This window comes from Aquila chrysaetos, chromosome 14 (assembly GCF_900496995.4).
Source record: "Aquila chrysaetos chrysaetos chromosome 14, bAquChr1.4, whole genome shotgun sequence".
In the NCBI taxonomy this organism is placed as follows: Eukaryota; Metazoa; Chordata; class Aves; order Accipitriformes; family Accipitridae; genus Aquila; species Aquila chrysaetos.
The window spans coordinates 22,424,889-22,496,977 of NC_044017.1; positions in this window are offsets into that span (position 1 = coordinate 22,424,889).

A 72,089-nucleotide genomic window follows, 5' to 3' on the forward strand; every position below is an offset into this window, starting at 1 on the left:
TGATGGGGAGTGAGGGTTGGAGTCAGTCCATCATACCTTGTCTCTGCCGCTCCTTCCTCCTCAGGGGGAGGACTCCTCACTCTTTCCCTGCTCCACTGTGGCATCCCTCCCATAGGAGACAGTCCTCCATGAACTTCTCCAATGTGGGTACTTCCCACGGGCTGCAGTTCTTCATGAACTCCTCCAGCATGGGTCCCTCCCATGGGCTGCAGTCCTTCAGGCACAGCCTGGTCCAGCGTGGGTCCCCCACAGGGTCACAAGTCCTGCCAGCAAACCTGCTCCAGCGTGGGCTCCTCTCTCCATGGGTCCTGGCAGGCCAGGAGCCTGCTCCAGCATGGGCTTCCCACGGGGTCACAGCCTTCTTCGGGCATCCCCCTGCTCCAGCGTGGGGTCCTCCCCAGGCTGCAGGTGGAGATCTGCTCCACCGTGGACCTTCCTGGGCTGCAGGGGGACAGCCTGCCTCACCATGGTCTTCCCCACGGGCTGCAGGGGAATCTCTGCTCCGGCACCTGGAGCACCTCCTGCCCTCCTTCTGCACTGACCTGGGGGTCTGCAGGGCTGTTTCTCTCACATGTTCTCACTCCTCTCTTCTCTGGCTGCAGTTGCTGTTGCACAGTTTTTTTCCCTTCTTAAATCTGTTCTCCCAGAGGCACTAACACCGTCGCTGATGGGCTCAGCCTTGGCCAGCAGCGGGTCCGTCTTGGAGCCGGCTGGCATTGGCTCCATCAGACACAGGGCAAGCTTCTAGCAGCTTCTCACAGAAGCCACCCGTGTACCCCCCCCACTACCAAAACCTTGCCATGTCAAACCCAGTACAACAGGAAAGTGTAGTGGCCAAGTTCACTGACAAGCTTGATCTGGCAGACATTTTAATCTAACATGAGTGGACCCCTGCCAATAAGTAGTCACAATTATTTTATTTAAAAACAAGCATACAACCTCCTTCCCCAAAGAAACACCCCCCAAAATCCCAAACAAGAACTGAAAACTTCCTTTTATATAATAAAATGCACGATGTGTGGTGGGGGGAAGGAGACAAGTGTTTTATTGTATCTACTCCCCCAGAGTAAAGTTCTTGAAGCAAAAATGATACAGTAAACTTTAAATTCAGTGCCCCTCACAGCCCACTCAGGAAAACTTAGACACTCTGAGTCTAAAGCATCTTCTTAGCTATGACTCAGAAATGGAGGGAATACATTGTGTTAATTTACCTTGAGCATTAATAGCTTTATTGGCATGGCAAGATGAGTAACTGCTGATTGAATTTTGACTTGATAGGGATCCAACTCCTGCTTCGGACTGTAGGACTTGGGTACAGAGGCTGACAGATGGTCATGGATGATTCTTCCTAATTAGGGAAAACTGAAGGAATCTATATGCAGAAATCATGTCTGGATAGCTGTCCATGGGACATATGGCAGAACGCTAATGAATATGTACTTTACACTTACACATATATTTGACAGAGAACAGTTATTGACAGGCAGTGTAACACGCAACAGTGGAATAAGGACCATGAGATTAAAGATTACATTTTTTAAAGTTTTCCAAAACTGATTTGTTTGTGCGTTTTGATCACCTAGCATGCAAAGATAATACCTTATCACTTGTAATCTAGGTAGGTAAAATAAATACTGTACTCGCTACACAGAACAATGCCTTTCTCTGATGTTGTTACCATCATACAAGATAAAATCTAAAGTCATGTGAGTCAGTTGGACATATTTATGTAAATTTTTATCATTTGCAGACAAAACCAGGTAGGTTTTTTACTCTATGTAAGGAAGTAAGGTTGCTATAAATCTGTTTTGTGTCCTCTTTGTCAAAGATAACTGAAAGAAATAAAACATGCAGCCACCTGGACTTAATCAGACAGCCTGCTCAGCAAAATAACTTCTGAGATGACCCTATCTGGAGAATACATGATCTATTCTATGGCTTGCAGTCTGGGGTTCAGAAAGCAGTCCTTCTGACTCCCCACCTGCAGCTGTCTTTGCCTCCACAGGTTGAAAGAATCACTGGAGGAGGGAAAAAATGTTTCCAATATGTCTAAAATTATGTGTGTGGAGTAACTGAGGTCACACTTTGAAAAGTTATCTCTGTTATTTTTTCCTTTTCAAACCTCCCAGAGAAAACTCTCAACAGTTTTTGCCATTGTAGTAATATTCTCTTCACATACTCTTCATGTGGATAGTATATCCTTGCAGAATGATCTAACTTTGTAAATATGACTTTAATGAAGTATAACTGCTGTCTACTCCGTAGCACTGCACTCTAGCTGGGTCCTACATTTTGCAAGTTATCCCTGAAAAATCTTATCACTACAAGGTTCATCCACATTGATACTATGTGTCTATACCTATGTATTCCTTCATGAAGTGATGATAATCCTATCAGATGATACAGAGGTATTTCTGACCGGTTACACTACAAACCTTGTGCACATACCACAACCTCTTCTCTGTAACACAGCAGATCCCACACTGTGTTCCCTCCTACAGGTGCGGGTGACCCAGGGTCACGGTGGCATGACAGCTAATGTCTTCTGCACGGAGCTGCTTCTCAGACCCAGAAAAGGACACACAGAAAGCCTTATGAACGCTTCTGGCAATGGAGACCCTCTTTCTCTCTGGCCAGAAGATTACCCAGGGACTACCAGGTAACTTAGTTCCTCCTCCAAGTGAACTGTATGTGATGCACGGACTCTAGGCTTAACATGTTTTGTGGTCATGAAAGGCAAACTGGTTTCAGAGGAAATAGTCCTTTTGAAGTTCTTAAAAGCCTGCTACGTTCACACAGCCCTGTGGCATTAAATGCCTGTTTGTGAAAACTCTTTCAGTGAGAAATACAGTCCTTCTGAATAATGGCCTGTTCATATGCGTGTCCAGCATAAAATGTTCATGATAGAAAATCAGATTAATTGTGGGAAATTTAGAATTTTTAAAAATGTAATCTTTATAAATTCATGAGATCACTTTTAAACCAAGACTTCATCACCTCAGACACAGCACCTGCCAGAAAGGGAAAGGAAGCTGTAGCTATATGGCATTCAAACACATTACCAGAGAGAAACACTGGCTTTTATGACTTCTGTCTGCTCCCTCTTTTTTTTTTTTTTTTTTTTTTTTTTTTTTTTACTAGAAGCAACAAATCTTACAGCAGGTGAAAAAGTCAGGATTATACCTTTATAAGGAAAATAAACCTGATGATGCACCAACATGTTTCCAAATAAATTAAAAATTAGTATTTTTTTTAAAGTGTATATTGAAAATACATTATTAGAGATAGCAGCTTAGCTATGGGATGTTCTGGCTTGTAAAAAATACAATGATAGAGCAAAATGGGAGAAATTTTAAACATTTATTTGAGACAAACCAATAGCTTATAGAGGATAGAGTCTGAATAAATTAAACAGATGAAGAGAAAGTAGAACTACTTTTCTTTTAAAAACATAAAATAGAATAACAGATACCTGTGAAAGCCAAGAGTGAATGAATGTAACCAAAAATGTTTTATTCAGAATTGTAAACGCAAAGCATATTTATCTTTTAAAACACTTGTAGTAGGGCCAATCCACTCAAAGGAAATTTTCACTCCTCTCTGATATCGAAGTCTAGTAAACAAAAGAACTAAAATAGAGAAAGGCAGACCATGAAATATAAATGTGCATAAGTATAGTAATATTTTTGCATAAGATACTAAGACTTTTGCATATGAAGAAATCTCAGTTTTAAACTAGAGAAGAGAAGATTGTTAGTGTTTTGAACATTACTTGTGAAGTGAATATCCATATTAAGTTATCGTGCTTTTAGATTTAAGATGTTTTGCTTTTTGTAGGGAAAAATATAATACAATTAATATCACACTGAAACATTACATTTAAAATATATATTTCATTGTTTATTCTGAATAAATTAATTTAAAATTAAGTAGAGTGCTACCAAAAGAAAAAAACCCCTGCATTTAAAAAAATCATAATTTCTTTATTAAATTTTACTTAGAATCATAAGAAAACCTAAGACTAGAAGGACTCTCTGGGTAACTGATGGCATACTGTTTTTATCACATACTTTCTTATCATATAAACTTACAAACTTACTATGTTACTTCTTAGATCTAAGTAATTATTCACAGCAGCATTACTTATGTAGAAACTCATTCTTTTAGGGGTTGAATGCTTTCTAATTGCCTCACAAAGTTGCCCATAGTCACCTTATACCCATGTATTAATGAACAAACATTATATTTAAATGGAAAGTTGCTCTCCCTATGAGCTGTTACTATAGACGCTATAATACTGCTGTAGAGTCAGTTATGGGATATAGCTATAAAACTAATTAGTGTATATTGTCACGCGGATTTCTGGAGACATTCTATAAAATAATAATAATAATGAGAAAAACTGTATCTTTGGAGTTCACTAGGATGGCTCAGATATATAAAGAAGGAGACTATTCTCTGCTGAATACCTGTGTATGATTTATCCATAAATTCCAGGTTCTTTCCGCAGTTCTGAAGGCACAAAGTATCCATAAACTCAAGTTGAATAACCATCTAAGTATTCCTTTAATAAATTTGTGTTTACTGAATTGACACAAAGCAACCAAAGCATATTGGTAATTCTGTTCATGAAGGCTTTAGAATAAATTTGTTTACCATCCTATAACAATTCTTCAGAATTATATTGAGTTCATATGTATAAACATCTACAGGAATTTTCAGTTGGATCTCAACTGAAACACATATAACCTCTCTTTTACAGTTCTGTTTAGCATGATTATTTAAAAATATTTTGAAACCTGAATGACTTCTATATAAGGATTCAGATAATACAGATTATTTTTTAAAAGCCCTATATGTTGACTATTATGTTAAAAAATAATTTGTTTTCACACAGAAATTTATGAATTCAAGAGTGTATTTTGTATCAGTAGTGTAGATTGCAAAAGTTAGCTTCACTATTTGCACAATTTTTTTTCCTAAATTCTAGTACTTTACATGTTCTCTCTCCTGAAAATGAAGAAAAGTCAAATAGAAGTGATCCCATTATTTAATTAAGGGTAGGCTTTATCTATGTCCTTAGTAGCTAGTTCAGTGAAAATGTCATTTCAATGCTCAGTAGAAGTGAAGAAAACAAATTTACTATTAGGAACTGTTAGGAAGGGCATACAGAAGAAAATAACACCCATATAATCATGTCACTACTTACAAATATATGAGCTGTCAGCATCTTGAATACCTTCTACAGTTCTTATCTCCCAAAAGATATTCTCCCCAAGAACTGGGAAAAGAGAAAGTGGTCAAATGCACAACCAAACAAATGAGGACCATTCAGCCTGAAAAGCAAACAGCTGGGAAGAATGAGAAAGAAGTTATAAAATCATAGATAATAGGGAAGAAATAAAAAAGGAATGATTGTTTATGATTTCTTCCAATGAAGAGCTGTTAGCATGTTAGCTATTAACAGTGAGAACAGTGTAGTGTTCAAGGTAATAGCTTCCTCCTCCCAGTCCTGGGGTCTGCTTGGATCTATTTTTAATATTTTCCTATCACAGTCTACTTCATTGTTGTGGGCTCTCAGCTAAAGTTTGAGTGCTGCATGACAGCTTCTCCACAGAACTGGAAAGGGAAAGGTCAGAAGGGAGAAGATCTTTTCTTTTTCATGACAATTACTTGCTAGATGGATTTCTGCATCTCATAGACTTTATACCTGTGGAGTTATTCAACTTGTCTTCGATAATGACAATCCATTTATGGACAATAATGCAAGAATACAGCTAGTAGGTAAAGTGTTATCTAGGTATGGTAGATCTAATCAATAAAGTGGATCTCAGTAACTACTGGATCTTTGTAAACTGCAGAAGAATATGATGATTTTTCCATCTTACCTGTAACTTGCTTGACAGAAAACGGCCACATAATTCACTAATGAACCTTATTTACTATTACATGGCATAGTTATGCATCATGACAATTGATGTGTTTTGTCAATTACTTCAAAAGTCAAATGAAGAGTTAACTTTCTTCTCTAGCCATTAAATGAAAAACAAAGCTATATTTTGTTTCTCATATATATTGTCTTCCACCATTTCTTCAGCCTCCCAAACAAAACAAAGTATTCAAAGTTATGCATATATACTTATTAATAACTACTGTTACTTAGTAACTGTAAAGATAACTAAACCAAGAACTCTGTGTTCAGTTTTCTACTAGAAGTCTATCTTGGATCATAAGTGCTAGTAGAAAGATGGGGATGGAAAAAAAAAAAAAATATAATCTGTTCTCATCAGGATCCAAAATCTTTCTGTGCAGTGCCTCCAAGACAATAAATCTATTGGCCATTAGTTCCCAAATCCTTCCAGTTATGCTGCAGCCATATCTATGGTAAAGATAAGAACTGGGCAGCACCTTGGTTGTGAAAATGCTGTTTGCTGAGTTCATTGCTGTACATATATTAAAAAATAAAAATAAATAAAATTAAAAGAAAAAAAAAAAAGGTCTGAACATCCACCAGCAAATCTGGCCATAACAACTAGTGGTTTTACCTCTTCTGATCTGTTCCTGTGATCCAAACCCCTTATTGTTAGAGGATACATTGGTATCTCTTTAATGATATCTTCACTATATTCATTAAAACATCACATAAGTCTTGCTTAGAACTGTGTCATAGACAACAGTGCGTGCTGGAGGACTGGGATGCTTTTGTCTGTCATGATATTCTGATCCTCATTATGCTCACGCTTGCCTGAACACTACGGTGTTACTAACACACAAGATAGGCAACAACTCACTGATCGACAGCACTGGGCTAAGCTGAGCAGAAATTTGAAGAAGCCTCAGGGAAGAAGGATATTAAATATCAAACCAATACTTGCAGACAGGTTTTGGCATGGCAAAAGAGAGCAGTAAGTTTGTTGAAGAGAAAAACGAAAAGAGAATCATGGAATAGAAATGGAATTACTAGAGGACATGTCAGTAAACATGAAATGAAGAATATCTTTTGTTGCTTCCATGCTCTGCAAAGTAGGTGATTATAAGAACATATGTTTTTCTTTAAACCCTCAGGTGATCATATGGGCACAGGTTTAATGCATACATTTGAAGGCTTTCTGTTATGGATTACGGGGACAGTTGGGTAACATATGGTAAACCTGAAAAATGGACACTGAAAAAAGTTTTTCTTAACTGTGATAAAACCAAACAGTCTTGTCATTTTCTTTAACTGAGAATAACTGTGACTCTACAGATTACATGGTGTTCGGCATGTGAGCAGCTACTACTATATGAGCTCAACAAATTTACATTTTTTAAATTTGTGGCAAGTCACTTAATATAATTTCACTATTTCCTTATATTTTATTAATTAAACATTATCGTAGTAGGATTTAACAAGTGATTTTAAGAAGTAAAGAAATTATTTTCTGTACCTCATTTAGATGTATTTTAAAGAATATTTTCACTTTTTCAAATGATGTTGGTATACATAGAGCACTGCATTATATCTTTATCATTATCCTCCAGCGTATAGATCATAAGGCAACATATAAGATTAAGATCACTGTGCAATACAGTTTGCCTAATTGGTTGCTGCAAGATTCATTGCATCTGGCATGCAATTAGAAAAAAATGCATTCAATTTCACTGCCCCCTGTCTCTACACAGGTCATTCTGAAGCTTTAAATTAAAAAAGTATTGAAACTTCTGCTTAAATCTTATCAAAACCCAGTTAAGTTAATTAACCATATGTCTAAACATTTTGGTGAAGAAGAAGATGCTGGTGAGATGAAGTCTATATCAACAGCAGAACAAATTCCAGATACGTAATATCTGGTTGTCTTCTGGGCACACACAGGAGCTTTACACAGAAATGTGAATTCTGTTGTGTAAGCATCATATCTTCTCTATAATTTTTCATTTATAATCTTATTTTCACAAGTAGAATAAAAATCAGGTGAACATTGACTAATATATGATGAAATGGTGTAAAGAGCATCACGAAGAAAGCTTAATCACTGTCTTTATGATAAAAATCAACTCTTGATCTCAGAAAGAATGGGTTGTTACAATAGTTTCTTTTCAAAGGGGCAGGATATCACTCTACCTACAGACTTCATTCCTACAAAGTAGGAATATCTGTATGCCAGGTTGAGGGATAAGTACTCTATTTAAGTTTACATGGGAAAGAAAGATCTTCCTATTTCAAAAGCATGCTGCAGCTCAGAAAATGATGGCCGTAACTAGGGAGAAAGATTAATGCAGTGGAGAAACAGTGTCCTTTTCTCTGCCTGCCATCAACATTTTTTTAAATTCACAAAGATGTAGTAAAATATTATTTTCTTGGCAAATTTTGAAGACTTCTTTTATACTATCCAACTAACTTTTCCTTTCTTTGATACATAATCAGTGAATGGTAAAAGTTCCAAGCTCTTGTTTCCTGGTTGAAAATGCTCTTAAGTGCTGCCGAATTTGAGTGGAATCCTGCGATTTCAAATGTCACTAGAGGTTGGCCCAGTGTAAAGCATTATCCTGGAAAAGGAAAACTTGAAAAGTATATTCTTAAGTCCTTTCTCAAGGTAAGCCTGCATGTTCTAACTGAATTTGAGTATTTGCTAGGAGGACTATATAATACTGCATATTAATGTAAACAATTTCTGGAATTCCATTCCTTCACATACAAACTACATAGCACAAACTCCTAAATATTGTTGTATTGTTTGAAGACTTAGAGATGATAGATGGTCGCACTGATTGAAAGACTTAATCATTGCTAGCTGTCAAACCTTAAAAGCTATGGAATGATACATTATTGCCGTTTGCTTTTATAACTTCCTTTTTTAAAGAAAAAAATGCAGAGTATATTTAGTGCAAAGGAAATTTCCCAAGGCAACAGAACCCAATTTCCAGGGTTTGCATACTAAAGGACAACATTTAGTCTTCAGATGAATACTTGTGAGGCTTACATTAAAGCCTAAGGGCAGGCTCTGATTCCTGATTACAAATAGTTGAAGGGATACATTTCCATACATTTATAGAGAATATAGCTGTTTTGTTTAGAGACCTTAATGAAAGTCGCTTTGTAAATTGAAATATTCATGCACATATGTAGACACAACCCCCCATGTCCTGATGAGTTTAATTCTCTAGCTATTATCCTCTAGTCAGTGTTCCAGGAGGAAAATAAATATTGGAAACAGGGCTCACTTTTACAATACTTACCTTTCCGTCTGGGTTTGAATTTTATTAATATGCTTCTGTCTCTCTCCTTGCCCTTTTCATTTTATTTTCAGTCTGTGTGAAGCTTTCTTTTCTGCTGGCCCATTTCCACATTCATTCCATTCGAGTCCTCTCATGACTTCCTTGTCCCAAACACTCAGGTTCAAGGTTTACATTACTTTTCACTCATCCAGAATTCCCTTCCTAAATTTCAGAAAGAAAACAGTAATTGAAAACAGAGAAAATAGGAAGTCAGTCTGCTTTATGTGAATAGCAATGAAAAGGTGAAGTTTCTTTCCTTAAAATGTCCCTGGCCTTGTAAGATTCTAAGGAAACAAGGAACGTGATCAAGAATATAAAGGCATCGATGCACTGGTAATTGCATCAATTAAAACTGTTGAGCATGCTAAAGTCTAGAATGAAAAAAACAGGTACATATTCATACAAATATCTCTGAAAAACATATTTTAATGAAAAGGGGCATATAGAATTAGAATCTCTTCTCCATTCATGTAAAATACTGAAAATCAATTATTTTCTAGTATAGAGCCACCACATGCCATGAGGGAGTTGGGGTAGGGTGGCTGCAGGAAGAGAACCACACCGTTCAGTGACATATATTATAAACCTTGCTGCAACACATACATCCTACACACCACACATCAATCAAGGTCCCTGCCCCTCCAGTCCAGTTTAGACCAGCACCATTGACTCACCCTAGTAGGACACCCGCTCTGTCTGGTGGATGTGTCCTTGTCCTGACTGGCATCCTGGTTTCTACATGTAGCAGTTTCACCTCATCTCAGCCTTCTACACTATCTGACAACCATGCATGTATTCACCTGACCAAGTAGCTATTGTTTTAATTACTTATTTTCTAAATTAGAGAGCCAGTTTAAACCTTGAAGGCCTTACTAAACACATAGCTGTGGGTCTATCTCTTTGGCCAATCACTGGTTATGAAAGGTTTTTCTAACATGTTCTGGTCTCCTGCCCCAAGTATGTGACATTACTGTGAGTTTAGAAAGAATTACGCAAAAAAAGTTTATGTATAGCTCTGTTTTCCAGCCAGGAAGATGTGGTGAAGGTCTCACTTACCTGAGTAGTCTTTTTGGATAGGCTTCACTCTGTGATGCCATACCATTCACCAGTCACTTTCCTCTTACTTCCAACAGGTCCACTTATGCACTCACCTTCATAATATCTTATTTGCAAGCCTCCTTAGAAACAAGAAGGCAGCAGTGGAATGCAAAGTGACATTAAATAGCATTAACACACAGACACTCTTTCCATAGCTTGACTTCAGTCACTGGGCCGACTAATGATAGCTGCAGGAAAGATTTTGTCTTTATTTTCCTACTAAGGTGCATAATGGTGTGTATGCTCTGGCATTCTGAGTTCCAGTATTCAAGTCAGGCATTTATCAGAGTATGTGTAGGATGTGTTCAGTTATTTTCTGTAAAAAACATAGCAGAAGGAAAGCAAAGAAGACAATTATTATATTTGCAGTTCTGTGCTTATGTGGATGACACTCCTAAGTACCATATCCAGACATAGCCAGAAAATGGAAAAGAAACCCGGCAAGAAAGTGTGTGAGAGACTTTGCAGAATAGTATATACAGAAAGGCAGTCTTATGTTAGTGAGAAAGGATGCTTCCCGCTGATATTTTAACACTTTAGATTCACTTGTATTAAATGGACAATTGACTCAAAGGAATAAAGAAAAAGGAACCTTAAAAAAAATTGCTTCTATAATCTTTTTATCCTCAGAAATAAATTACCAAACTTTTATACTCATTAACATCCATGTACATCAATTTTAAAAATAACAAGCAACAACGAATGAAAATCTTACTTTCATCTCGGAAAAATACTTGACTTTGTGTCAAGTCCCAGTATTTAAGTAAGTGGATTTATGTTATCCAAGAGGAGATTGTTTCTCACAAGGTTTAAACCAGAAAATGTTGTATAAATTAATTATGAAATATGACACTAGGCATGAACTTAAGCAGTTGTTTGCCATGGACTCCTCAATGTCCTTCATTTGTGATAGCATCATGATACAACATTACAAGTTTTCAGTGTATGTTTCTCATATTTTACTGACCTACAAAAGGTGCAATATAGCATTATAATTGTCAAGAGAAAACTGACAGAATTTGAAGCTACATGAAGTAGCAGTGCAGTAGTATCCATGCACATGAGTATTTACGTGTGTAATTAGAAATATTATTCACTTTTGGGGGACTGAAAATCGTGTTAAGCCTTCTCATAACAGTCACACAGAATCTCACAATGATGGTGAATTTCTAGAATAAGGAAGACACAATAATAGTTTGATCTGCTCTGGAATGTGTTTTAATTCAGGTAGTGTATTTCTGGCATAGAGATGCATCGTTGGTTTCTGCACAATCAATGGCTACCACTGCCGATATATTCACAAGAGCAACAGGAAATATAGGTCAAGCTGCTTTCCTTTCACTACAGTTCTCTAGTCAGGATTAGGAACATTACAACTTGTGTTGTCATGTTCTAGACTGTTGTGGCAAATGACTTTTCTGGCCTTAATAAACTTGTAACATGCCCTTGATATCTCATTTGGTATTCTTCACTGTCTTCATTAGAAACATCCCATTGGCATCATCTTTATATTCTTTACAATACATGGCCTAAGATCTACCTTAAAGTCAGATAAACTTGTACTAAAAAAAAAATATATACATTAAAAATGCAAGGTTCATCTTTGTCCTGAAGGAGTCAAACATCATATTTATTTTTCATTTTTGTAACAGCCTTTAGCTTAAAAAAAACCCTTTTCCATAAGGTTTCATTTGTTTAGATGAAATACGGAATGCTTTTATTGTATTCATCAATATTTAGCCTCTGTTTGATCTAACAGAAATGTATTAAATGCATCATAAACTCCTGCTATTTCAGAAATAGGGCTGCAGGCTTTGTTACTGAAGAGTCAAAACTCTTCCAATAGCCTCCATAGCTGCAGCTGCAGCTTTGGTAAAATTGTCTTGGACTAGATATAAAGAAGAAATTTTTTACGAGGGTGGTGAAACACTTGTGGCTGCCCAGAGAGGTGGTAGATGCCTGTGGCAGGTGCACCTGCCCCGATAAAGACCAAAACTTCTTGACACCTGAAAGAAAAGAGTTCTAGAAGCCGTGGTTTGGGGGTCGAGCTGGCCAGCCACATGGTGACTGTGGTTATGTACAGACCTCGGTCAAGGGACAGAAAAGGCAAGGCCCTTTGTTTGACAGACAAGGCCCTCAGCCAATGAAACACCTTGGTTGAGAGAAGTTTCTAGACCGCTGACCATATATGACCACAGATCAGATTCAACTAGGGTATAAATGGAGTCCCACTGGATGGAAAATTGAGTTGGTCCTCCTTAGAGCAGTGGGTCTGCAGTCGAGGACTCTCCCCTTATGTTGGGATGCTGCCTAAGGAAACTTCTTGAGGTTGAGATCCCTCACCTTACTGGGTGAGTGATTGCACATTTTGGATCATCATTCTAAAGTTTAGGAATTCTTAAGTCAGCTGCATAGTATTAGTTCAATTTAAAAGACATCTGAACCTGTAGTTTACTAATGTTTGTCGGAGTGCTAAACAATTTTGATTAGAATAATTCTCATTTCAAGTACCTGCCTCATCTATTTTGAGAGACTTCATGACAATGCTCCATCCCTGGAAAATATTCAAGGTCAGGCTGGACAGGGCTCTGAGCAACCTGATCTAGTTGAAGATGTCCCTGCTCATTGAAGGAGGTTTGGACCAGATGACCTTTAAAGGTCCCTTCCAACCCAAACCATTCTATGATTCTGTGATTCTATGGTTACTTAGTGTTTCTGTGTACTTTTATTATTTTACTTTATTTCATTTTTATTTACCCCTGATCCCATAAATTGCCCTCATTTTTCCTCAGAAATAACCCTGGACCCAAGAAACTAATCTGATGATAAGTTGAAGTACTTAGGAGAACACAGAGTTCTGTATTCCCTCCTACTTTCCTGTTTTTAAACATATGCCACATAAAATACAGCTCTCATTACCCAATTGGTCACATTCCTCTAGTGGGTTTCTTTTATTATACTGCTTCGCTCTGCAAGTTTCTTTCATGTGATATCACTTGTCGCTGAGGCCAGTAAAACACTGCAGAAATTATTTCTCCTGGGGATTGATGCCTAAACTGTTTGGACTGATTGGCTAGCGTTTGGTGCAGTACATACCTGTGGTGGGTTATGTTCTGTAAAAGAGTGGGATCTGGGTAGATCAGTAGACTCACAAGATGTGGAGAAGCAGAATGCGATCCAAACTTCAGAGGTCAAAAAATCAAGGAGGTTTTCATAAGGACCCAGAAGAAAGTTCACAGTGTTCATTTCAATCCAGGAAACCATTGAAAGCTTTTCAACAAGGAAAAAATAATAGACTACAGCCCTGCAAGGACCCTGTAAGAAGAAAATAACCTTTTAACATTTTTTTACTGAATGATACAGAACCTCTGCTGGCAGATCTAAGTCTTCTCTGTTTTAAAACAGTCTTATGGTAGTTTCTGTTCTAATGGAGACCAAAAAAGCTTTTATTATGTCTACCTGAAAGAAGAGGGGGCAAACCAATCAGTCAAAAGCTGTAGCTAGCTCAGGCTTCTGCTATAACCATCTTAAATAGATTGGTAAGGAAACAGTCAAACTCTAAAGGAATTTAGAATTGGGGAAGCTTTAGGAGTTAGATTAAAAAAATAACATTGTTACAAGTTGCTTTTAAGCAAACAGGTTCCTATGAGTCAAAGCTCATTACCTGAAGTTGTAGCAATCTAAGAAAATGGAACACTTCTAACTGGTAAGTTCCTGTTATGATGTTTTAAGCTACATGGTCAGGCCAGCTTGGGTTTTTGTTCAGCCAAATGATCTCTGCACTGTGCACCATATACTGGTGGAAGGTTACGAATAGCCATATTTTCAATGACTGGTCAGAGAGAGACTTGTGTAAGGATAAGACAAACTTACTGATGAGCTCAAAAAATAGCTATTCCAGGTGCAGGGGAAATAATAAAAAAACCCCTGTATGTCTGTGTTTCTGGAACAGTTGTTTTCAGAGTAGTGAATCAGGAGAAAAAGTAACCATATTCATTAAACGGTGTTTTTTTCTGAACATCCTTTTTTATAAATAAACCTATTTCAAGCTCTATACCAGTTAAAAAATCTGGAGGTGTAGCTGGGGATGCAGTTATCTCTTTGCAGCACAATGAAATAAAAGTTAAACAATAAGCAATAGGTGCTGTCATCCACCTCTCAGCAGAGATCTGGATAAATACACAAACAAATGATTACAGGGGGTGTCACTGCCATTTTTCAAGCTGTATTGCACTGAATAATACACAGTGAAAAGGAAAAGAAATTATTCCCCTCTGTGAGCCCCATAGTTGGCAGATATTTTGTTAATCTAGTACCAGTCAGACAAAAAAAGTGTTTGGTCTTACATGAGCATGCGCCCAAAGGCCTTTAATCTGTCATAGTCGTTAATGCCAATGGCATTTTCACTGACCTGCTAGAATCCTTTAACTCTTTCTAGACAATGTTTTGTGACATATCCTTCCTTCCAATTAAATCTGATGATCACCTGGTTGACTGAATATTCTCAGGAGCAAAGGGGAAAAGTGTTGTCCATTGTCTTTTAAATTACAGATCATGTTGATAGCCACATGACACTTAATTAGCAAAATACTGGGTGGAATACATTTTGTCATTTAGCTTCTGACTGACCTTTTTATTACAGGAGCCAGTGATGTGTAGGATACTATGGCACTAAATACATCAGGAGAGCTAGAAAGAGACTAAATATTGCATTTTATACTTGTAAAGATTTACAAAAATGAATACATGAAAGAAATATAATTTTATACTTCTGACTCTCCTGAATGTTTCAATGGCAGGCATATTCATTTAGCAGTCAGAGAATTATTTTTTCTTGCAGCATGTGTACAAAGCTAGAAAGAAATTCTGTATCATTTAGGATGTTTATATTGACAGGAAATCTCTAGAATAGGAAAATTAGGCATTGTTACTATTTGTTAAATGGCCCAAATTCACTAAAACTAAACACTGAGGAAGAGATATTTACATATCTTTATTATACAAGCTCTGAGGCTTCCAGGAAGAAAAACTCAGGCGTATTCTATCTCCCTGTAGGTTTATGTGAAAATCTCTCTGCAGGGTAAACAGACTAGGCACAGAATGACTTATTTCGACCACTATCCTCAGCAACTTCACATGCTGCACAGACAAAGCTTTTGAAAGGTTCAGTGTTAGTTATTGTGGAGACAGATGGGATTCGCAGGCAGCCTGCACTCCACATAACCTTACAACAATGGCACTGAAAGTCATGAAGTTACTAAGTTTGTACAGCCATCGAACTGGACATATAGCTATCATCTGGCATTATTCTGAGCCAAACTATACAGAAATTTAAGCCATTTTTATCACAAGGCTAGGTATAAGTTCCTGATGGTTCTGGAGATGGCCGTTCTCCATCTTGTAGGTTTTGTACCAGAATGCTATACTAGAACAGAGATGTACAAATAAACCATTGCCTTCCACAACTACATAGTAAAAAGGGAAATGAGACATACCTAAGCTTTTATGGCTTTTACATTTTCATTACTGTTGCAGGTATGCAGAGACAGATACAACAAATGGAATAAAGGTCCTCTCTATCCAATTGCCATTTTCACAGCTATGGATGACCTCTTTATTTCTTCAGTTAGTATTTTCAGATAACCTTGCCCCATGTTGCCTTGTCAACGTCAGAACTGAAACTGAAAAAATAAGATTCCCAAAGCCAGATTATAAATCTAGGCAGAAGAATGTCTGTTTTATCGAAGGCTGGTGTTTTATCTATCCTGTCCTCATGTCTGCCAAGTTCAACAGGATGAGAGCCAGATGAGAGCCACTAATGAGTGGCAGACCTCCACACAGAAGACAAGAAAGTTTACTGAGAAAAGTAAGGAAAGCATAAAAGTTGTAAATATGAGAATAAACCAGAGAATTGTTTTCAGATGTTAGTGTATGTTAGTACTGAACTTCTATGTAATGCTGTGTGCTCAGGAGAGAGGGAAGATCATGGCTCAGGGAAGCAACAACTTCTAGCCAGTCTTTCATTGGTGCCCCATAGAAATCTTTTCTTCTCTAATGGATCCTCCTTTCTTCATGATGCTTCTGCATAAATGCAAGTGTCTACAAGGTGGAATGCAGTAGAAGGTGAAACTCAGTAGTACAGGCTTTTTTATCTCTGTTTCTCCAGTTAGTGATGATTTAGGGAAAGCTGTGATAAACCTCTTTACTCACTACTTTCTCATTAAAGACTGCATCATGACATTCTATCTCAAGTTAAGGGTCTGCTTCATGTTGAGTACTACTAAGGCTGTAAGATTTTAAACTTGAAAATAAAGTCTATCATGGTACAACTATCATTCCTGAAGCCTCTGCTCCTCTACTACCTTTAGGCATTTGACACAACAGGATCACAGACAGCAAGCAATTTTAAAAAAAACAGCCATATTAAAAACAAAACCAAAAAAACAAGCAAACAAACAAATGAAAAAAAAAAAAAGTAGGCAAAGCCAGGCCTGGGCATACAGCTGCTTGCTGGGTAATCAGTAGAAAAGCCAATCTTATCACATCACAGTGTCAGGGAAGAAGGCAAAAGGGATTTGGTTGTCCCAGTCATATTGAAATTAGGCTATCAATTCTGGTGATGGGACGTCTACCCAGCCTTCTCTGTTTAAGTGTCTGTCAAGCATAGTATGAAACACATATATGCACAGCTAGATGACCCTGCTGGAGCTTCTGAACATCTTCTCAGCATGATGTGCGAATGCTGCTACGCTCTGTTAATCTAAATCTGTGTAAAGTATGAGAAAAGTAATGTTCCATATACTGCAGTAATAGACATATGATCTGAATCTTGCATTCAACCCACTGTATGAAATATTCAAATATTATCTTGGGCATTTCCCAAGTCATAGGAAAAATGATGATGAATAAAAGGGATCTGCATGGGGGTTTTATATCCATTTAATTTGGAAATGCAAAAGAGCAGTCTGACAGCTATCCTTTGCAAAATTACCAGAAGAGTGTTCTAGATTCTTTAGATTAGTTAGCAAACTGTTCTCTGAATTGAGTCTTTCACTTAATCAGTATGCAGAAGCAACATAGCACATTGGTGTGTCTACCCCAGGAGTGACTTCTAGCTGCCATTGCATTATAAATCATTAATAAGCACTAAATTCATAATGACCCTTACATTAAACTCACTGAATAGATTATAGTCCATTTAATGGCCCATGCCCACAATTTTTTTTTTTTTAGATTAATGATGCTTATAGTTGGAGACTTGTTATTTCTACAATTTTCTTTGTAAGTGGATTGTTTTGCTTTTCACCTTGTTGTATGTTCATGGCTTTGGGTAGTAGCTTTTTGTAGAAGGCTTTCTTTTTAAAGGATAAAAGCTCACCCTCCCCATCATTATTTCTCCTTTGATTTCTCTTGAAAAAAATGCTTTCAAACACTCTCCTGTCCTTCTCTGAACATAAAGACAACAAAGAACAAGATGAAGATAGAGCAACACCCTTTCCCCAATATTAGCCTTCCTTTTCTTCAATAAACCTTAGTGGTTTGAACTATCATTAAAAGGAATTTGTTTTTCTTTCTCTTTAAGCCTTCCCTATTAAGTGAGAGTTCTGCAGATCACACAGCTACAAGTCAGTTGCAGAATATATGTTGCAGTAAGTAGAATTAACCTCTTGACCTTCAGCTCTCCTCTCCTGTGATGTGCGTAGATATTTCTCTAACCATGAAGCAGTTTTTGCAGACAAACAAAGGATGGCTTTTTGCCATTATTTCTCACTGAAAATCTAGCTAGAAGTCTACAGATTTCAAGTTAAAGCATTTTTCAATCCTAGGCTATTTTAGCTGTACTTAGTGAAATTACAGATGTACATTTCTATTAAATATCTATCTTTTCAATGGCAAAAGCACATCCATACTTAGTTGACTTAGGAAAAAGAAATGGAATATTTATGTGTAAAAAAGATTTGTTGTACTTTTTCACCAGTTCTTATAAAAGTGTATTTGCAAGTGGCTGCATATTTTTCTCAGTGAATTTTTAAAAAGTATACCCATGAATTTGCAGAGGATGGTTGGTAATGAAGCTGTGACTGTCAACAAGAAACAACTGCAATCTGTTTGAAAAAAATAGTAACAGAGAAGAAATTATTTGACTAGCTCTATTAGGAATGGTTCTGCAATATTCTGAGATCCAGCTGAATGCAATAAAGCTTAACAATACTCGGAACCTGACATAATTCAACCAAAATACTTCAGGAGAAGAATTTATTACATTTTCTAGAAATGGAAGCATCAGTATAGTGAATAACAGATGCAAAGAAAAGCTGTTTTCTTACTGCTAACATTAGAACCAAGAATGAACATCTTAACATTGTAAATGAAGACCTGTGCCCACCTTTTACAGCAAAGACAACAGGGGATTAAGGTATGAGTGTAATTTCAAAAATATTTCTCATCTGAATGAGAAAGAAAGCAGTAAACACTGACTAATCAGAATGACATATTTTTCAGGATAAGTTTCTGGTCAATTTAGGGAAGAATTACTTTTTTTTTGAATAATCAAAAATATATGTATGAAATATTAGGTGCTCTGTGACCACAGGACTAAAAAATAAAAGCTCAAGAGTCACAGAAATGTGATGGATTGATCTACCTGAAATTTAAATCCTCAGTGTGAATGAGATGGTAGCTATTTTAGGGATTTCTCAAATACAGAATTGAAAAAGGGCATTTAACTCAAAAAAGTTTTGGGCCTCATCCATCAAAAGGACTTATGTATCTAAGTGGGATTTGAATAAAATGTGAACACCTTACTCTAAAATTATGATCCTGCAAACACTCTCAACTGCTTCCTAATCATAAATATTCATAAATGTCATACTTCTTTAATTGCAAAGTTTCACAAAGACCTGAAATCCTACGTCTGTATGTTCCAAGAGCTCTCCTCATCTTGCTAGGACTGAGCAATCCTTAGCTCATACCCATCTGTGGATACGAGGCATCCCTCTGCTTAAACACTCGCAGAATGTTGCTCTATTAGATCTGTTAACAGAAGTTTTGTCATTTACCCAGAAGGGCCTTAATTAATGGATTTGTGCCTGGTATTTAAAAAAAGAATGGAACAAAAGTATAACTGAAAGTGTCCTTTGTGTTCCTTTCCCAGTCTGAAGGTGGTTACCTGCAGTGTGCTGCCTGCTTTAGCGTCAACCTGACATAGCTTGCATGCTGCATGGGATGCCGAAAGACCTAATCAGAAATTAGGAATTCTTCTGTATTCATCACTAGGGGCCTTGCTTTTTGTCACTCAGGTTTTATGTTGGATACAGTTTACAGACACAGAAGGAGGAAACAAGAAATTTGCAAAGGGTGTGCGATGAAATAATGAGACTTAGTTTCAGGGTCTAGGGTCAGTTCATTTAGTTTCAAGTCATGCAACTGTCCTCCTATCACTGGAACTGCAATGAATTATCATATCCATTACATGGATCTAGGTAGAGCAGCCAACACTTACACACCTGATTTGCTTTACTTCAAAAAAAAAGAGAAGGATCTGTAAACCAGGAGGATCTCATTCTTTGAAAATACTCCAGGTATGGATTCTGTTCCATATATGACCCAAAGGAATTATGTAGCTTTCCCTGTAGATTTTGATGTCCTTTCTCTGCAATCGAGAAGAAAAATGACTTCATTTATTATTTGGATGTTTGACTCCTACATAAGATTTTGAAGATCTGTATTTGTGAAGTTAGCGTAGAGGTATTTATGTCAGTAAAAGCTAAAGATTTCAATAAACAGAAATAGACTTCACTGTCTTTTTTTTTTTTTTTTTTTTTTTTTTTTTTTTTTTTTCCTAGCACAGGTTTTTTCAAGGGCAGGTTTTGTTCCAAAAACTAAAGTTATATGACTGACTATAAAAAAGGTAGATCTTTGACTTTGGGTCTTACTAGGAGGTGATGGAGGCTTTTGGAGGCAGAGGGTATTGGAACTGATTTAAATTGTTTAACCAAGCTGACTTGTATAAGTCTTCCAAGGAGTTTTCTGTGTGTTATCCTTTATTTCAGTATCTCAGATGAAAGTATATGAAGTAAAGAGATTTATTCAGAACATAACTTTTAGTTTGTTTGTAAGAAACATTTTCTTTTTTTTTTTTTTTTTTTTTTTTTTTTAAAGCTATTATTTGGTTTACTTAGAAAAGCAATAAGCATTATTGTGTGAAAGACTCCTGCCGCTGGCATTGTTTTGCCAAGGCAGATGGTCATATGAACCTCTGGGGGGTTTGTATGTTTTACATTTTACAGTAACACTTATCTTACTTGTGAACATAACTATAGAAACAAAACCCCTCAGACTGTGCTGGTACAAAAGGACACAATTTGTACTTCTGTAAAACTATCATATGTTACTTTATTTTGGTTCCTGGCTGTATAATTACAAAATTTATAGAGTGGCATACTTGTGCACTTGTTAGGAAGCAACCAAGTTTTCTAGTACAGGCAAATCCTGGAAGGTCTTTGGGCTCTTCATTATATGACACACTTGTACTTTGTAAGGCCTTAAATACTGTACAGAAAGAATAAAATATTCTCCCTGTGGAATGGTTGTAACTAGTGGAATGGCCTCCAAATCCAGGTAACAGGTATTAACAATTTACTGTGTTAACTCTGTCGTGTTATTTCTTCAAATACATGGTCTTAGCTCATGAGAATGAGAAATAATCTAACTTCAGCCTCTAATGAATGGCCTGAACTGGTTTACTGCTGTTGCCAAGTTCTGTAACAATGTTTCCAAATAATTTCTGTTATTCTTAATAATATATTATAACTTAGTAGGCTTCTGCAGCTTGATTGTGACAAGGGTTTTTTTTTTAATTTTTATTTTAAAATGATGTCCCCATAGGTCAAGGGATGCTTTTTACATCAGGTTAGTATATATGAAATTTTTTAACATAGGAGAAAAGCCCTATCAAGATATGGATGAATATATTTGACCAATCAAATGTTATATAATTTATGTAAAGAAAAGTAAAAGGATATTTTCCTCAGGTGAAACTAGCTGGGTTTATGTCATTCATGCAACAGTTGCAAGACAGTGTATTGCCTGCAAGTTGCAGGCATTGTATCGCTTGGGGTAAAAAATATTACTGAAAAGTGTTACAGTATTTTCAATAGCCTCACTTTGTTTCTTTCAGGGAAAACTGGTGTTTTTTTCTTCTGCTAAGACCACTGCATGCACAGGGGAAATGAAGCTTGCCTGGGGAGGTGGTCTTTCATGAACACAAAGGAGCATGTGTGCAGGTATATATATATATATATATATATATATATATAATGTAAGAAATTGTGCCACTTGGTGTTCTCTTGGTAACACAGCAGATGCAAGACTGAACAAGAGATTCGAAGAGGAAGAAGCAACTGTTTTTACAAATTCTGCTAGGATTCTTGCTCTCCCATAAGGGCAAGAACAGAAGAAAGCACAAAGTCTCATGCTGGAATATAAATTTCTATTCCCAGGAGGCTGAAAGGGAAAATCAGCTGGATCAATAAGACTGAGTAACTTACTTGGAGAACTAACAGTATATTTTTCTTAAATGACAAATAATGAGAGCTCTTTGAACTTAAAACTATAGTGAGGCTTTGATAAGAAGAAAACACACTAACTTTTAAATGTGTGTCAATCATTGGAGTAAGTAGCTTGTAAGAAAAAGAGAGATCTGTATTTCCCTGTCAGACTGCTTGTTTACTAACAGTAATGACAAAAAGCAGTCTCCACTAGAATTGACTAAAGTTCCAATAATTATAGTTTTTCAGCCTGAAACAGTTAGAGGATCAGTAACTCATTTGTTTTCTCTAAGGGGGAGAAAAATGCAGTTGTATCATCAGCGTAACATATACATCCCCAGTTCTAAATTGGTTATTGAATTGATGTCCTTTTTTTGGAGCTCTCAGGATAGTCTCATGGGGTTTTACTCTACACTTCTCTTTCAGTCATTTTCCACTCTGCTCAGTCCTTTAGATTCTATCATCTGGCCTACTGGCTTCTGTGTGATACAAGCTGCTTTGAAGTTTGAGGTAGAGAATCCACCTTTTTTCAGTTCTTTCCCAAAGAAAAGCTGAAGCATCTGAAAGCATGAAGGCATAGGACCCAGGTCTCACCACCAGTTTGTAGTAATCTGAACCCAGGTAGATTAGACAAGCTGTTCACATATGACAAATTCAAAGTGTCAGACTTACTGTAATGTACAGAATGACTCTATGATGTAGAATACTTGTTGTAGAAATGACAGATGCAAAGTATGACAACAAGGTCCACGGACCTTCGAGATGCCTGAAGCTGGGACATTACCTCTCCTTTCCCATAAGTCTGTTTTTGTTTAAGAATCCTGGGACTAGAGAAAACTGTTCTGAGACATTATGTGCTCAAGAATAAGCTGTCCTGTGGCAGCAAATACTTTCTTTCATATCACCTTCTATCATTGTATGCTGCCACTTGAATTTTATGTAGCATTTATAAGTTCTTATCATATCACCTTTTTATTTTACTTATTTATTTTTTTAACAGTATTGGGTGTATAGTATCTGGATTTTAATCTTTTGTCAAACATTTCAGCAGATGACAAACCCAGTTTCAAAGGGTGCTTTCACATTTGTTTCAGTGCCAAAGATCTGAATTAGACTTTCCATTATTTTTAAACTTTCTCTTAACTTAAAGTTATTTGCAACATGTTCTGTGAGTTGTAGATAACAGAACTCTAAATAACGTTATCAATTATTAAAAAAAAAACCAACAAACGCTTTCTGCTTCCCATACTTGTCTGATTTCTTGGAAATTTTATTTCTATATATTCTATATATATTCTCTAATTGCTCCATATAAGCTTAATTTTATTTCCTTTTATCTTCATTCTTCTATAAAACTTACGTTTTCAAGAATGTTTTTTGCTGCTCATATATACTCACCATGGGAACAGTTGCATCACTAAATGGTCCAAGCATTTCTAAGCATTATATATCAGTGTGCAACATGATTGCATTTTCTTCATAACCTTAAATTTAGATATCACTCTGACCTGTGTGTCAGCATCCAGTTTTTGGGAAATAGGCTTTTATTTGTTCTAAAGGCTCCGATGACTCCAGAGACTGTAAAATACTTGACAGATGAAGTTGTAGTAATGTTGTATTTGTAAGTAAGTTTAGTGCTGTTGAGGTAATATAAAGGTAATATTGAACAAGCAAAATCATGTATTGCAATTATATTACAGGATAAATGGTCACAGCTTGCACAGAATACAGAACATGAATAATTTTGGGAGGTGAAAAAAGTATGTATGCCTGTGTTTTCTGTTCAGTACTTGTTTTCACAAGATGAAGCATTTAACATCTGTAATTCATCTTCCTGCAAAGCCAAGAAAATTATGACTATGAGAGCAAATAAGTATAGATTTTGCTCTGTGAAAATGCTTTCACAATTTTTATCAAGAAAAAATGCAAAATGTGTATCTAGTTTGTTTCTCATGTACAAGTATACAACATTTTTAGTGTAAAGTTAATAATCTTTTCAGTCTGCTTAGAAAGACAGGCTTTATAAAGGACTAGTATTTAGCTGACCCATCCTTAGTAGTTATAGATGTCCATCTGCTCTCATTGTTTTCTGTAACATGACAAATTCTCTTTGCTTCTTTTAAGTTCAAATCAGAGTTTCAAAATAATGCGTCCCTAACTCTGAAATTATAGCTTGTCTCACCATCTCGTGTTATTATAAATGCTTCCACAACTGCTTTCTCATTTTGAGTTCTTACATGAAAACACTATCTTCCCAAACCTTCACTTCTATTAGAAGTTCAGTATTTCTCAAAATCTAGTAACACAGTCTGATAACTGACTCGTTTTTTATAAACTCACTCCAGGCTACTAAAGCTAATGTCTCTTCATGCATGCTGTATAGGTTCACATTCTGACAAAGAACGAACCACTTTTTTCTTCTCTTCCTTTGCAATCATTCCACATACCTCATGAAGAGACAAAACGGCTGTTTTAATATGCTTCAGTCATCCTCTTATCCATGTAGATGTTAAGTTTCATTGGATTCCTTAGTTGGAGTTCATAGCATTCGGCACCTTTTCTTCCATATTTCCCTCTACCCCTCTCATTTTAACTTCACTTCTGGTGTTATGCAATATTTTAACTGAATAAAAAAGGAGTACTCTAAGTCAGGGGGTGTACTATTCTGAATGTTTAGTATAATAGAATGTAAAGTAGCAAATATTAAAGAAAAGCATTCATGAGGAAAGGCATAGAAGCAAAGAAAGAAATACCTGTATTTCTCTGTCTCGATCTGTATGTTCTAATTCTAAGAACAAAAACTAACTGGTCCTAAGCAGAGTGTTCTGTGAACTGTAGTACTGAGCCCAAACCTCTAAAAGACTTTAAAATGTGTCCTTTTGAATCACACAATATGACAGGAGACTATGCCAACAAAATGTTCTGTGCCACTGCAGCTAGGCTGCCTTCCTAGGTTATGTAAATTAATTCAAGTATAACTATGTTGCACTGCACTGTGTAGTATATCCATAGTCTACACAAGCCAGATTAGGTATCCTTGTATATCAAATTTATTACCTTGAGGTAAAATCAAGAACAATAACAGAAAAATAGACAAGAAGGGAAACACAGATAGAAGAAATTCCACCTTAACTGAATTAAATGAGAAATACACACTGAATTCAACTATCCTGCTATTTTGCTAACAGAAACTGTATTGGAACTCAAACACAGGTCTGCGAGTTATATATTTTCTATATGTAATTCCATGCCCAGCTTTTAAAATAGATATTATCTTGCCGAATTTATCCTCCCTTAAAATATATTCTTTACTGAACACTGGAGCCTGCAAAATAATTATTTCTTCTCAATTTCTTAAACCCATAGTATTCTTTCTTAAGTTAAGCATTGTGCAAATTTTACCAGAGCTTTAGTATCTGTCATGAAGTCTGGCATTTTATTTTTGTTTCAATTAAATATTTCTAACAAGAGCCTTAAAGAATATTTCAGATTTGTCACTGCCATTTTGCAATCATGTCTACATAACTGCAAATCTCTTGTCAAAATTGTTAGAAGGGATAATCCAAACATATTATGGTTTTGTTTGTGTTTAAATGGTTTAAAATGAAAGCTGAAACAGTATTTACCTCTTTGTGTACAGGACACAGGTTATATAGACTTTGGTGTATGCAGCTATTACATTCTTATCATAAATATTTTTTCATCCCTGGAGAGAAATTAATAATTACATGACTTTTATGACAGTATGACTATTCAGGAGATATTTATGCCACACCACCTGCATACCTAATTAGAATAAAGGAAGAAATAACTGTGCAGAGAAAACAAGGAAGAAAAGAATGAAAATGCATAGATTGCCTCTTGACACAAGGGTACTTTCTGTTTGAATAAAATGCAATTTAATTGTAGAAAGCAGCAACACTACAAAAGGTTTTATCTTCTTTTACATTTTTAAGGTACAAAAATGAAGCAAAAATATACTAAAAAGTATAGCACTTTCAATTTCAGTCTACAAAAACACTAAAAGAATTATCTTTTAGTTACTTTTTCTTGCCTTCTTCATATTGTCCTGGATGTCCAGGAAAGTAATTTCAAATAAACTATTCTTTCTATCCACATTCCGTAAGAAGAAATGCAACTTTTGCTACTCTAACACAACCACAGCCTGATAAATGTTCCTGTAGCACAAATTTTAATTCCATTTTACTTTTTCTATTCAATTTATTTCAGATAACTTTACATGCATTTAAAATCAAATGCAACTTGCATTTGCAAATGAAAGCACTTGCCAATTCCAAACAAAAGTATCAGCACTCCATAAGAGCTGTTCATCTTTCAGAATCAGTTCACAAGACTGGGTCCTAAGAATAATAAAATAACAGACAGACACTAAAAGAAAAGAAAGAGAAATGCTAAGCATTCCTGGAGGTGTATTATGATCATTCATAAAATAATTTTTGTACAAAGGACAGGCTTTATTATCATATTATTAAACTAACACACTGTTTATATGAATATATGTTACTTTGTATAATAGCATAATAAAATTGTAACTGGATAGATAGCTGTGATGGAATGAGTATTGCTTCAGTGGTGCATGTCAACTTATAGAATGCTAATGCCAGCTGAAGTAACATTTTTTGGTTCAATGATTTAGGCTATCAACATCCTGGAAGCCATCTCAGTAAGAACACTTTTGTCTGTTTCAGCATTTAAAATATCACGGGTTAAGGAAATATTTACATGAATGCTAAGTATTAGATATAAGAAATCCTGCATCTTTTTTTTTTTTTTTTTCATTTTGTTTTGTATATCCTTCATTGCAGAAAAAATCCTAATATTTTAATTAAGGAATTTTAATGTAAATTATTGAAATAATTATTGCAAATATAATGTAGAGAACTGAGAGTTTTAGGGGGGGGGGGGTTTATTGTCTTGGTTTGTGGTTCGTTTGGGGAATTTTTGGTTGCTTTTTGTTTGGTTTTGGGGTTTTTTTATTTTTCTGGTTTGGGGGGGTTGTTTGTTTGTTTTTTACATGTATACTAAAGTGCTTCTCACTTTGATCTTCTGTTTTGCTTTTTTGAAGGGACACAGGTACCTCCTAGCTATCATTTGTAACAAGATCTTGAGGAATATCTATAGAAAGATATGGTATGATTACTTGCAAGCTAAGCTGCATGGACACCCAACTGATCTGATTGAGAAGCCATATGCCTGTGCTAGTGGATCTCTTATTAACAGAGGTGTGGTTCTGTACTGTTTGGACTACATTGTACCTGAACAGCTTGAGTCCTCAGCAGAGAAGCTAGGCTTTCATGCATCTGTTTTGCAGTTATGGCATTGATTTCAGCAGTTTTGTTTGTGTAATGGCTTTCAAGGAAACATTTGAGCTCCTCATACATTTAGAAAATGAAGCACCAAGAGTCAGCAAAGTGACCAAAGAAGAAACACCAAAGCAGAGAAAAGGTGAATAATACACCCTTTCAAAGAGATGGGAATTCTGATGGCTTTTCCATTATTATTATAATTATATATTATTATAATTCAACATGATTCTCTCCCCCCCCAATAAAAGGCATGTAAGCATATTTCAAAATGCATCTAGATTAATACTGAGGATGTGAGACAAGAAGGTTCAAGCTTGTCCACAGAAAACAGAGAAGGCTTCTTGGTAAATTGGTTAATCTCTGGGCCACTCTTTGAAGTGGTACTGCTACCCCTTACAGTACCTTGTGAGAGACCTGATTTTTCTAGGTGTATTTTGAGAACACCTGTATTTTGAGATTTAGTTTTAAGACATAGATTTATTCTGTGTGTTCACCAAAGCCAAAGATTCCTGCCACCTCCAACCAGAATTGGCCTCTGTGTACAATACCATTGTTATTTTTGCAGTGCAAAACCACACATTATTTAGCCTCCTTTCACTCCCTGCTCAACCATCTGAGTCACAGCTTCATTTATCTACATGAAATTGGACTGTGCAAATGCAAATGAAAAAAAAAAAAATTATGAATCTCAATAGAAGCATTCAATAAGATTTAAATTCCTACTTACTCCACAAGCCTTACAAACGTCAATGCTTAAAACAAAACATGGCAGAAATATCTCTTTGGATTTCTAGGAAACCTCGGTAAAGTTGGCATAAATAATAAAGAGTAATTCTGGTCTCCATTGTGAACACAGACAGGTAGAATGGGGGAAAATTAGGCATCTGATTTTTTTATGTGTGTAAGGTGAAGTTTTCAAAAGCCCGTGCAGATATAAAGATGGCATTAAATACCTGTTAAAATTTTAAAAAGAAAAAATATTTTTGGAGGATTGAAATTCAGCAGCTCTGTGCAACTTTATAGTGTAACACAGCTGAACTTTAATACTGTTAATTAGATGAAAATAGGACACTAATTGAAATTAATTTCCAACTTTAAATGTCTGCATAGCTATGTTGATCTCTCTCTGTAATGTTTCTTAAAAGTTAGGAATTTCACCCAAATCCCTGAAGGCCATAAAGGTTGAATAGTAATTTTTTAAGAAGTTAGTTACTGTATATCTCAGTCAACACCTTTATCGTCTTTGTTTCTGCATTCTTCACCTACAAAATGAGGAAGATATAAGTTTGTCATTTCTCAGGAACGTCATGAAAGTAATTGTGGCATGATGTTTGAAATCTTTTGGAGGGGTATGGGTCAGATTCAAAGGAATTCCAATATTAATGGAACAAACTGACTTTGTTGTGCAAACAGGCTGGGATTATTTCTAGTTTCAACTGGAAACCTAAATTATTCTGGCCTGTTTGAAAAGAATAATTCACAGTCAAACAGGAGTGGCATTTACCTTCTGTTTTGTTATAGAGTGATTCCTGTGTTTTAAAATACAACTACAATTAATAAAATGCTGCATGTTTTTGTTTTTTTTTAAAATAGTAAATTATTTTAAGATTTTATAGTTTTCTGTCTTTTTCTCTTTTTCCTTTTCCTTTTCCTTTCCCTTTGCCTTTTCCTTTCCCTTTTCCTTTTCCTTTTCCTTTTCCTTTTCCTTTTCCTTTTCCTTTTCCTTTTCCTTGTTTTCTTATATATCCCTACAGGCATTACGTTCCTTGAATATGATCAAAGACAGTCTGGGGGAACAGGGGAAAATAGTCCAGTTGACAGAAACTGTAAAGTAGGAAGGTAAGAGTCTTTGACTCTTACACACCTCTACTTTGCTGTTATAAATCGTCAACCTTGCAACATGTGCTCAGCTTAATATAAAAGATGCACAACAATAACAATTTAGTAAATATTCAGCAATGGTTATGACATTGTATGTCCTGTGTTTTTTAACTGTAACATGACTGTAGGTACGTGGAATGTTCAGACTAGCATATTTTTACCATGATTATCTACTGGTGTAACAAATTAAATTTTAAAATCTTTTCTGAAATTATTTATTTTATGCAGACATTTTTTTGAGCACTGTTATGAAGAAGAGTAATGATTTTCATTCACAGTCATCCCCAAAGCCTTTAACAGCTTCTCAAACTAATTCAGTATCTGTAAACATTAACCAGAACGTCAATGAAACAGTCACTTCTAAAAAGAAATACAGCAGATCACACACCTTTGTCAGGTAGGAACTGGATATGTTAAGTTGGCTAAAATCATGCACTTGTGTCAAAAAGAAATTTTAATTTCTAAAAAGCTGATTACTTTAGAATGTAATCATCCTCATAAGTATCTTATGGAGTTCTTTGTTTTGTGTCTCTGTGTGTGTGCATATAATTAGAACATAATCAGCATTTTCACTGCTCACCTATATGGGCCACCATTGAATCATTTCTTTCCCAGCCACATCCCTGGATTTAAGTGCAGAGAGGGCAGCTGCATTTAATATAACCTTCAACAGAACTTCTATAACTGATTCTAGCTGAGAATCTGTCCCACTGTTTTCTCATTGTGGTATTGTCTTCACATTTAAGAGAGTTTTAAAATGAGATTATTACAAACATAAGCCATTACAAACAAAATACCCAGAAACTTAGTTTAAAAAACATAAGTAGTAACATTTTATGATTTCTGGGGTATTGATTTTTAAATTTTTTTTAACAGTTGTGGATTCTTATCAGTTTTAGGGGTACTTCTCCTCTGGTTATACACTTAGGCTCCCCTCTTCATTTTTTATTTTAAAATACACCCTCATTGTATCCATTAGAGACTGATGTATACATATCTCAGATGAAAATTGTCCCTTGGAATGAGACGTTTAAGCTTTTAATCCCCTCTTGCTGTATAAAGGTAATCTGGAAGTCAACGGAACAACTGAACATGCTATATACTACTGTTGTTTTCAGGAATGATATATAACTCCAAAGCAAAAGTATAAGAAATCATAGAAATCACATATGTATTAATTAGATCATGTTTTGCACATATTGTTGATACTGTACTTGAATCATGATCATAACCTAAAATTACTTGATTTAAAAATATCGACCTGATTAACAGCAGATTGGAACAGGAGGCAAAAATATGCAAGATGTGGCATTTATTGACTATAAACCTTTTCATATATTTTAGAATAAAAGGAACTGCAAGAAATTAATTGACTAATTTGACCTTGGTATCATAGCCTACTAAGGGCAATGACGCTATTCCATTACAATTTTATATAGGCTATTTCGCTTCTTAACATCTGAAATTTTGTCATGAGTGTAAAAAAGATGAAAGTGTTCATCACTGTAAAATCTTGACTGCCACAGTAGCAGGAAACTGAGTAACCAGTGGCAGGCAATTGAGTAACTTTTCTCCACTCAGAAGCACACTTTCTTCACATTTAAGTACAGATACATAGCAATTAAGTCACCTTTTCACTTTTTCAATAACCTGAAAATGTTTAATTTTTTAAGACTGTCATTATAAAGCTTATTTTCAAGCTTCCCAATAATTTCTGTACACATCCTTTTAACTTCCTTTAGTATGCCAGCATTTTTCTTGAAGTGGACACCAGAATGGAAGAAAATATTCAAGTAGCATTTTTATGTAGTCTAGATTACTTCTTTTCTCTTTAGTCAAATGTCTGCTTTTTTAAAACAAATCTAAGGGTCATTGTCAAACCATTTTGCCTTGGAATTGTACTAATCTGGGATGATCTGCAAAACCATACATTGCTGTTTTCCAAATCCATTCTTAAATTGTCAGTATCACCTACATCCACTGATTCAATTCATATTATTTTAGTTGCTTTAACACACATTAGAGGATAATGTTTGTAAACTCTATAGTAGCTTAGCTGTGAATCTTGAGCAGCTAGTCTCTGTCAAGTTTCAAGTACTTCTTCATGTACCTACAAGCGGACATGTAGGCTAGGATTCATTAAATAGTACTCTAGAGGTTAAAAAAAAAAAAATAATCATATACAGTGTTCATTTCAGATAAGGAATTCAAATGTTAACTTGAGATCTTACTCCTGAAAAGTTAGATGTTATAAACTTCACAGATTTGGAGCTAGGCAAACATTTTAATTGTTTTGTGGGACAAAAGGGCAATTAGCTGGGTTTCTTCCTTGCTCCCTAAATTTGACTTTAAAATACCTTAAAAGATGCTTACGGAAACGCGTATGAATTTCATATATTAGTTTTCTATTTAGTTCAAACTACCTATGTCTATTGGAGCATAAACTGATGATGCTGGTGCAATGTCAGATAGATACTATCTGACTTGAAAAATAACAATATAAATATTAGAAACAACCAACATAAACATGCTTGAATTTATGCAAGTGCATTCACACATTATTTTAGCTACAGCTGTCATGCACTTACAGCTTTCTGTATTAATTAATTATGTGTATTTTATATGTTTGATGTTTAAGTTCTGTCTTCATCATGATAGACCTAGATATTACAGTTGACATTTAAAGCAAACTTGGAACTCCCTGCGTAGTGCATATTTATTAATAGAACTGCCTCAAACATTTTGCTTCTTTTTACCCAATGCCCAAATACATTTTTTTTTCATCTCCAATAACATGTTTTGTTTAATAAAACCAGGCAGGTTTCATAATATTTCTTAAAGGCAAATCTTTAGTTTCTGAGAAATTTTCAACCTGCTCTTTGATTATTTCATAGAAATTATAAATTCACATACATCAGCTATCACTAGAAGTAAAAGCCAAGCAGATGTTGAATTGAATGACACATCTGTTGGCTTGAGAAGAAATTATATGTATGCCAAATTGGATTTGCCCTTTATTTTTCTCGGGAGACTAAATCTCATAACTGAAGCAGGCACAACATATCAATTAAAATAATTGCTTTTAAGTCATCAGTTCCATTGCAAATACATATTTTAATGATATTATTTTTCATAGTTTTTAAAATTGCATTAAAAAAAACATTTAACTTAGAGATGAACTGTACTTTGAGGTACACAACTGTGCTTATAAAATTATCATTGGATGTATTCAATGGCATATCCCAAGTTCAAATACAGCCTGGGTGGAGAATGGATTGAGAGCAGCCCTGAGAAGGACTTAGGGGTGTTGGTTGATGAGAATCTCGAGCTGGCAATGGGCGCTCGAAGCCCAGAAAGTCAACTTGCAGGCCAGAAAGCTGCATCAAAAGAAGCATGACCAGCAGGTCGAGGAGGGTGACTCTGCCCCTCTACTCCACTCCTGTGAGACCCCTCTTGGAGTACTTCATCCAGGTTTGGGGCCCCCAGCGTAAGAAGAACATGGACCTGCTGGAGCAAGTCCAGAGGAGGGCCATGAAGATGATCAGAGGGCTGGAGCACCTCTCCTATGAAGACAGGTTGAGAGAGTTGGGGTTGTTCAGCCTGGAGAAGAGAAGGCTTTGGGAAGACCTCATAGCAGCCTATGGCAGTACTTAAAGGGGGCCTACAAGAAAGCTGGAGAGGGACTTTTTACAAGCGCATGGAGCGATAGGACAAGGGGTAATGGCTTTAAACTGGAATAGGGTAGATTTATATTAGATGTAAGGAAGAAGTTGTTCACTGTGAGGGTGGTGAGGCACTGGAACAGGATGCCCCATCCCTGGAAGTGTTCAAGGCCAGGTTGGATGGGGCTTTGAGCAACCTGGTCTAGTGGAAGGTGTCCCTGCCCACGGCAGGGGGTGTTGGAACTAGATGATTTTTAAGATCCTTTCCAACGCAAACAATTCTATGATTCTATCATATTAACAGTCTGTATAAAAATATAGAATAGGTTCATGTCATCAAGAAAATGTATTTTTGTGAGCAACACAGTAATTAAAACCAGTTTATAATTACATACCTAAACATTTTACTGTTATGACATAAATGGCTCGATGTATTCCTAAACAGCAGAGAGTACTAAACCCACTATAACTTCTAAACAACAGAGACAAAATTTTACACTGGAAAGAACTAAGCAGGCAGCTTAGACGAGAAAAACCCCACACACATTCAAATCATAAAAGGGTTTGGTCCTCTTGAGGGACAAGTAAGAATAATATTTATTCAGATGTACTGAAAAAGGTCTTGTTACCGAGATGATAATACATTTTAAACATATAATAATGAAATATCTTGCACTTAAATAACACTTATTAGTGAAAGTATATCTACAGAAATTAGTAATACAGAGCAAACAAACGCTGAATGAAACTGAAAAGCAACAAATTTGAAATTGATGAAAGAGAATACATCTTTACACAATACGTAATTAACTTGTAGTTTTCATTGCCACAAGATATCCCTGAGACAAGAGCTTAGTTGGACTGATAAAAGGATTAGACACTTATGTAGATAATGAAAACTCTCACAGCCACATTAGAGAAGGGAAAAAAAAAAAAAAAAGATTTCAGCACATAATTTAATCACTAGCTGAAAAAGCTAATAAAACTTCTGCACAATGCATGTTATTTCATAATAGTTCATTCCTGAGATTTTTGTAACTTTTCTCTGATCAGAAACATTCATTCTTCAAAGACAGGTCTCCCCTAATCTGCTCTTTCATTCTCCTTTTTGCTGGGAGACTCAAAATGTTGGTGTTAATGGCTTCTTTCTCCTCCTCAGTCTTGGATCTGCCTAGTTTTATTTTTGTGTATTTTCTTAATGGAGTCTACTTACACGTTCCTTTGTTCCCTGTTACTCAGTTTTACTGTTTTCTTTGTTATCTTTGTAACTGCTTTTACTGAACAATATAAGGTCACACTCCTTTAGTGATGATTGACCACCACAACTTTTATTTACAATCTGGAATCTCTGGTATCATTTTACATTTGCATTATTCCACTCCACAAATTATTCTAAAGTCACAGGCAATTCAATTAACCGAACAGAGCTGCTCCCTACTGGTTTAATTAAAGTTTAACTTGAACTAATTTAAATAATCTCTGTTACTAGACCATTGTTATGCCAGTTAAACAAACAAACAAAAAATCTCAATTCAAGACAAAGCCAGTCAATTCCCAAGACCTCGCACTGTTGGGGCAATAGAAAGTCTGTTATTTTTCATTAGTAAATGCAAAAATCATGTTTACTGGGAAACTCATGCTAGCATCAGGCTTTAAAATATCTCTTCTTCCCATTTAGGGTTAAATGAACATTTCTTTTTTGAATCCTTCTTCTCATTTAAGGGTTCACTAAAGTTAAGTCAATAGTTTGGTGCTTGGGAGCAGCAAGAATTAAATCATAAGAGGTAAGGATCTCTGGAGGCCATCTGGTGCAACCCATTGCTGAAAGATCAGGTTGCAAAGGGTCTTGTCCAGCTGAACTTCACAAATCTCTAAGGATGGAGATTTCACAGTCCTTCTGAGCAGCATGCTTCTCTGCTCAGCTACCATCCTTGTGAAGAATTTTTTCCCTATTTCTGGTAAGAATTCTTTGCACTTTGTGTACACTAATTCTTGTCCTTTTGCTTTGCACTTCAGAAGAAGAGTGCATCTTCTCTGTAATCACCTTCCAGGTCACTGAAGGAAGCCATTATATCCTCCTTCAACTGTATTCTCCAACCTCAACCAAACCAACTTCCTTTGCCTTTTCTCATGAGTCTTTTTTCCACACAGCTTAGTGGGGTACTGAAGGATAAATAGTTATTTCAAATGTTTGCATCACTTGTTTCAAAATGTGACAGTACTTCTTAACTGGAAGAAAAAAAGGTTTATTTCCTGTTGTATCCAAATGACACATAAAATGGACATATTGAACTGTTGAAGAAACTGGCTATGTATGCACAGCAAAATAATATAGAAATGCTAGGACTAGTTTTAAATGAGTTATGCAACTAATTGAACTTCATATTGCTGATGTTAGACTGTATTCATTACCTGACCTATACCTCTTAAAGCTGTCTCCAAAATCTTTATCCTATGCTGAAACTTGCAGTATGGTTGTAGCCTAAGTGATTTTTGGAAGTACTCCAGCCAACATTACACATCAGTTGACCTTAAAATTTCATGTCATCCCTTCTGTTGAGAACCATGTGATGAACTTTTCAAGGACCAGAACACAGAGCTTTACAACTGAAGAAATAATATAACTTCCTTCTAATACTATAGCTGCGCAGAATCACAGAAAAAGTAGAGCAAGCAGATCAAAGGCAGTATAAAAGGCTAGAGTTGCAAACACTATCAAGCCCTATGTCTTTTAAGAAAAGAGTTTGAAAGTGATCTTGTTTCATCATCAGAGACTAAAGTTCACATTCTGTGATTAACATCAATCTTGGATGTAAAACCAACTAAACTAAATTAATTGAGCTAAAAAAAAAAAAAAAAAAAATATCCAGGAAACAGCTATATAGAATGCAGTAAATGGATCTTATGGGTCTTCTTGTTTTAGATTTTAAAAAATAACGTTAAAAAAGTATTGAGTGAAAAGCCAAAATCTTACATCTCATTTAGTAATAGTGTTTGAACAGACCCAAACATAACATTAACACAATAAAAAAACCCCACTTGATATACAAAATGTTTTGTACAAGAGAAAATAACATACAAAAATCTACAGAAAAAAAGTGAATTTTAATGCTCTTAAAAAACACTTTTAAAAGAAAATTTGTTGAATTATTTTAACAAATTTATGATGAAAACATGAAACATGAAATCAACTCTTTGTCAATTGCTCTTTTTCCATTAGTAGTATAATAGAAAAAATTATCTCATCTTTTTCCCTGTTAAAAATTCTATTCTGTTTTACAGTTCCAGGATCAGATGGCAAGTGGTTGTCTATGGAGAACCATTAATAATGGCAGATCTTACTGAATTTTTATCCCATAATGTGATGTACTCCATCAGCAGCATCAAATGCTTCATGAAAATATCTCATTAAAACATGAGAGAATATTTTTCACAAAATTGTCATTTTACTCCTGACATAACAATCCTGAACTTCAAGTGAGACATACAAAATACTTCAAAAGCTGAGCCTGGGAACTGCAATTATTAATTCTGCTAGATACTAAAAATCACAGACTTGACTGAAGCAGTCTTTTTATGGATTACTATAATTTTTCATGTTGTCCCTTCCTGGTATCCAAGTGCTAATGACTCTTTCCCTCTCTTCCAAAGGGACTAACTATCCCTTCCTTTTAAGTGCTCTGACTCAGTAACATAATCACATTATAAATAGAATAACTGTGTTTAATGCATTTTAGATTCATTTTTCTGTTTCTTGTCTTACCTGCTGAAAGTTTGCTCTTTTACATCTCTACGGGGTGGTGTAAAAACCTTTCCCTATGATAACCTTGCTCCTCATTTCTCTTTAGGTTAGAAGCTGATTGATCTAGAATCTTTCTGTGATCAGAGATCTAGATGGTAGAAGACTGAATGACACTTTGGCAGTGACTATCTCTTTGCAGCGACTAAATCTCTAAGAGTAACTCTTCAGTTTTATACCAAAAAGTTATGTGAAAAGGGTGAGGCCCAATTTAACTGTCTGGTTATTGTTTTATAATTATAATAATTCCCCTCTTTTTCAATTAAAAGCTATTTTTCCTCAAAGCAGAGTACTGAAATTGTGCCATTGAGGTCAGCATCTGGGACAGACGACTCTGTAAACACAATCCAACACTCTGTAAAAGGAATAGCAGATATGATTTATCACACTGACATTTCATGTAAAGGGAGAGAAATAAACATGCCGGAGAATGTTTTTGTTTCTCCTACCTAATAACTTACAAAACCTGACTGTGATTAGGATGTCAGATCTGGTGAGATCATAGCCTGAGTGGGCAGTATACTGGGACAAAAGCAGCCCTGCCAAATTTTGTACCTGAAAGTTAGATGCCAGGTCTAATTTATGAAGGGGATTGAAGAGAAGCATGATCTACTGAAACTGGAAAATATGATTCCAGATCTGTTTCCAAGTTGCTATGCTGATTTAGGCAAGCCATACATTATCTCTACAGCTCCATTTCTCCATTACTAATAGAGGTATTAGCCTTAATAGGGAGGATTTGTGTTAGTCTGGTCTTTGAAAATGTAATGCATTAAAGAAGTGCTATGAGTATTAATTCTTTATTCTCTCTTCCCATGATTTTCATGACTTTTTACCTTGCTTCTTTCTTTCAAGGCCATTCCAATAAGTGTTTTAAGTAAATATCTAGGATTCTTTTTTCTACCTACTTGAAACAACAGCTGGTCCACTTGCTTTTTTGTCTTTCTATTAACATACTTAATTTTTCATATTTTTACTGTATTCTAGACAGAGAACACAGCCCATCACATATTGATTCAGAACAAAGGAAATCCATAAAATATTCAGTTCTTTCTTGGTTATGAAACAGAGACAGCACTGTTCATCCAATATACTGATACTAAGGCTTTCCAGTTTTAGTTCCAGCCCAGATGTTGTAACCTCTGTATTCATATTTCCATATTTAACTTCCACATTCCTTTCAACGGTACTCCTGCCTTTGTCCCAGACTGGAAATTTTCTCAATGCTATTTTTTTTTTTTTTTTACATAGTTTAGTGTGCTATTAAAATATTTTATTCCACTGTTTTTAAATGTATCTTTCCTGAACTGTTTCAACTATGATAGCTCTTGTATTGTATTTAGTTGTTACTGTAATATCCATTTTTTTAAGTTGCAGGCCAGTGTGTCTAATTTTAGTCTCAAGATCACATCTTGTAACCTTGCTCCTGAAAGGAACTGCCACCTTCTGTTCTTTGTACATGCTTGAGAAATAAGCCTGGTTTTATTTCCTTATTTTAAGACCACAGTGACAGAGACCTGCCTGTTTGTCAGTATTTGGTTTGTATGTCAAGTTTATTTTGCCCCTTATGCCTTATTGTCTTGGTTAGCAGATGATCCTGTCTTGTGTTCGCTCTCACAGTTGCCTGTATATCATCCCTATTTGTCTTAGAGCTCTGGTCCTTCCTTACTTTTTTTCATCATAGATTTTCATCACTGGCTTTCTATATGAGGAACTCCTATAGAATATATCAATAACCACTTCTTTAATGCACTGTGTTGATTTCAATTAGATCTATCATGTCACTATTTTCTCCTTACAGTCCAGAAAATATTGTAGTGTCTTATCAGCATGCCTTGCAACAAGACTGTAGCTGCTCATGGAACAGAGATGCCCCAAAGTGCCACAGCACTTGTCAATTTTCAGAAGGTTTCACATCTCATTTAAGGCTTTCCTCTCCTTCAGACAATTTGAGGGTAAAATATCAATTCCCCTCTTAAGTGCATGTCTTTATTTTGTGATAAATCTTAGTGATTTATTGTCTTATAAAAATACTTCTGGTCATTCATATATATAATAACTTGTATGCTGGAAGTTGTGAGTTCACTTTTCAAGGAAAAGGGAAACTGCATTCATTTTTGTTTGTTCATTTTTGTTTTCTTTCTGTAGTAAGAATCTTATCCACAGCTTCTATCTTTCAAGGCTTTTCTATTAGAGAATTACCATAGATATGATGAAACAGGAATTCACTAATATACTACAGTATGCAAATGATGTATTTAATCTAAATTCTAGTTCAATAGAAATGTGTGAGAAATTACCAATAAACATTCATGGTTGTGATCTTTATCTTATTAAGTTTATTTTGTAACATTGTTGAAAACATGAACAATTTGTTCCAAAATACCTTGAACCATTATTTCCACTGCAGCAGTGTGATATCTGTGTATTCATAATAAGTGGAAGGACTTTTGTATGCATTATGAAACACTATGAAGAGGAGGTTTGATGTAGTTATGTCAGATTGTTTGCATCCTGTGAGAGCAAAGTGAAGAACAAAGGCAAGGAGCACCTGCTGTTTAACATGTTGTGCTGGTTTTGGGGCTAGGATAAGGTTAATTTTCTTCATAGTAGCTAGTATGGGGTTATGTTTTGGATTTGTGCTGGAAACAGCTTTGGTAACACAGGGATGTTTTAGCTATTGGTGAGCAGTGCTTACCCAGACTCAAAGCCTTTTCTGCTTCTCCCCCCACCCCACCAGCGAGCAGGCTGGGGGTGCACAAGGAGTTGGGAGGGGACACAGCCGGGACAGCTGACCCCAACTGACCCAAGAGATATTCCAGACCATATGATGTCATGCTCAGCATATAAAGCTGGGGGAAGAAGCAGGAAGGAGTGACGTTCAGAGTGATGGCGTTTGTCTTCCCAAGTCACCGTGATGGAGCCCTGCTTTCCTGGATATAGCTGAACACCTGCCTGCCCATGGGAAGTGGTGGATGAATGCCTTGTTTTGCTTTGCTTGTGTGTGTGTGGCTTTTGCTTTACCTATTAAACTGTCTTTATCTCAACCCACGAGTTTTCTCACTTTTACCCTTCTGACTCTCTCCCCCACTCCACTTGGGGGGAGTAAGCGAGTGGCTGTGTGGGGCTTAGTTGCTGGCTGGGGTTAAACCATAATACATGTCAAACTTACAGGAGCCTGTGGAGATAACAAACATTGAAGAAAGCATGTTTTGCAATTTGTAAGGATTAGAATACTCATTTCCCTGCATTTGTAACTCACACAAGACACGCAAACAAACTAAGCTGCAGTCTTACTGAATATTTCTGAGGTTGCTAGTGTACGTAGTTGTATTGGGTCTGGCTGAGATGGAGTTAATTCTTCCCATAGCAGCCCCCGTAGTGCTGTGCTCTGCATCAGCAGCTAGAAAGGTGTTGGTAACACACCAGTGTTTTGGCTACTGCTGAGCAGTGCTGGCACAGCATCAAGGCTGTCTCTCCAACATTTTCGCCCCCCCTCAACAGCAGGATGGGGCTGGGCAAGACCTTGGGAGGGCACATGGTCAGGACAGCTGACCTAAACTAACCAAACAGATATTCCATACCATATGATGTCAGCTCAGCTATAAAAGCTAAGTAAAGGGAGATGGAAGGGGGGCATTTTCATCTTCTGGAGCAACCACTATGCGTACTGAAGCCCTGCTTCCCAGGAAGTGGCCAGACATCACCTGCTGATGGGAAGTAGAGAATAACACCATTTGTTTTTCGTTGCTTTCGTGCGTGACCTTTGCTTTCACTTTATTAAACTGTCCTTATCTTGACCCATGAGCCTTTTGTTATATTTTCCTCACCCTGTCCAGCTGAGGAGGGGGAGTGATAGAACGGCTTTGGTGGGCACCTGGCGCCCAGCCAGGGTCAACCCACCATAATAGTAAAGTAGCTAACCTGAAAGTGGGGTTTTTTTTGTGTATTTAGTGTTTGAGGTGAAATCAATGACAGCGTTCCCTTAATTTTCATAACAAATATATCATAGTCCAATATTTAACAGAGCAAAAAGTATGTGTAGTATAATTTTCTCTCTCAAAATAGTCATAAGGGAATGAACAGTGACTTGAAAGTCAGAAATATGTCCCTGAATGGCTAAATGTTAACTGCAGACAGCAGATGTCTTGCTATGATAATGATAATTTCTATTAAAAAAAATAGGATTATAGAATTCAAACATGGAATGCAAAAAAAGTATTTCCAAACCTAAAAACTTGGAGAAATCAGTGCATGCCCTGACAAGTGTAAAAAAAAAAAAAAAAAAAAAAAAAAGAAGGAACATATCTGACAAGAAAATATCTTTTTTTAGCAAATAAATCACTATCCTTCATTCTATGGCTATTATTTTACAAACAAAACTAAGACAATACTGAACTGTTGAAAAAGTTAAGAACAAGAGTGCCAAAGGAATGAAAGTGAATTTTAAAAATATTTTTCACTTTTTAATTAAAAGTCTCTATATACAAATATTCTTTCAGTTCATTTCCTATCACATTACTCTTAAAAGATGATTTAGTTTCTGTGGACGTAATGATTTTGCATTATTTCCTTCAGTGCAGGGGAAGCATATCTAATGAAACAAGACCCCTGACTTTTAAAATTTACCATGATGCATGTACAAAACTTCAATGTACCTGGAGATTGCAGCTTATGTTTTATGGCAATTATCAACAATACCGCTACTATTGATAATTAGGTACCAAGCTCAATTTATGTGGTTGTTGTTGCAGGCCATCTTCATCCTAACAGTTGGCGCAAAAGACTTAACAGACTTTCACGTGGCTCTCATCTTCCAAACTTCTGTAATAACAGGAAGAATCTTACTTATTTTTCATTAAATTAATTGAAAATGAAATCATTATAGTTTAATCCCCATCAACATTAAAAGGATAAATTTTAACTGCATCTTATTAGCTTAAAGTCTATCAGTTCACTGTCCTGCAATTACAAAAGCAAGATGGACAAAGATATCAAAATGCTTTATTTCTATTATCTGACAAATAATGTGAAAGTAACAGGAAATGTTGAGGTGGTTTATGTAGACCCCAAGAATATTCTATGAAAATGAGAAAAAACAAGGAGAAAATGTTGCAGAATGGAAATAAAACTGAGGAGTTGATTGCTTCTAAGATATTTTAGGGCCAGTGTTCTTTAATGTTTTTATAAATGACCTGGACACAGGAATCGAATGTATATTAAGTAAGTTTGCTGATGATACTAAACTAGGAGGAGCTGTGGACTCTCTCGAGGGTAGAGAGGCCTTACAGAGAGATGTGGATGGACTAGAGAGCTGGGCAATCATCAACCACATGAAATTTACCAAGGGCAAGTGCCAGATTCTGCAGCTGGGATGGGGTAATCCTGGTTATACCTACAAACTGGGGGAGGAGAGGCTGGAGAGCAGGCCTGCAGAAAGAGATCTGGGGTTTTGGGTTCATGGCAAGTTGAATATGAGTCAACAGTGTGCCCTGGCAGGCAAAAGGGCCAACCGTGTCCTGGGGTGTAGTAAACACAGCATCGCTAGCTGGTCGAGGGAGGCGATTGTCCCACCCTACACTGCACTGCTGCGGCCCCACCTCGAGCACTGTGTGCAGTTTGGGGCCCCTCAATATAAGGACATGGAACTATTAGAGTGTGTCCAGAGGAGAGTGACCAAGATGGTGAAAGGCCTCAAGGGGACGACTTAGGAGGAGCGAGGAGTGGCTGAGGTCACTTGGTTTGTTCAGCTTGGAGAAGACAAGGCTGGGGGGTGACCTCATCACAGTCTACAGATTCCTCATGGGGGGCAGTGGAAGGGGAGGCCCTGATCTCTCTGTGGTGACCAGTGACAGGACACGAGGAAATGAAATGAAGCTGTGTCAGGGGAAGTTCAGATTGGACATGAGGAAAAAGTTCTTCACTGAGAGGGTGGTCAGTCACTGGAGCAGGCTCCCCAGGGAAGTGGTCATGGCACGAAGCCTGTCAGAGTTCAAGAAGCATCTGGATGATGCTCTCAGTCATATGGTTTAATTTTAGGTAGTCCTGTGAGGATCAGGGAGTTGGACTCAATGATCCTTATGGGTCCCTTCCAACTTGAGATATTCTATGATATGTTAGGTAGAACTTTGAGGAAGATAAACAAATACTGTATTCTTCAGGTATCTCATGAAATTATAATATATATAGGTCCAGTTGTGAGAAAGATTTCGTGGTCAAAAGTACTAAATAAATGTTATGAACTTGCCATCTCATTACCAGGTAACCCTTGTTTACTTGTTTGTTTATTTAAATAACAGAAACACATTGTTATTATTATTAAGTGTAGCAGACAACCAGATTGCAATCCTAAGCGAGAGTAAAGGTCAAAACCATCTTGGGCTAGAACTACCAGGCAGAAGAATGAAGCAGTTTAGGATAATGATTTGTGGAACAAATCCAGTCAGCCACTGAGTAACATCGGGAAGAACTCATCCAAGAAACAACCTTTATAATATTGTATAAAGGAAAATTATGGCAATGATTTGGACTGAGAGAATTTAACACTTTTTGGGGGGAATAATCTCACCCAACTTTCAAGATTCAGAATTCAATTTTAGTAACTAAAGTAACTAAAATCCCTTTGAAAATCACACCTCAGTTTTTTGTACTTCATCTCCATTTTGAGTTAAGCACTTACATATGAAATTTGTGCTCAATACAGGAAATGAAAGGGTGCTTGCTAAGCAATACATGCTGAGGAAAAAAAAAAAGTTAGAATTCAGTTCTACAAAAAGTTCTAATTTTCAAAGTATCCATAATTAAACTTCACAGAAGTGTAGAAGTTAATACACAGTACTCTCTGGATCAACAAGAAAGCTAAGCTTCCTTGACAATGAACTCCCTTACTGTAGCTTAAAAACATTTAGGGCTAGCTCTGCAAAGGGTCTTCAGCTCCAAGTACTAACAAAGACATTCCTCTTTGAATGCCTCTGAGGATAAAACTACATATCTAACTCTGGTGCTTTAACATAGGCAGATTCTCACTCTGAAGGCTTTCTATGATAATTACCTCTTTCCAAGTAAGGCCATCTAGGCCCTTACCTTCTGACCACTGTGACTGTAAAAATCAGATTGAGATTAGATTAGATGCCTAGATTAAGTGACCTGGCTCTCACTTCATAAGTTTTAATAAATTCTGCAAGCCTGATTTAGCTACCTGGCTTCACAAATACATACTCAAAACAAAGAGACTAAGCTCTGTGGTCTTATCTCTCAGCTTCATCAAGCCACTGTTTACCTGTGGTCCCATCTTTTGCTCTCAGAGTATTACTTGTGCTGTTCATACCAGTTAGGCCCATTTCCTTTACTTTGTGACCCACAGTCCCATTCCCTTACTCGATTTTAGCCTCTGCTTTCTAGCATTTTGCCTATACCTTAGCTTTTATTTTTGTTTCATCCTTACTCAGCCAGCTCCTCCCTTTGTTTCATGTCAGATCATGTGCTGGGGACACCATTTCAGTAGTTTGAAGCTTTCTGCTTAGTGGTTGCCCTTGTCCAACAAAGCAGGAAATCTGGGATGTTTATATACCCAAAAAGTAATTCTATCTAGTTCAAGCTTCTGGGCAATAACCAAGTATAACAACTCTAGTCTTTAAGTATGTACTAATTATATACCTTGGAATAACAGGAATTATACAAATATTAAATATTATCTTTGGTTTCATAAATAGAAAAAAATATGCCATGGAATGTGTAATGAGTATGCTGTTTAGAAAAGTTCAGTATAAATCATATACTTGTATAAAGCAAATCATATGCTTTAATGCTTAGATTCTACAGAGACTGTGCTATAGAAATATTGGAGAGAGATGAAAATGCAGGATTTGAATAAAACATCAAAACAATAGTGACAGGATAGATGTGCCATTTTATGTACTTGATGCAATGTCTTTTATAGAATCAAATGTCTTTTGTAAAATGCAAAAGAGTTAACATGATTAATTTTAATTATTTTCCCAGCTAAGGGTTCTTTCAGACTTATATGGGGTGCTATCATAATTTTTCTCAGAGGAAAGAACGTATTTATTTTTGTGGGGAGACCAGAATTTTCCCAGTATTGCTCATGGCTCCATTCCTTTTAGAATTCTTCAGATTTTGGTTGCACCAGTTTTCAGAGGATTCATATTAACTTTTTCTTCCATGTTGATTCTCCTTCCCACTCCTGTCTCTGTTTTTCTTTGAGTCAAACCTGTCAACTTTCACTTGATTTTGCTTTTTTTAGGCTGATAGCCTGCTCTGTCTGCACAATTAAAACTATGGGAACTTCTACCATAGAGCTGAAAATCCCTAGACATATTATCATTTTAAAAGCCCTCAGGGACTATATAATAAATATAGCATGGTTACATCAAATAAGAATGACTGGAAGAAGCTTTTCTCCTGAAATCTTTAAAAAAATATAGAGAGTGTGTGCGTGCATGTGTGTGTGCATATACATATGTATGTTTGTGTGTTGGTTATAAAGTACTGAAGGTAGTATTTAGCCCTGCCCTAACAACAGCTCCCTGTGCACCTCATTTTTAAAACTTACATTTAACCTTGTGTCTGCAAGCAGCTGTGGAACAAATTCCAAATAATTTAAATATCTAACACCTCATTTTAAAGGCATTCAGGGATGTATCAAATGATAACATGTAGCTCTGTCAGTGGCCTGATGAGTGATCTAAAGCAAATTGCTTTGTCACTCTGTGTCTACATTTCTTTATTTTTAAAACAGTATTCATGATTCCTCTGTCCTTCACAATGTTCTTTGAGCTTTGTGGAGCAACTATGAAGCTGAACAGCTTTTATTAACTGTAAAAGAAGAAAACGTTAAAATGGCAAGCAATTTGAGGGCTGCTGGACATGATTTCCATGCACTTTTTTTTTGCATTTTTTATTTTTCAAAGTGTAGGAACAGGCAATAATCTGATAAACATGAGTTGTAGCATAGTCACGAAAGGAAGTCTGGTATGTTCGTGTTCATTCATTTCATTACTAGTATTATGTTTATTTGATGGAATTTAATTGATTTGTGGTATTCATAATCACAATTTAAAACAAAGATTCAAATTAGATTTAACTTAAAGTAAGTGGCTAAGAATAAGTCTATCAGTAAAGTAAACGATTTGGAACACAAGACTGAAAACCTACCATCTACTAATGAAGCTAAGACTTACTACTGCATAACTTCATAAAGAAAATTTACATTTCTCTCTGAAGTAGAGGATAGAAATGGAGTTAGTATCAGAGATATATTTCTAGAATAATATAGCACTGACTTCATCTATGTTTTCATTGTTAATAGTTATCTTTGCAGCAAAAATATTTTTAAATGGAAAAATATAGTGTTTTGAACAAAGAGAAGTGATTAGACAGTAATTTCTTTGTACTGCACAATGTATTTATTTGTGTGAAGACTGTGTATTTGAGTACAGTGTTTATTCAGCATACAGTATTATTTAAAACACAGCATATCTGAACTCCCTGCAAAATACTTGTTTCAAGTGTTTTGTAAATGCTTGTGAAATTTATCAAACCATGCAAGGACTGTAGCAAGGAAAAGCAAAATAGTAAAACCTCTCTCGGCTGTTGCTACTTTCAGTAACTGTGCTGTTACCTCTGTCACAGGGCAAATAGCACCATGCAATTAAGTGAGACCTTGGTTACATCTACCCACCATGTAACTTACTAGATGATTCTGGTATGTACTGGGAAGACAAAAGAAACACAGATGAGGGGAGGGCTTACTGATGAGCTCTGGACTACATGTGCCCTCCTCTAATGGTTTAGGTGTGCATGGAAAAGCAATAAGGAAACACTGAGGAAATAACAACTTTATACCCTTTTAACACATTTGGGGCAGGAAGCCAGAATGTGATAGTAACCCAGGTAACGGTTGGTAGATAGCTTTGGATATGTGGAAAATCAAACAGATTGGCCTGAGTGGGGCCATTGGTGGTTCATGCTGACCAGTCAAATTAGAAAGTGCTATGTATGAAAACAATACCCCTTGGAGGAATACATCCATGGAAGCCTGTGAGAGACTGAAAGAGTTAATGTCTCAAACATCGTGGCAAGTTCTGCTTAACAAACTCTGCATAACAACAAACCCTGCATAGCAAGGAACCACAGGTGAAAAGAAGCCGATCAGCACAGGGCATCAGCAACAGGACCAGGACGGGGAGGGCATGCTGGAGGGTGCGTAGCTCCCTGTTCAGATACGCTGAGCAGAGCAGATCACCATGCATGGTCAAAGATCAAACAAGGGTCATGTTTGTTACTCCCCAAACGGCCCCCAAGCCCACCGACCCACTTCCCGAAGATTCTGAATGCACAAACCACCCATGACACCTAATTAGCCTAATGAGTTCAAGTGCCTGCCTGAAGGAGGGGCCAGAAGATGATAAAAGGGCGTGAACTGAAGCCCCGCCTGCGTGCGCCCTCCGAAGTGGACCCTCAGCTGACTGGAGCAATGTTGGAGCCAGGGCTGGTGAAATCTTTCTCTTTTCCTTTTTCTCTTTCTGTCGTTCTCTCTCTTTCTCTTTCCTTTTTCATAACCCTACACCTCATCCCTTTAAGACACAAACCCGCTGACCAAGTCTGGGACTAGGAGCGGATCCAGCCACCCCTGGGCTCCTCTCTGAGAAGGAGTCTAGAAAGCAAGGGGGTCTGCTCTGAACCTCCGGACCCGACGGGAGGGCTCTCCTTTTTCCCTGAACTGATGTATGTGTGGTTACCGCTGGTTACACGGTTTACTGAGGTAGTTCCATGCCAATTCGTGTTGTGAGAAACCCCGCCACCTACTGTTATGCCTCCCAAGTTCAGGTTGCTTCTGCCATGAATAAAATCTTTAACTGATCGTTTGGTGTCATTTCACCTTAATTTAGCCTGAGGAAATCCTGAACTCAACACGACTCCCTGGTCTGTCCAGCCCGGGGCTTGACAAAGCCCGACACTAAACAGAAGCCTGAGCCCAAGGTGGAACTTCTGTGTCTAACACCCAGGCTGCCAGACTAGGCTTGGCCAGGATGGGAATGCTGTAAGGGCCAGCAGCTCCCTCTGGGCTGGGGGCCAGGAGCAGCGGGCCCCCCCCCAGGGTCTGTCAGGGCAGGGTCTGGCAGCCAGGCCCTGTCCCACCATCCCAGCCAGGAGCAGGGCAGCCGCGGCAGCCCCAGTCCCAGGCAGCGGGCACCTCCCTGGCGTCAGGGATAGGCCAAGGCTGGGCTTCAACGTGGGACCCACGGCAGGGCTGTGGGGAGCTGGAGACCAGCCCTGCTGCAGCATCGCTGGGGCGGGGGCTGAAATGGCGTCCTGGCCCATTGGCAGGGAAGGGGGAGCCCCCAGAAGAGGGGGTGGCTGTGCCCTCAGGGCCCTGAAAGACAGCTCACTCGTCTAACGTGAATGTTGTGTTTCCCCAAGGTCATGGTGCTGGTCGCAACTGGAACAGGCACCTTTACTGGTGTGCAAGTGCTCTTTACAGAGCATGTATGTGTATTTGCTAGAAATGAAATCATTATCCACTCACTATGATACCCATCCTGCTCAGTCAGTAAATCTTTGCTGTTATGTAACTGAGTGGTATAATCCTGCTATTCCAACTACCTCTTTAAAAATTCCCTCCGTGAAAGTCTGATCTTAAGGCTGGTATTTGGTCCTGTCAGAAGAGGGACCACAGTTTCCACACTAACACAACAGGAACTTTGTAGGTGGACTATTGTGTCTACTCCAGCCTCTAGGCTTCTATCCTGTGACATCTATAAAACTATTTTGTTGACTGGGAAAGAGATAGATGTGCATATTATTTCCCCACTGAACTCAAAGAAAAGCCAACAACAGAAGGTTCATAAGCTTCATAAGTTAGGTATCTAAGAATAAGTGAGTCACTGTTGCCTTTTGTTGAAGTCAGTGGAGAATAAGAGTCATTTCACTGGGAGATTAAATTATTTTTCACTACTTAAATTAGCTTCTCGAAATTCCTACTACTACACTTTCAGAGGCCCTAGAGTACTCTGCATGGCTTCCCACTGCCACTCCAGAAAGGTCCATGTCTACAGTAAGTCTAGTGCCTTATCTGTTAGCCCTGGCAGACATCTGAGATACGTTAGAGTCTCAAATAGGTTTAGACATCTATGTTCACATAACTGAATAGCTCCCAGTGGTGTCTGGAAAGCTACTTAGTTGACCAAATGTTGATGTCTATTTTAGGATGAGCTGAACAGTTCCCTGTGCCTGGATTTAGTTGCTCACAGTTAGATGCTTAGTGCCATTTTTAAATGTCCTAGCATATCTATGTGGAACTGGCAGATATGACATAAGATATGACTTGAGCTCTTCTGGAGTGACAGCTGGAGGTCAGATTAGATACTTTAAAGCAGCTCAAATGCTGCTAGATGCCTACATTTATACAACCAAATCAATCTGCTAGTTCCCACTGTGTACCAAAATTATCACTGTATTTGATTCTTCTGGATCACTGTTTTCCTAAGCAAAGGAATGTTCTTGGGGATCTGATCTTGGCAAGAGGTAAAGTAAAAGAAAGAAATATATTCTGTGAAAGGAAAATTCCCCACCAGTAGGCTAGACGGGGAAAGAAACTGCACAATAATTTGTGCTGGAAATTACAGGGCTTCTTAAAGCAAAGAGATAAAATATACCAATAAATAAAAACCTAAATGAGTAAGAGTAACTAGTAAGAATAAACATCCAATGGAAGAGATCACTTTAAAATGTTGTAAATTCTCCAGCACTTGATGCCTTTTGTTGCGGTTTAGGCCCAGCTGGCAACTAAGCACCATGTGGCCACTCACTCGCTCCTCCCCACCCCCGCGGGTGGGATGGGGAGGAGAATCAGAACAAACAGGTAGAAAACTCGTGGGTTGAGATAAGGACACTTTAATAGGACACCACAAGGAGAGAAGAAATAATCATAACAATAATACTAGTAAAAGAATATGAAAAACAAGTGATGCACAATGCTATTGCTCACCATGCAGAACCCAATGCCCAGCCCGTTCCTGAGCCACAATCCCTCCTCTCCCCGCCCCCTCCCCAGCCATCTCCCCCAGTTTATATATACCAAGCATGACATCATAGGTATCGAATATCCTCTTGGTTAGTTCTGGTCAGCTATCCTGGCTGTGTCCCCTCCCAGCATCTTGTGAAAATTAACTCTAGCCCAGCCGAACCCAGCAGACTTTACAGAAAGACCATTCTTCCTTCTGAAAGACAGATTTGTACCTAATCAGATTTAGCTGAAGTAAGAGATAGAATTACTGTAAAGAGTTCCATGACCTTTGCATTGACAAAGCCAGATTAGGTAATCATAAGTGATTCCTTCTGCCCATAAAAGCTCTCTGTTAATCTACTGGACAGAAAGTTATACTGTAGAAGCCTGTATCTTTAATAGAAATTCTAATAACTGTAAAATTGGATTGTTCCCCTGGGGAAAGAATAGTCTTTTTCCTGGGGGAAGTCTTGCAATGGGAATTGTTTACCTACTGAAGATGCTTTTTTTTTTTTTTCAGAGAATGGTATCAGTCTGGATCATACTGTGATGACACTTCTTAAAGGGCCAGCAGTAATTTAATTTTAAAATTTCTAAAGGTCATGTAGGTTGTCTATTCAACAGGTTTAAACTGGCATAACTCTGTTCACCCAAACTGGTGTATATCAAATGATCAAACAAAAATTACTCCTCTTTTTTTTTTTTTTTTTTTTTTTGTTTCATTTAAAAGTTTCAATGGCTGGAATGTTTATAATTTCTTTTAAACATAGACAATTTTCTGCACCTTAATCTGGGAACCTGATTAAGTGACAGAGATTTCTGAGTGACATGAAATTTGCCTTGGATGAAAACACACTAGGACAGACTCTGAGTTGATAGAAGGACTGTATTAATACCTAGCCTGATTAATCCATTTTAAATTTTAAGCACTTAAAAATATATCTTTATCTCCAATTACTATGCATGCAAGGAAAAAAAAGAAAGAAAAAAATTTAGTTACCTTCTTCAACCCAAACAGAAGGGCTATCAGTCTGTTTATACAGTCATTTACAATGCTGATAGAAGTGCTGAAGGAAGTGTTGATCAATCCAAATGTAGCATTTAGTTGAGGTGCACTTTCTACCTTTAATACAGATCTGTATATTTAACGTACAACCTTAAATTAAGAGTGCCAACAGAAACAAGGACTGCTTGTTCAGTACTTTTGTTCAGTAAGAGGCCAAAATCAAAATATCCCACAGTATTTTCCAAGCACATCAAGTAAGTGAGTCATTGTCCTGGTTTCGGCTGGGACAGAGTTAATTTTCTTCCTAGTAGCTGGTAGAGTGCTGTGTTTTGGATTTAGTATGAGAATAATGTTGATAACACACTGATGGTTTAGCTGTTGCTAAGTAGTGCTTATCCTAAGTTAAGGATTTTTCAGTTTCCCATGCTCTGTCAGCAAGCAGGTGCACAAGAAGCTGGGAGGAAGCATGGCCAGGACAGCTGACCCGAACTAGCCAAAGGGATATCCCATACCATAGGACGTCATGCTCAGTATATAAACTGGGGGAGTTGGCTGGCAGGGGTGGATCTCTGCTTGGGAACTGGCTGGGCATCAGTCAGCGAGTGGTAAGCAATTGCACTGTTCATCACTTGTTTTTCTTGGGTTTTATTTCTCTCTCTTTTAGTTATCTTCCTTTTCATTATTATTATTATTATTGTTATTGTTATCATTATTATTATATTTCTATTCAGTTATTAAACTGTTCCTATCTCAACCCACAAGTCTGACTTTTTTTTCCGATTCTCCTTCTCATCCCACTGGGGGGGCAGAGTGAGCGAGCAGCTGTGTGGTGCTTAGTTGCCAGCTGGGGTTAAACCATGACAGTCATTTTAGTCACCAGCTGAGAAGGCAAACAGTAGTGTTTATTACTCAGATGAATTTCTTGAACAGAGATTATCAGACTTGGGCCAAGTATTTTCATTACCACTCAGCATTACACCACAGTCACACGTTAAAGCATGCCGTGGTGCTAGATTGTTGTGCATTGAAACACACTATGTAGCCAAGGCTAGCTGTGAATTTGGAATGATGTCGCATGGCAATACTAAGTTTCAGGTCTATTGAGCAGTTGTGCTCACAGCATTCCGGTACAGTTGTGAGACGTGGATCACCTTCTGTTATCATGTCAACAGATTTGATCATTTCTATCTACTATTTTTGTTCTGCTTGGAGGATTCAATATCATAACCAGATTCAGCTACTACACACCATGAATTCTGCTAATGTTTATCACTCTCTGTTGGACTTGCTCAGGTTTATCTATGTCTTTTTGTACTGTGTGACTAAACCTGGGTGAAGTATTCCTGATTCAGGCTAATAAGTGCTGAGTAAAAAAGAGTAATCACTATCCTCTATCTACTGATTACATTTATGTTGATGCAGACAGGTAAGCTGTTAGGATTCATTGCTGCCAGGGTATGAGGAACCCCAAAAGGACCTCTAAGCCTTTTCCAGTAGAGCTACTACCCAATGAGTCAATCACCAACTTGTACCAATATGGGGCTGACATGTGGAGGTGCAGGACTTTGAATTTGTTTATCATGTAGTTCCTGTTGTCTCATTCCACTGACCTGTTTAGGTCGCTCTGGATGCCAGCTGTGCCCTCATGCATATTGACTGCACACACACATACACACACACAAACCCGCAGAGTTGAGAGTTGTCCACAGACTTGGTTAAGGTGTAGTTTGTCTCCTCCTCCTACAGGTCATTGGAAAAGGTATTAAACAGGGTAGGACCCAAGATAGACCCCTGAGGAGCTCTACTTCTAAGTGGCCTCTAAATTGAGTACAAATAATTGACCATTGTTTTATCAAAGATCTGAATCACCCTTTGTTCTTGTCTTTTTTTACAGGCTGTGGAAAGATCCTAGAGGATCAGATAGTACCTAGAACCTAGAGGTTCAGATAGTAGGTGATGCAATCAAACAATGAATTTTGTATAAGATGAATTCTGGCAAATGTCAACTTTTTCAATTATTATTTTTTTAATATCCTTTGGCAGGGGAAGCAAGCAGGATATATATTCTTCTTGTTACTGTTTCCAAATATTTCCTTGGGTAACAAGATAAATTAATTCCCAAATGAACCAGAAGTTGGCTAACTGTCTTTCTTGTGGATTAGGTATCCTCAATTCACTATTGATAGGAAAGCAGTGTTCAGCAATGGAACTATCACAAATTCTTTCATATTTTACATTTATTTGCATATGTTGCCAAAATGATTACATTTATGGCAAACTGCCTTTGCCAAAATGCTGAACACATGCATATTCACTTCTACACTTCCCACACTGACAGCTGAGGTACCAGCTTGTTACAAGTTTTTAGTGACCATCTTTATATTAATTGATTTTTTCAGATGTTTTATCTCATGCTGAGTTATCTATTGCCTTTGCAGAATAACATACTGAATTATCTGAGGCAAGTTTTCTCATAAATAACTAATTAGTAAATAACAGTCAAATGTAGGAACTGATGGCCAGTTTTGATGGTGGATATGGAAGGAACATAAGAATGACTTAGAAAATTTGGCGACAAACTTTTCTGATAAAATTATTCACAGAGTTAAGGATGGTAGCATCTACAACGAATTGCAGGAGGACCTCATTATACAGTGTAATTTATCAGCAGAGAAATAAGGGAAGAAACACTAGTGAATCAATATAAGTGTCTGATGCACCCACATAGAGGAAACTATAATTAGCTTTGGGGTCTCAATTTCAAAAACATAGAGCTAAGGGAGTCAAAGAGATGAATGACAAAGTTGCTGTTGAAAGGAATAAAACAGATTCCACTCCAGGAATAATTAAGAAGATGACTTTTCAACTAGAAAAGAGATGCGAGATTTCCCTTAAAGTCCATGAAGTTATTAGTGGCATGAAAAAAGAAAGAAGGGAGAATGAATAGTCACGGTTTCTCATAAGAAAAAGAATAAGACACAAATAAAAGAATCTTAGGTTCAGAAAGACAGGACAGTATTTTGGATAAAACAGCACACATATATATAAGGCAAAGTTAAGCTATGGAACTCATTGATAAAAATGTTTTGGAAACTGAAAGCTTATACGGATTCAAAAAGCAAGTACAAAACACATGGTGTTGGGGGCCAAAGCGTTAATTGTCATTAAGAACAAACAAATCATCTTTGTTTTGGGATGTCTTTGAGCTGTCGATCACACGGAGAAAAACCAAGGACATATATAACTCATTTCTTATACTTTTTCCATAGGCAACATCTGGCTACTGAGTAAGATAGGATAGTGAATGAAGTGGAGCTCTGATACAGCAAATCTTTATATTTCCTCACGGCCTTTGTACTTTTGATCTTTCATAGTTTCATTCTTTTCCTGAGTACACATTAATCTAGGTTCTGTAAAAATCAGGACTCCTCAGTGGTGAGAGAAAGATACTATTAAAGGATTTAAGATATGCTACGTTTAAAACTAATGCCACAGACATAAATATTTTGTGTTGGATTTTTGGGGGTTGTTTTTTTGGGCAGTTGGTGTTCTTTGGTTTTGTAGGTTTTTTCCCCTAAGGAAAAATAAAATGTGCATCTATAATTCTGTTACATTTTTAGACTGTCTGTCCTTTCTAGGTGTACATATTCTGTTAAGGTGTTTGGAAGTATTACAAAAATTCATCTTTGTTCTTAAAATCTGTCGACTAATGACATTGAGCATTAACCTTTTAGTAAGGCAAGGACAGCTTGTATTGAATAATTAAATTATTTCTATTAAGATGTTACATTATAATGAGAATCTGCTGGAAGCTGCAGTCTGTGTCATCCTGTTCTGGTCTTGAAGACCAGAACTCCACATTCCAAAGTAAAACATGATCTTTTTTCTCTGCAGATATTTGCCACAGTCTTGCAAAGGGACAAATGTTTTCTGTGCCCTTGATGATACTGATGAGATCTAATTTTTTTCAGTTAGTTTGCATAAGTTTAATTAAGCAGGCTGTAGGAGAGATATATGATGATATACAAGAAATATATGATGATATACAATGCTGTAATGGTGTGGGTCACAGAAGTGCTAGTGAGAGACCTTTTTTTTTATTTCCTCTCTGTTACCGTATGCTATGGGTCAGGGCTACCAAAAAGCCCCTCTAACACTGGGTGTTTCAATATACTTGGGATACTGTTGCATATACATAGTACTTCAGCTACATTATACTTAGATTTTCTGACTCTTTGCTTACAAGAAAGTCAATCAGTTAAAAATTTCTAAAGAAAATTGTTCTAATTCTGCATATATGCCATGAATGACAGATGTAAGTACTGACAGGTGAGGGGGAAGGGCCAACAGTGGAAGGTAAAAGGAACATTAACTTCCTCTGTCCCCATTAACGGTGTGTAATATGTATTCTATGTCATATGACAGGCAATCTACTATGCTTCTCCACAGTGTTCACACCTCCTTCCTAATCAGTACTGAACCTGAATTAAAGCCTGCAGTGAACAAGCCTGTGAAGTAAAAATCTGTAATATTGAGTAAGTTATAAAATAGAACATTTGTTGCACTAAAAATTCCAGTATTTTGTGAGATTTTCATTCTAAGTAACAAAAACAAATTTAAAATGGAATGGGAGTTTATTATAATATTGAATTAAACATATCAAGTGCTGTCTTTAAATATTTCTTGTATACATGTACATATAGATTTGAGAACCCATTAAAATTGAATTTTCCATTGTATAAATGTTTTACTGAATTTAATTCAAATGGAAGATTTTAGTCTGGTCAAAATAAAATTATGATATTAAAATTAGAATAGAAAAATTTAAAAAAATTACTTTTTCATTAAAAAAAAGGAAAAATTAGCATGTTGTTCCTATGAAATATTTTTAATTTAACAAAACATTACTTGCTGATAGGAAACTGTTCCATTCATATTTTTTGAAAGAGCACTACTTCTTTCCGCATGGCCAGTAGTCAAACTCAAACCACACTTTAACACCTCCATTCATTATTGGCCTGACCAAGGGGATATAGTCCAAGTAGTCAAGCAGCAGTAAATTTGCAGCAATATATTAATATGCTCTAGCTCCATCTAGCTTTACTTTCAGGGTAACTCATATTAGACAAAAGTTCTTCTCTGCAAATGGGGTGAGAGTTGTTTTGTCTGAACTAATCATAGAACAGTTTCAGAAGTACATCTTGTGGTCACAATGAAACTTGAGAAGGAAGGTGCAACTTTCCTGCAGTCCTGTAAAAGTTTGGCTCAGTATCTCTAAACTGCTTTTCAGTAGCAGACAAAAATGCAAAATGTAGATGCTTTTGCATCTTATGTTACTATTATTTCTTATCTAAGTATTATATTTTGAATTTCTTACAAGCATTTTGATAGTGATACAAAGGCTCTAGCGCTATCGTGCTGAAACTCAGATATAAATAACTAAAAGTTGTTTTACTCTTCCATGCATTTTATAATCCCAAGGACAAAAGGCCATATCTTTATTTCTGTAATCAATATAATTTACTTCAATGGGGTTAGTCATGGGAGTATGCTAATAGTTGTCAAGAATATATATTTTCTAAAGTGAAAATATTATGGCATCCCTAAATGGCCAAGAAAGGCAAGGAAGCAACCCAGTTGAGGTCACACAGGACTAAGATTTACCATACTCTGCACTCTCCCCAGCAACCCAGCCTGCTCCTGTAAAATGGAGGACCTTGTCGTGGTTTAACCCCAGCCAGCAACTAAGCACCACGCAGCTGCTCACTTGCTCCCCCCTGCACCCCCCCAATAGGATGGGTGAGAGAATTGGAAAGGTGAGAACTCCTCATGCTCGTATTGTCAGATAAAGGCCTTTTAATATCAGATCATAGTCTGTTTTTCTTCTCCTTTTCTTAATTATTTAGAAGTACCATAATACTTTAACTTCACAAACCGTAGTTTATCAGCAATCAAATATGAGAACTTACAGAATTCTGTAGATAACTGTGATTCACGTAGTGAAGAACCTTCCTCCTGTATGTTTGTATTTTCTGGATCAATCATCCTTAGCATTGTTAATAGTAATCTATTTCCCAGAAATAAATTTTGCTTTCTTATTCCCATAGGAAATAAAGAAGTGGAAGGACAGGCAAATATTTTGTCTGCCACACTTAATGCAATAGAATCTGCAGAACCTTTGGTTATAAGAATCCAAGTCACTGAGACCAGCCTTCTCTTTCATGACTTTTCCCTTTTCTTTATATTTGGAGATTCTGAATTGACCTTTGCTTTTGCTTGAATTTAATTTTACATGGTTGAAGGCTAAAAGTGACTTTAGCGGAATTCAAAACATGTCGAAGTGTGCTGATGAAGGGTGCTTGGCGAGTTGTTTTTCTTAGTTTCCAGGATGCTCTGAAAATGAAACAAAAACACTGAAATAAGTAAAAAGTTATTTTTTGAATCCTTCCACTAAATTGATAGTGGGAGCACTGAGAATGTAAATGTGTTTACAATTACATTTTAAGAATCCTTAAAATCCTTAAAGCTCTCAACTCTTTGATGGAAGGGTGTAGATTTAACTTGGATATGCTGTCATTCTTCTGGAATTTCAAAGAAAATAAAAGTCAGCGATAATACTAATGTATCCCACAGGGCTAAGTTAGAAATGTGTCCTGGTTTCAGCTGGGATAGAGTTAATTGTCTTCCTAGTAGCTGGTACAGTGCTATGTTTTTGAGTTCGGTATGAGAAGATTCTTGATAACACACTGATGTTTTCAGTTGTTGCTAAGTGGTGTTTAGACCAAGTCAAGGATTTTTCAGCTTCTGATGCCCAGCCAGCGAGAAGGCTGGAGGGGCACAAGAACGTGGGAGGGGACACAGCCAGGACAGCTGACCCAAACTGGGCAAAGGGGTATTCCATACCATGTGACGTCATGTCTAGTATATAAATGGGGGGGAGTGGGGGCAGGGGAGATCGCTGCTCGGGGACTAACTGGGTGTCAGTCGGTGGGTGGTGAACAATTGTATTGTGCATCACTTGTATATTTCAATCCTTTTATTATTACTATTGTCATTTTATTAGTGTTATCATTACCATTATTAGTTTCTTCTTTTCTGTTCTATTAAACCATTCTTATCTCAACCCATGAGTTTTACTTCTTTTCCCGATTTTCTCCCCCATCCCACTGGGTGGGGGGAAGTGAGTAAGCGGCTGTGTGGTGCTTAGTTGCTGGCTGGGGTTAAACCAAGACAAATGTTTTTTCAGTGTCTGCTCTGAGACTTAGATGTCCCTATATTTATCTCAATTTTACCTAACATAATTATTTATAATATAAAATATAATTTTACCAATTTACCTGTAGGTTCTACTCAGAAATAAACTAAAAATATGTCATTATAAATCTATTCCTTTATGCCATCAAATTATATATATGTTTTATAGCAAAACTATAAATTAAAGAACAAGATTATGGGTGTGTGATATTTTTCTTAAGGCTCTGAATTCCAGTCATGTTAATAAAGTACATTTCCAAGACAAACATATTAAGATTCAGTATAATAGCAATAAAATGGTCTCTGACCAAGAACGACCCCCCCCATATATATATGTATACATATATATATGTATATGTAATTTAATTTCCCCATGTTGTAACTGATCCTGTGACTCCAGGGGTTTTCCTGTAACTTCTGAGAACTAACAGTTGGCAATACAGTAATTTCTGCATGCATGAGCACTGCTTCATGACAGAATTCAAAACATGTTTTAAAAAGATTTAAGTTAGTTTATTCTAAAAAAACCAATCTGTGAACTGACATATTCCTTTCTGCAGTCAAAAAGAAGTGGTCAAATTAACAGCAGTATTCAGAGGTGGGTTTTTGTATATGTAATCCAAATTTCAATTCCATAGTTTTATTTTTTAAAAGGGAAAAAATATAACATCTAAATTATGGATTTTTAAAAATATAATAGCTATGATAGCTAATAGATTTCTAATACACTCAAAATTAGTTCAGTCAGGACATACATCAAAGTAATTCATATCAGATGCTGGCTCAGTAGTGCTGAGCTATTTCTCCAAAGAAAGAAAACTCAAACTGAAACACTAATTCAAAGTAATTTGAAAAATGTTATTATGAAGTAATTGAAACTTTGTGTGACATAATGGACTGTTTTCTTTCTGTACCTTCATATTCCAAATATGTACCTCACTACAATTTAGGAAAAAAGATATGTTTGTAGCTACTTTTTCCCCTCTACTGATGACTTTTACATTTTTTTTTAATTTATGTCTTTTTTTTTATAATTTTGCCTATACAATCACTACTTTCATATAAGTGGACTACTACACTTCTGCCTCCTGAACACCAGCTGTGCTTCACTGGTAGTTATTGTTGTAAGTCCAAAGCAGAACAACTCAAAAACCGCTCAGCTGACAAAACTCTGCTGTGTTGAAGCAGTAGGCCACCATCTGCATTTCTCTCCTGAACTCATTTTTAACTAATATATTGTATAACCGAACAATTCTACCCTATACTTGGGGAGCTTATTCTCTTTTCCTTCATCATTTCCAAACAGCTCATTTTTTTCCTTGCTATTATCTCCACAAGACTGCAAATTCTACAGAGCTGCAGGTGACTTTTAACAGAAGTACGGAATGGATACAATGGATAATTTAAAGCAAGATAGACCTCAGCAGAAAGGAAAAGTTGCCTGCAGAGTGAATGTATCCAAATTCTAATGATGCTTTCTCTATTGGAGTTTCTGTCCTGCTCTGTTTTGAAAGATGTAGTTATTCTCCTGTACTTAATTTAATTTACCATTTCTGAACTCACTGCCAGATTTCCAGACCACCAAAATTATCATCTTAACATCTGCCTTTTTCTTCCTTTATATCATTGCATATAGGATTAAAGTTTTTATCTGGTACAGATCTTTGTTTTTTCTCTGCCTCTAACAGCTTGGTAAGCAGCTTCACACCATCATGTTTCACATTTGCATTTGATGCCAAGTCCCTTTCTACTGATTATCTCAGCTGGAATGCCAGAGGGCCGGGGAGGAGGGGAAGGGTTTAGCAGTTCTGTCCTGCAAAGGAAATCATCTGTTATTCAAAAGCAGTATGTGGTGTTCAGTTCTCAGAATCACATACAGAGCTGTGCTTTTTCTCTTACCCTCTGACCTTGAAAATACCAAAGGAAATGGAAAGCTGAGAAGTTAGTATATATGAAAGACCACTGCTCAGGTATAGAGATTTAAATGTAACTGTGATTTGAGGATGGGCTTATTTTGGATACAGGTTTTTTATTTTAAAATATAAAGTCTCTTCAACCAGTCACGATCCTTGAGTTGGCTCAAGTCTGAAAATTACAAAAATGTAAATACTTATATTCCACAAAATGTCATGAATAATGTATATGTGGTGGACTTTTACCACCATAAACTTTCATCTAATACAAAGTATCACGCCCTAAAAAGAGACCCCTTAGAAATCCTTACAGCTAATATAAACTGAGGGGTTAAGGAAGGGTTTTATCTTTCATTATTTTTCAGATTTGGCTAGAGAGCCACTCTTCTTTTGGTCACGCTAAATAAGTTTCCAAATAAAGACAGTTTAACCTCCAATATTGGTGTGGGGGTGGAGGATAGTAACACTAAATGCTCCAGGAAACAGACTTGTGATAATTTTGACACTGATCATTCAGGTGCGTGGTGGCTGCCTTGTTCTATTCCACAATACAGAGTTATCCACACATGTTTTATCCATGTATGCCATTAACTGCCCATCCACTGTCTTCTAGATACTTCTGGATATGCTATAGAAAGCTGTGAAATGAGGGAGCATTTGAGGTGCTGGCATCTTTTTACTACTGGTACAGCGTACATGGAACAGGTTTTACAGGTACCACTTGGGTCAGTGTTGATTTTGAAATCAGCCCCAAGATAGGAAACTTAAAGTAATGAAGTAATCTCTTCATCATCATTACAGATTAAAACAATGCTCTGAACTCTGAGGGAAAAAATGTGTCACAGTGCCCCTTGAAATCCTTCTCCCATTGAAGTCCAGACTGGAGGATTTGTTCCAGTGTACTAAGGCTTCTTCCCTGCCAATGTGGATGGTTTTTTGCATGAGAAAGAAGGGAAAGAAGAAGCATTTGGAAGGGAGCTGGGATTAATTTGCACTTAGGTCATAACGTGCATAAAATGTGGCTAGGGACGAACCTAACTGTGGGAGTCACAAAGTGTTTCTGGATGCCAGTATTTACTTGCATTGTTATGGAGGTGTAAATGCTAAATTCAGAACTGACTGGCTAAAAAAAAAAAAAAAAAAGTAGTGTAGTAGAAGGACTGTGATAACATTTTGAGAAAGATTAATGCTCTAGAGAAGATGTATGGTTAAAATTAATATATATTTAAATATTTAAAGGTTTTAATGCAGGATAACCACATTGGATAAAGAAACATGTTTCACTGGGACCTCTGTGGATTTGTACATGCAGCCCCATTCTTTTAATGTAAAAAGTTTTACTTTTCATGTAAAAAAAAAGTTTTACTTTTCATGTAAAACTGCTTGTTTTACATGAGGCTAACAGGACTACAGAAAAGTGTGGGTAATCAACCAGCTATGTAGATACGTGAAGGCATTGAAGCATCATCCATAAACTGTATTTTGTATCATTATCTTTTCTATCTGCTTTCTTGGGGGGAAAAAACAATCAACACTGCACTGTAAATTCAGAACTCAGATTTAAATACAATTTGAGGGAGGTTTTCATCACTAAAATGTGAAGCTGGTATTTTCAAGTGGGTGGAAGTGTTTTGACTTTCAGAGAACAATTCAGTTGCCTACCTATACATGTCTAGTTCAATTTGCTATGTCTTAGGAGTCTGAGTCATCTACCTTGTACAGAAACAACAGGAGATTTGTACCTATGTAGTGTGGCAGTTGGAGAGCAGTCAGGATACTTGTGGGTGTCTAAAATGTCTCTGGATACGAATGTTCAGACACCTGCATCCCGGTCTCAGGTCCAGAGAGAGCCAAAGAACTGTTGGATTAAACATCATAGACTAAAACTTATTTGGGAAGTCTATAACGAGTAATAAATTGTCTCAATAGTAGTGTTCAAAAAGATATGAAATAGAGAACAGCATGTAAAAAGGGGGGGTATTTTTTACCTCTTCATGGCTATGCAGGCTGTACATATATCTTTTTGGCCCCCTGTCCTGATTTTGGCTGGGATAGAGTTAATTGTCTTCCTAGTAGCTGGTACAGTGTTATGTTTTGGGTTCAGTATGAGAAGAATGTTGATAACACACTGATGTTTTCAGTGTTTTCAGTTGTTGCTAAGTAGTGCTTAGACTAAGTCAAGGATTTTTCAGCTTCTGATGCCCAGCCAGCGAGAAGGCTGGAGGGGCACAAGAAGTTGGGAGGGGACGCGGCCAGGACAGCTGACCCAAACTGGCCAAAGGGGTATTCCATACCATGTGATGTCATGCCCAGTTTATAAACTGGGTGAGTTGGCCTGGGGGGATCGCTGCTGGGGAACTAACTGGGCATCAGTCTGCAAGTGGTGAGCAATTGCATTGCGCATCACTTGTTTTGTATATTCCAATCCTTTTATTATTATTGTCATTTTATTAGTGTTATCATTATCATTATTCGTTTATTCCTTTCTGTTCTATTAAACTGTTCTTATCTCAGCCCACGAGTTTTACTTTTTTTTCCCAATTCTCTCCCCCATCCCACTGGGTGTTGGGGGACTGAGTGAGCAGCTGCGTGGTGCTTAGTTACCAGCTGGGGTTAAACCACAACATTAACACACCTTCTCCAACAATAAGAAACAAAAATGATGTCACAGAGGTGGAAAGAAATGAACTCCCAGGCTGCATCTATATCTCAGACTGCAAGTTCAGCATCAATTGTTTATATAAGAGAATGTTGATTTTTAATGCAATTACATTCTATTATTCTGGTGGTTAGCTACACATACTCTCCTGTGAGTTCCAGGGGACTTGTCCACTTAATGGGATTAACTTGCTCATTTAATTCACGATCCTACATTTTGCATTGCATAGCCATCTGGGACAGAGGACTTAAAGGTTTTTTTAAAAGCATGAGGATCAAGACTGTGAAAAGTCAGGTTAAACCTCTTGAAAGAAAATATCTGCCTCAACAGTATAAGGAAACCAAGATTTGTGAGAGAGTTTAAAGCACAAAATGTACAATATGTATGATTTTTAAGTGCCAATGCATTGTATCTGAATGGGTGTTAAAATTCTCCTCCTGTGACTATCAGATGAAGGCATTGGTGTCCACATCCTTTTTACTTGGACTAATCATCAAATCATTCTTATTAGGAGTCATTCTATCATTCTTTTATTTATTTTTTAAAAGAGCTGTATGCAAATATATTTACTACAAAACAACAATCTTCTCAAGTATTTTAAAGTAGTGCTGGATTTGCATCACTGGACAAATTGGAATATTCAATCTTTGTTACAAACTGGAAATAAAATAAATCTTTATTCTTATCAGGAAGCTGTACTGTTCTATCTTAGTGCTCCAGACTCTGTAGTTAATCATAAAGAGAAAAAACTGAATATAAGACAATGTTCTATATTACAGAAAATATGTAACTTATTCAAGTGATCAAGTATTTCCCAATAAAAAATGCCAAAAAAAAGTAGACACTTTGAAGAAAAGGATGGAATTTCAGAAAAGCTATATAGTTCATGACAACATAACAGTTTAGCTGAAAATGACAGCAAGAGGAAACTCTTTGAATTCTGTTTACTCTATCACCAGTCTTAAGCATAACTCATACAAAAACTGTTCATTCTGACAATATTTGGGCATCTACTTATGCCAACATTATTACTGAAATTAAATTGATAAGCATGACTTGTATCAGAATGCAGTGTTTAGAACTGGGAAAATACTATTAAAAGTATTTGCCTAAATTATTTGAAAGTAAAATAAATCCTATGTAAAGGTTTTATTCTTACTATTCATCTCCAAGAACATTTGAATGAACTAATCTGTAACTACAATATACACTACAACAGGAAATCGAGCCATAGTTATCTGTGTAAATGTGTTCTCTCATAGATATTCATAATGAAAAAGCACATCAGCAATTCTGAAAACTCTGGGCAGGTTTAGGATTCAGCAAACAGTCAACAAATATAACACTACCTGACAACACCGAGCATTTCCGCATTACATTAAAAAAAATTGAATTGATTATTTCTACAACTGATAATTATTAAACTTAACAAAGATATGACAAAGTAAATAATAATCACAGGTTCAAGTGTATAAAGGTGTTCTGAGGTCTTAATTTCCTTCCTTAATCAGCTTTAGCTAGATAAATCCTAATTCCAGTGACACAACTAGAAAACATCTAATAAAACAAAATAGGCTAGGTTTTTGCTCCAAATGCACATATTTTCTCCCACCTCCAGCAGAACAGTGGACATCAAATTGTATTTCTGACTAGTCCTTTCATACTTATTCCCTATCAAGTATTTTTTGTTCTTGTGGAATCCACATCTCTTGTGCTATTCAAATTCACCTTTTGTTTCACTAATTATCCAAAGGTTTTTTATATCTCACTAAAAAATCTCTACAGATCTTCCTTATATACAAGGAGATCAATGTCTATAAACGTACACATATGTAATGAAACAACAGATTCTATACTGCCTATATTGTTGCACAAAGACAGAAAAACTACTTGTTAAAAAAGAAAAAAAAAGTTTGGTTACCTAATATAGGGTAACGCTCTCACTGGGAATCAAGCATCTTGAACAGGATAACCAGTAGCTGTCTAGATGGTTACCAGAGTCTCTGTTGCATGATTTGGGTGACAGACCCTGAACTTTTGCCAAATCCTTATAATCCAGCTGGCTCCTGATCCTACATGGCCACTCCAGGGTACACATGACCAATTTCTATTATCTTACACTGTGTACAGAACACCTGCTATCTTATCTAAGTAAAAAAAGCAGTCCTATATGACCACTCCTGCATCTGCAGAAATAATTTCTACTGGCTATTGTCCTGGGTTCAGCTGGGATAGAGTTAATTTTCACAGGAAGCTGGGAGGGGGCACAGCCAGGACAGCTGACCTGAACTACCAAGGAGCTATTCCATACCATGTGACGTCATGCCCAGTATATAACTGGGGAGCGGGCTGGAGGGGGCTCTTGGCTTTCCGTGGGGGAAGTGGCGGAGCATCGGGTTCCGGGTGGTGAGCAGTTGCACTGTGCATCACTCATTTTGTGTATTCTTTTATTAGTACCATTGTTGTTGTTGTAACTTCTCTGTTTGTGTTGTCCCAGTAAATTGTCCTTATCTCAACCCACAAGGTTCCATTTTTTTTTCTTTTCTGCTTTCTGATTCTCCTCCCCATCCCACTGCAGGGGGGTGGGGAGGAGTGAGCAAGCGGCTGCATGGTGCTTTGTTACTGGCTGGGCTGAAACCACGACGCTATTTAAAATTATCCGCATATAGTTCAATAAATTCTACATCAGGAACTGACTTGGGGAGTTCTTGGGATGACTAGATTCTCCACCCAGCATGTTAGTTAACATATATAAGGATAGGAATGGTGTCACCACATGGCCTAAGCACAGTAGGAGGTGCCTGGGCGTGTCTCCAGGGCTGCCTGAAATTCCCAGCTGGAGAGCTCCTGTAACATTAGCCAAGTGTTTTGTTGTAAAGATGGTAGGTATAGTGGTACGAGTCAATCTTCTTGTCTGAAGTTGGTCTATTGTCTCAAATCTATCCGTTGCCTCATCCATACAGAGACTAGCTGCATAGCTGCTTGGGACCACCTAAGGAACTGGGCTAAATGCACTTGGTTTGCACAGAGACACACGGGTACACAGTTGTTGTAATATTAGGACAAACACTAATTTCATCTTTATAACACAGTTTTAACTTAAATTTCGTAGACCTTGGCACAATGTATTCCATGTAATTTCAGATGTATGAAGAAACATTCTAGGGAGAACTGTTAGAATGAATAGAAATCTTGCACTGTTATCAACAGCAAAGTAGAAGCCAGTATTTAATACAATTAAAATCATTGTGAAGTGAATAAAAAGGATCCTGATGGGACTGAATCTGTGTCATTTTTATATTCCTGACTGTAATTCTGACAGGATTTAAGAGAAGTGTCTTACCTCTTGACTTCTCTAATACTACTATACTTTGAAGCTCTCTGGAAAACAGTCATTCATTATTTAGGATAGATGAATATCTTAAATATTATTTAAAGTAGCTGCATAATGTGGTAATAGTAACAAATATCATTATTCTTTTAGAGTCAGGAGAAAAAAAAATCATGCATGCATGTAAAGATATTACAAATTTAAACTTCTCGAAAGATCTTTATTTTTCAGTGAGGGTCTTTTTCTGTGGGCTTAATAGAAATTTGAACACAGGTTTAATTGAGATGTTGGAATGTCATCTGAATACCAGTAGAATGCAAACTATATGGACTGCTTTGCTGTAAATGTTTTAAGATTCTCTGACAAGTCAAGTCAATTCCATTACCATATTAATAGGTAGGTGATAAGGTGGGAAAAAGAGAAGAGGTTTTATTCAGCTCTCTGTTAGTTTTATAAGAAACAAATTGTCAAATCACATAGAAATATGGTGTTGCTTTTTATATATGTATGAAATATTTTGAATGTTGCCAAGTTTGCATAATACATATCCTATTATCTGCAAGCTAGGTATTACAGATTCTTTTGCATCTAAAAGTTGCTTTGTTGTAGAAATATTTAAGAAAATTATTGAATGTATTCGTAGGACAAAATGTAACAGTTTGTAGTGTTATAAAAAAAACAGAGGTGAGGAGGAAAATTTTGGTAATCTAGTCTGTTCCCTGCAACAGCAAGCATCACTTGTATATTTCATATTGAAACAGTATTTTTTTTTACTTTCTTGCCTTTACTGAAAGCCTTTCCCAGAACTTTACATCTCTAAATGTCCTAACTTCAAATCTGAATTTATGCATTTTATATCAGTTTCTCCTTGTACCACCACTGTTCTTAACAACAAATAGCTTTTTCTCCCCATGTGTTTCACCCCATGAATGTTTATAAGCAATAATCCTACTCATCTCAGTCTTTGTTCTGTTCAACTAAGTCAAAGGATTATTATCTTCTCTCATAAAATAGACTCATTTACTAGCCCTCTTCACTTTCAGTTTCAGTTTATTTTCATTGTATACAGATGACTGGAAAGTGTAACTTACTCCGACTTAGTCTCACCAGTAAATTGTGAAATGGCTTGAGTACTCTCTATTGTTACTGGAAGTATCTCTGCAATTTGTCTCAGGGTTTTCTTTTTTAATGGTTGCATCATGTATAGGGTTCCCCATCATGCTATGATCCCTTAAGGTGACTGCCTGCCTTTACTTTCCAGTTGTCTCCAGCTGACTTTTTTCTGGCTTAAAACAGAGGTTTCTGGGACCTTGCATTTTGTACTACTTTCATCTCATTTCTATTATCCAAGTGTTTAAGGTCATAAAGTTCTTTCTATATGAAATCCCAAATGTTGCCTCACAAATTTTAATAGCAAATATTCAACTGCAAGGGACCTGATCAAAGGAAATTTAGGTGAGATGAAGAAATATACCTTATATTCAAACCCAAGAAATTAGTATTAATCTAATTAAAACCTTAGCAGTCTAATCAAACAATTATTAGTCCAGTTACAGGGATGCTAATGCTTCTATTCCAAATTATCCAGTCATTGCATCTAATTTTCAGTAATGCTATACAGAGATTTTCTGGCATTTACACCTTTCTGTGCTGTTATTCTGACCTCTACACTGCCCCTGTGTGTTCTAATTCTTTAGAGAGAAAATGGGGGAGGATGCAGCCTCTTCAGTATTGCAAGTTCTTTTCTGAGAGCAGTATGTTGTTAACATCGATGGTTTCTTCCTCCTCATGCACGGCCTGCTTCATGTTATTTCTATGCTTCTGTTGTGATTTAACCCCAGCCAGCAACTAAGCACTACGCAGCCGCTCGCTCACTTCCCCCCACCCAGTGGGATGGGGGAGAAAATAAAAAAAAAAAAGCAAAACTCACAGGTTGAGACAAAGACAGTTTAATAGGACAGAAAAGGAAGAGAAAATAATAATAATAATAACAACAGCAACAATAACAATAGTATATACAAAACAAGCGATGCACAATACAATTGCTCACCACCTGCTGACTGGTGCCCAATCCCTGAGCCATGGTGTCCCCTGGCCAACTCCCCCCTCGTTTATATACTGGGCATGACGTCACATGGTATGGAATATCCCTTTGGCTCATTTGGGTCAGCTGTCCTGGTTCTGTCCCCTCCCAGCTTCTTGTCCACTCCCAGCCTCAGCTGGCAGGGCAGTATGAAAAGCCGAAAAATCCTTGACTTAGTATAAACACTGCTTAGCAACAACTAAAACATCAGTGTGTTATCAACATTCTTCTCATCCTAAATCCAAAACACAGCACTATACCAGCTACTAGGAAGAAAATTAACTTTATTCCAGCCGAAACCAGGACAGTTTTTTAACATGGTCTGCTTACTTGCTCTTTCTACACATTATTCAAATTCCTTGTTATATCCAAACTTGCTGTATTTTATATATGTTGAAAACTTGTTTCATGATTTAACCCCAGCCAGCAACTAAGCACTATGCAGCTGCTCATTCACTTCCCCCCACCCAGTGGGATGGGGGAGAGAATCAGAAGGAAAAATGTAATACTTGTGGGCTGAGGTAAGAACAGTTTAATAGAATGGAAAGGAAGAAACGAATAATGATAATAATAACAATAATAAAATGACAATAATAATAATAATAATAATAATAATAATAAAAGAGGATTGGAATATACAAAGCAATTGATGCACAATGCAATTGCTCACCACTCGCAGACTGATGCCCAGTTAGTTCCCCAGCAGCGATCCCCCCCAGGCCAACACCTCCGAGTTTATAAACTGGGCATGACATCACATGGTATGGAATACCCCTTTGGCCAGTTTGGGTCAGCTGCCCTGGCTGTGTCCCCTCCCAACTTCTTGTGCCCCTCCAGCCTTCTCGCTGGCTGGGCATCAGAAGCTGAAAAATCCTTGACTTGGTCTAAACATTCCTTAGCAACAACTGAAAACATCAGTGTGTTATCAACATTATTCTCATACTGAACCCAAAACATAGCACTATACCAGCTACTAGGAAGACAATTAACTCTATCCCAGCTGAAACCAGGACAACTTGGTTTGTGTTGTTACTAAAACCAGTTTTACTCAGCTCCAAAGGCTGTGTTCCTTCATTGTTCACTAATTGACCATCTGTGATTTGTGCTTATACACTTGGTGCCTTTGTTCTTTTCTTGTGCTTATACTTTCAGGGACCTGTGTGTTTCACAGGTCTCCTTTGCATCACTCCGTCCTTCACAACCTATCATAGTCTTACAAGGAATTCAATAAATTTGGTTGAACAGAATGTGCTTTTTTATCATGAAGCAATCTGCCTGCTGGATAGTGTTAAAGAGTGAGACAGTAGCTCAGAAAAGAAAAAGGCTGATTGGGAAAAATCATTGTGCCATTCACAAAATCTTGTCTTGTTCTTAGTTAAGAAGTGAAAAAAGGAGAATAATATTTTTCTATCAAAGCTAGAATACTCTTATTAAATAAATGTGTTAATATTGTGGGTCTAATCTCAGCTGATTAATTTTCAACATATTTTTTTATTCATCTACATCCCTTTTGACCTGTTGCCTCAAATCATGTGTCACCAGTGACTGTCAACTCTCCTTTTGCACTGTCTGACTCTCATATATGGTCATAGAATAATTAATGTAAATTAATGTTGTGCTGAAGAAAAGCTGTTTCCTACTTATTTTCTTACTGGTCTTGGGGATTAAAAATGTATACGTTATGCGACTTAGTAACATTTTCTATGTAGCTATGCAAGTATGTGATATTTTTCACTAGCACTTTCATCTTTTTGATTCTTCTCTCTCACTTGTATCATGGGTTTTCATGGTCTTTGTGGTCTTTGCACTGGGTATCTAAGGACCATTCTGTATCTTGACTTTATTGCTTTCTCACCACTCCTCTTGAGTCATGCATAGGAAATAAGTCAGTAAATGGCCATAAAGTAATCTTTCTCAGAAGTATTAGATTACATTAAGCAGATCAGATTAAAATAGACATTTCATACATTTCTTGTCACTAAAAGGTTCTTTATCAGAATTAGATGAGTCTGTTGTTTACATGGAATACTCCTACAGCGATCTTCAAAATATATGGCAGTACATTAGTCCATAATTGTCCAAAATTACCTGGATTGATTATAAGAATGACAACTAAATTTTATTTAGTAGACTGGAGAGTAGTATGGGGCAAAAATGCAACCACCACTTAGACCTTTTATAAGACACAAAGACCAGCCACGTACCCAACTCTTATTGAAAGTAAATGGGAACTGGTAGCATAAAATTGTTTATAACTTTGAAAATCTCTTTCATAAAATAGTTTGCCTCCAGTGATCAATCTTCACAAGTTTTAGTGTAAAGGAACTATTTTTATCTTAATGAAATATGGATATAATACATTGCCTTGGTGATTCCTTGTATGTTGACAATCTTGACTAATGTTCCTCGATCCTTCTCATCCATTATTACAAGTTCTAATACAAATTCTTGGAAGATATTACAGAATCAGATAGAGGGAATGTAATCTTCTGTTGTCTTGTATGGTTTTTTATTCCGGAGTAAAGTGTACACACTAGCAGATGAAGATAGTTATATTCTTCCACTTTACAGTCATTTTCTGTAGATGCAAATAATCACAGTATGTTAGACAATGAAGAATTAGGAACATTAGGTTACAAGATTATATTTAATGTATGAAAAAGGATTTAAAAGGTTTAATGTGTTGTTTCACAAATCTGTTTTTTGCCAGTGTCTTCAAACAAAGTAACATGCTGAATAAATTTCTGATAATAAGTCTGGAGACTCACAAAGGAAATTGCATATGAAAGGTCTTTTTCCCCTTGTATTGTGTACAGTAAAAATATAGTGGGAAAAAGTCTCTGAAAAATGAGTCATTGATTACTGATGTAACTTGCTGTTTCCTAACACAAAAAGTAAGCTGTTCAAGAGCAGTCCATCCATACAAACCTTGTTATTTTGTAAATGGCACTAGCCTCCAAAGTTAAGGCAAGTGAACCAAGCCTCTAATCAATTCAGCCAACTGAGCTTCCTGAGCTATTTGTCTCACCATAAAATAAGCTTGGTCAGCTGAACAGTTTTCATTAACCATATTGCCTACGGGCTTGTTTTAAAAAAAATTTTTATTGTCAAGTGCTAATTAAAATGACCTAGCGTATCTGAGACATCTCCTTGGCACTGGCAGATATGATGCAGGCTCTATGGAAACCTTTGCTCCTTGTATTTGGTTTACATGGCAAGGTTTTGGTAGTGGGAGGGCTGCAGGGGTGGCTTTTGTCAGAAGCTGCACTCCATGTCCAACAGAGCCAGTTCCAGCTGGCTCTAAGAGGGACCCACTGCTGGCCAAGGCCGAGCCTATCATTGACATTGGCAGTGCCTCTGTGATAACATATTTAAGAAGGGGTAAAAAACACTGCACAACAACACCTGGGAGAGAGGAGTGAGAATGTGAGAGCAACAGCCCTACAGACCCCCAGGTCAGTGCAGAAGGAGGGCAGGAGGTGCTCCAGGTGCCAGAGCAGCGATCCCCCTGCAGCCCGTGGGGAAGACCATGGTGAGGCAGGCTGTCCCCCTGCAGCCCAGGGAGGTCCATGGGGGAGCAAGTGGATGTGCCCTGAAGTGTCTCCACTCACAGCTCTAATGTGGTGAAGTAGTACAGAGAAATACATGCCTGTTATGATAGCAGAAGCCTTGAAAAACGGGAACACAGAATGCTGTAAAGAGGAGTAGAGGCAAGAGATGATAATGCCAGAGGCACAAGTTGGCATTGGAGACACCATGCCTTTAAACAGCTCACAAACAGTTAAATAATCTCATACCTAGAATTGGACAAAATTTCCACACATTTCAGGGATAATCAAGAGAACAAAGAACTGTTGTCTATTATTAAACTTTTTCTGTATATTAGTACTAATTTCTTTTCTGGTTTTTTTTTTTTTTTCTTTCTTTGTTCTGTAACAAATGAATCTGAATAATAACTATTTGGATCAACTGTCAAGATTTCAATCATACAAAAACTATGTTCTAGGATTTTTTTCCTGTTTGCCCACAAGATTTTCATTGTAAGCAGCTGATAGGTAAAACAAAACCAGAGGTGATTCATGGACTATTAACTGGCAGCTTAAAGCCAAGAAAACATCCTAGGATATCACAAGTGGCTTTAAATATTCATATTTGTGAGGATATGAGTCAAGGTCCTTTTGACTGTAGTATAATCTTACCTCTAGACAGATAGCTAAGGCATGCACTCTTTTCAGATACTCGCAA